The sequence below is a fragment of the Pempheris klunzingeri genome, chromosome 15 (assembly GCF_042242105.1).
Source record: "Pempheris klunzingeri isolate RE-2024b chromosome 15, fPemKlu1.hap1, whole genome shotgun sequence".
Lineage (NCBI taxonomy): Eukaryota > Metazoa > Chordata > Actinopteri > Acropomatiformes > Pempheridae > Pempheris > Pempheris klunzingeri.
The window spans coordinates 3,406,276-3,467,223 of NC_092026.1; the positions used below are offsets into that span (position 1 = coordinate 3,406,276).

Here is a 60,948-nt window from a genome sequence, read left to right on the forward strand (position 1 = left end):
AGTTGCTACCAAGCCCACTTTCCTGCTCTATGAAATCCCTCATGCCCGACTTCCTCTGAAGCAGATTGTAGTGGCTGCAACTCCGAGCATTTCATTTTCCACATGTCTGTCCTGATTCAGCAAACACACGTTCTCTCTCATTTTGGTATTTCTTCTGTGATGCCAATGTTCCCAGCAGCTCCTCCCCCCTGTGTCCTGTTATATAATATTATGTAATTCATTTTCAAACAAATGCAGCAGTAAAATGTCCCTTCAGAAGTAAATCTCATATTGCCAAGAATTCTGGGATTGTTTTTGACATGACAACTGCCAAAATCACTCCTTTGTTCACGGCACCACGGCTTCAAGTGGCTGTAATCCGTATTTTTATAATAACAACAATGTGAAAGGCATCGCTTGTGGCGATGAACCTCAATTATACTGTTTTGTTTCACTCTCACAGCGTCGTCATCAGCCGGAGCAGGAAGCTGTTTACTGTGAAAAAAGCTCCAAAAGCCCTCTGTACATTACCTGCTCAGCACCGAACAGCAGACGGACACAGTTGGTGACCAGCTGGTGGACAACGTGGAGCAGTTAGCAACTGAAGAGCCAGATATTTCTCTCAGGAGTTGGTAGAGACCAAAAACAGAGTGTGAATATTTGATTTACATTTGCCAGGTAGCCAACTGAATGACAGCAATCATTACAAACTCATCTTTATGCAGCCAAACATTGTTTTAAACTGTTGTGATGCACAAGACGTGTAGTTTAGTTCCATTTGATGGAAACATGACATGAAATACAGTCTTGGTTCTGAATATATTATTCAGTTCATAACTTTAACGGCTTCAACGATACGCCAAGTGATACAGAATTTCATACTGGCAGACAGCGTGGGAAGCTACTTTAGAGGGAATAAAAGGGAAACGTCCAGTGAATCTGTGACTGTAGCTGCAGTGCATGGAGGCCCAGTATCTCAGAAACCAAAAGTATGAGGGACCAAAGCACTGTAATACACCATAGGAACCATCCTCATTTAAAAAAAATAATTTATTCTCAGCTCAAGATGTGTGTGTTGAGCATTTCAGCAGACAAACACTGGCTCCCAGTAGAGCTACAAAGCTTCAGCATGTGGAAGAGGTTGTGAGCACGCTGTGATCCCCTGGTCTCTTTTTACAGGTTGCCTGAGTCGTTATGTTACATAACAAACAAAAAAAAAATCCACCTCAGTGGTAAAAACATTGTGAAGTGCTGGTGACTTTCCATGGGCTGTAAAATGGACAGGTTAACTGGGCAGCAGATGGATCTTATGGAACCAAACACAGATGTGCGCCCCAAGCTGCTGTTCAGGAAACACCGGTTCACTGCTGTTGGTATTTACATGGAATATTTTGTCACGCGGGGCAGTCACGGCATGTTGATGAAGAGAAAGGACAAATGAACAGGACGCTGGAGAAGAACTAGGAGGAAGTGTTACCAGTTCATAACTCCGCCGACTGGCCTTTACCCCCTCAGAGACAAGAGTAATGTTTTTTTGCACACTTACAATGGGTGCACTTGTGCTGGTGGTGTATTCGCCGGCCAAGTCCCAGACGTATCACATGGAGACACTTGGAACACAGGTGGGCTGAGTAAAGAGAGAGAAGAAAGCCAGAGGGGACAGTTCAGACAGTAAAAGGGTTTACTTTCCACTATAACGTGTCCAGTCAAATAAAAATCCTTGGCTTTTATGTTTAGCTTTTAAGCCATGTTTCAAGTCATGACAGTCCTCCACTACGGTCAAGACTGAAATATCTCAAGTACTTTGTTGAGAGCGTGCACAGACAGTCATGGTTCCCAGATGATGAACCCCCTAGTACCACCATGAGGTTGATATTTATGTTTCACATTCATGTTCACCCCATGAATGAACCAATATTTGTCCAATACTTTAGTTTATTCCTGCAAAACTAATCCTCTCAGCCTCAGCTGCACACATGCCAGCATGCTAACACATTAAACTATAATAATGAACATGGTAAACATTATATCAGTCATTATATCATCGGCCTACAGGGGATAGATTTAGGCACTGAGAGTTCGGACACTTAAATAATCCAGCAGACAGTAAACACGGTGCATCATACAGTAAATATCCTGATGTGGGGATGTCAGCATGTGGGATTTATGAGGGTTTGGAAGGAAGACAAGAAAGTGCAACAACACCATGTCTCCTTTCCTAACCAGACTGCCAGCCTGTCTTCCTGTGCCAGACATCCTGCCAAGCGGTAGAGGGGGGAGAAGAAGGACCACGCTGCCTTGGTGTTTTGGGCGAAAATTGGCTTCAGATTCCCAAATGCCTCCACCCTCTCCCTCAAACCCAAATTTCACCTTGCACCCAGGTCATAAACTGGGATTTACGGTTAATCACATGTCGTTTTAATAGTGACGGAGGAAGTAAACAGCTCTGCAGGTGACAGCCAGTAGACACATAAAGAGATGCTGTCCAGTCAAAACAACCTGCAGAGACATACCGACTGCTGGGCCGCAAAGAAAGAATTCTTTACAGGAGAAAACAAACATCAAATTGTGTATTTTTCCACTGATGCTGTGTGATTTTCACATTGTTTATCGCTTTCAGTACACCACCACCACAAAGAGGACACACGTGGACATTTACACACACCCCCCTGGCTATTTCCCTCCCTGCCACACTCCTCGTCCCCTCCCACTCTCTGACAGTTAACTGTATAAATATCCTACTCTCAGCATTGCTGGGATTCAGACGCCGACCTGCACCGACCAGAGATACTCAGGTGTGAAGACATCAGTTTAAAGAAGCACTCAGTACCGAACAGAGGAGGAGAAACAGCTGAATCCCCGAACGAGATCATCGTCTCAGTCTGACCCTCCAGAATGAGGCTCCAGGTGTTTTTCTTGTGTCTGTCCTGCTTAACTCTGTCCAGCCTGAGCCAGGCCCAAGACCAAGCATCCCTCCACCGCTCCAATGACCACGCCGGGCGCTGCCACTACACCTTCTCCGTGGCCAGCCCAGAGGAGTCCAGCTGCCCCGGAGGCAGCACGAAACCAGAGATTGATGGAGTCCTGTCCCGACTCACTCTGCTGGAGGCTCTGGTCAGCCGCCTGATAGCAGGAGTGGACGGGGGCCAAGAGGGTCTCCAGGACGCTTACTCGCAGGTTACAGGGGAAAAAAACCAGCTGCAGCAGGACAAGGAGCGCCTGAACAGGCAGGTCCAGGAGCTGCAGAGGAGGCTGGACGAGCTGAGTCAGGAGGCGGAGAGCCTCAGACAAAAACCCTGCCAGCAGACTCACACCTCAGAGGGGAGTCAGCGTGACAGCAGACCTGCCAGCGGTACGTACTTCCATTAGGAAAACACACACAAATCAATACCTGAACTCTTTTCATTACAAGACTTGTGCACCAAAAACAGCACATTTTCTATCAACCACAAAAAAGTGTTGTGGCATTCACTAAGGTCTCTAATGGGGAAGACGATCGGAGCATCACTTTTTGGCAAATTCTGCTAATAAAAGCTGCTTTTCTGCATTATATCATTAATATTATTATTATTATTATTATTCCAAATGTCTTTGTGGTTGACTCACGCTATGAAAAGTCTCCAGGGGCCACAGGTCACGTTGCAGTGAGCTGTCCCAGGATGAGTAAGGGGAATGGAATTTACAACACAGACTCCTCTTTTACGGCTTCGTCACTCATGCATGTCTCTTTATGTGCGTGTGATCATTTTCAAGAGAGCAATAGCAGCGTTACAGCGGGAACCTGCTGTGCTCAGAGGCAAATAAATGGGACACTCAGACTTTGATGTTGTCTCTGTGCTGGGACTGACTGTGATTTATATGTCGGGTATCACTAGTGTATACATACATTTTTACCTTTTGTCACGTTCTACTCAGAATTCCTTCACAGTCTGTACTTCTGTATAATATTTTGCTTACTTACTTGCCGTCTTTCTCCGTCACTGTTTCTCCCAGACCCTGCATATGATTTTGGGGATGGTGCGTACCAGGAGATGAAGGCCGAGGTCACTGAGGTTCCAGCATCCCACCTTATTCCTGAAGGAAATCACAACTTCACAGGTAAAGTTTGAGTTCTACTGGTGTTGATGGAGGTGCTCAAATCAGCCTGGTGGGGGGGGAGTTGATGCAAATGAATACTTTGAAAAAACAAACACCAGCTTAACTTTTCCTCCAGGCTGTGGGGAGCTGCAGTCGGTGGGAGATCCTGAGTTGCACAGGAAGGCTGACAGTATCACAGGGAAGTATGGAGTGTGGCTGCAGGATCCCGAGCCTCTGGGCCCTCTTTACTCCAACAAGACGGTCTGGCGTATCGACACAGTGGGCAAAGATGTCCGTCAGCTCTTTGCTTATGAAGACATGGTTCAGTTCTCCCGAGGCTTCCCCATGAAGGTCCTGGTCCTGCCAGAGCCCGTGGAGAGCACAGGGGCAACCATGTACCGCGGCTCCCTCTACTACCAGCGAAAGCGCAGCCGTACCCTGATCCGCTACGACCTGGCCTCTGAGAGCCTGGCATCACGCCTGGACCTGCCTCACGCCGGCTTCCATGGCCAGCACCCGTACTCCTGGGGCGGCTACACTGACATCGACCTGGCAGCGGATGAACAGGGCCTGTGGGCAATCTACAGCACAAGCAAGGCAAAGGGTGCAATTGTGATTTCCCAGCTGGACCCCGAGAGCCTGGAGGTGAAGAAGAGCTGGGAGACCAACATCAGGAAGAACACAGTGGCCAATGCTTTCATGGTGTGCGGACGTCTGTACACGGTGGCCAGCTACACCGCAGCCAACACCACCGTCAACTACGTGTTCGACACGTCCACCGGCGTGGGGCGGTCTGTCGCCGTGCCCTTCAAGAACAAGTACCGTTACAACAGCATGGTGGACTACAACCACGCCCAGAGGAAGCTGTACGCTTGGGACAACTTCCACATGATCACCTATGACATCAGACTTGGCAGGGCCAGCTAAAGAGAGAGCTGCTGCTTACAGGACAGAAAACATATAATCATTCATCTTGTACTGAGAGCGTCTCTGATTTTGCATCATTAAAATCTATTTTTTCTATTACTATTGTAAATAAGATCTATAATGGCAACAGAAATGTATTCATAAAGCAGATTAATTAACTGTGATAGAGCCCCTGATGATCATTGCAAACATGGTTTAAAATTGAAATATGTTTGTTATCTGTCAACAAATGTTCATGTTATTTAAGTTCTCAATAAAAGACATTTAGAAAATGATACTTACCTGCACCGTACCATGATTAACGTAGTCCAGACGACAGGTATCTAATGCTGGAATGAGTTTAGACTTTTTTGTAAACACTTTCTCCTGATTTACCTGACGAATGACTTAACTGTGTCATAAAATATGCACATGCAAGTCCTAAAAAAAAAACTAGGCCGTGTTTTAAGTGTGTGTACGTTATCTTCTCTACGTGCTGTGAGGATCCTGTTGTGTGTTTTTATATGTATTAAATGTATTGAACATGTATGAAATGCTTGATTGGTGTGTTTCCACAGAAATAAAATAAATGTGTGACAGTTTGAACCAGAAGCGCTTCATTCCCAGGTCATTACAAGTGCAAATGACAAACCTGCATCATCATCACTGCCAATTAATCACCATGGTAACGACATCTGGCAGGCGGGAGGAAACAGCTGTTGTGCTGCAGGGTGAAAGGACCTCATCAAAGTAAAGATACCTATTGTGTGCAGTGATGAAGCTCCTCGTTGTCTGTTTGTGGTGGTTAGCCTGTGCTAACTTTAGGCTAAATTAGCATTTAAGATAGTTTTCTAGTTTATTTCAATTGTTACTGCTGGAGTTTGTATTTATTTAGGCTTGTATTTCTCTTTAACTGTACAAATGAGGACCCCTCACCTGCGTTGTGGCTGACAGATGGAGGAGATTTATGGATCAGTTGCTCTGTACCTGAAGGCCTCAGTATAAACACAGTTCCGGTCTCTGCACCCTGACCAAACACCCTATAGTGGTAACAAGCTCCTGAAGGAGCTGCTTCCCTGATGAAAAGCCCCCATGTTGCCATTGATAACCATATTCTAGTTATGCACTGCCCTCTGTGGACGGCTGTTAGCATCTGCATTATGCACACACACCTTTCTGCTTCAATCAGGCACCGGCCGGTGGACTTGTTTCACTCAGTTTGGAGGCAAAACCACAAAAAGAATCCCTTATTTCTGCAGCTGAGTTTTTGAAATTGCAACGGTATGTCAAAGATGGTGGCTGGCAACACAGATTAATAACACTGTAAGAGGAGATGGGATGTATTATAATGACAGTCAGGAGACTCTGCAGCAGCTGATGGAAACTTGGGTGGGTGTGAGCTGACTTCTCTCCCACAAGTGTTCGCACAATTACAGTTAACCCACAGTGGACTGTCTCAGCTCAAACCCAAAACCACATACCCCCTTCAGAAGATGTCGTTCCACCACATACTGAGATGAGATTCTCACCTCGCCAGGAAGCTCTGTGCCAGCCTGTGAGATACAAGTCTGTAAATGGTACACAGTTTACTTTAATTGGCTTTTTATTTTTTTAAAAGGCTCTAATTAAATACAGCTTTGGTTTTGGCAATGTTGGATTAAGTCCATGCATCACTACCGTTGTGCAAAGAAGCTGCATGTGCATCTTAATGGGGTGTCCTACAACCGCCAGTGACTACCCAAGTCATTCATTTCAATATTTTTAATTCATTATTTAAAAAAAAATTAAAGAGAACGCAAACAAATACACATAAAAACAGATACAGGTCAACAAAATAAAAGCTGAAACTTTGATGTAGTCCAATAATAAATAAAGTTCATATTTTGTAACAGCAGGGAATTTCTTAATCAAACACACTCATGCTACACGTTTTCCGCACACGTGGGCTGACACACACACACACACACACACACACACACACAGAGTTCCTCCAAACCTAATGTTTCCAGTCTGCCATCCAGAGTCCGCCACAGGCCCTGCTGAGTCTCTCTCTCAGTCGCATGAGCAGCAGGTCCTGCATGCAATCCCAGGTCACCCACAACCTTTCCACCAGACTGTATTGGCAGTAGCCCATAGCCAAGCCAAAGCCCACATCTGTCACATAGTGTCTGGCCAGCAGCAGCCGGGACAGGCTCACTAGAGCGGCCCAGCCCACCACCAGGACCCGCATGGAGGCTGTGTCCACCAGCTGGGCCAGGAGGAACCGGGCACACATGGCCGCCCGGGTGGCGTGGCCCGAGGGGAAGGAGTAGCGCTCCACGAAGAAGGTGGAGAGGATGTCAGAGCGGTTCTGAGCGGGAACACGACGTCTGACCACAGTCTTCACTAGTCTGACCAGCAGCAGGTCCAGCAGCAGAGCTGTGAGGGGGAACGAGAGAGATCTCATGAGAAGGTTACTCATTTGCCCTCAGAGCAGTTGCTTTTTAGAATAACTCCATGCATCACTTTCTAATGACACACCCTTTATAAATGGTTCACAGATAGTTCAAAGATTTATTTAAAGAGCAGCTAAAAGCCTTCAGCAGGAACGGGTTTAGGTGGAACAGTCTCCTTGGCTGGTGTCTCATCTTTTTATATCACACTTAGAAATGTTGGTAATCTTTTAATAAATGCTCCTGAGTTTATCAGCTTTGAAGAAGAGTTCTTTACCACGTGCCAACCCCAGAGCTGTTCTTATTAATGACGTATAACTGATATTCAAAGCTTTAGTAAATCATTTACCAACCATTACCAACATTACTCATATACAGGGAGTCTTATCTGAAGGTGACACCAAGAATCACAGTCATTGTTGAACTCTTTAAATGTGACTTTGGACACGAGAACCACAGCAAATATTGTCTTACTGTCTAAAAGCTGCTCTCTTATCAACAAGAAACATGAAATGTCTTTGACCTTATTAATTTCTCATTGTTCCGTGGTCTATAAGAGGAGGTATAATGGCCCCAGTATTTCCAAAACACAGTGCCATCCTATAGACTATTATGTACCAATATAGCTCTGGCATGTCACCACAGCCTATAGTACAATACTTAACAGCACAGGACTTGATCTCAAAGCTGTCAGTCAACAAACATAATCTACACATGCAAATAACGCATCGGCCATTTCGCGTTCATGTCTCTCAGTGGCCACAGGTGCCACCAGCTGCGGCTCAGAGGAGAAAAGTTTCCATGGCTCTCGCTCGGTCACGGGGCACACACACTCACACACACACACACACACACACACACACACACACACACACACACACACACACACACACACACACACACACACACACACACACACACACAGCCTCTACTAATGCATTATTTGCATCCCAGTTTATCAGTTTACGGACGAGGCTTTGGCCTGTTATATTGCGCTGTTTCCATTAACATTATTCAGCTCAGCAAAGCCACTCGTGACTACCAAAGGCCTCACTTTGGAGTTGGCACAGCTGTGCGTAATAACGCAGCGGAGTTAACCACTGTAGTGATAAATATAACGATGCGTAAAGACCGTGGATAGAAGGTGGATGTTAGTCTGTAATCTGTGTTTTATGTGTGTATCAGTCAGGAGAGTTGATTTAGCAAATAAAGACGTGTCTTTAACTGCTAAAATGTCCAAATACAAGGCGACTGAAATGCACATATGAAATAAATAAAAGGGTTATCTATTGATCACAGATGCCCAACTGAATTCAGCATACAATGAATGAATCATCCGCAGAAATCCAAACCAATATTGACATTTATGACCCAAATTGACACACTCTCTCTCACCCAGAGCCAGATTCAGCATGACCTCCTGCTCCGCCGCACTCTCTCCCCGGAGAAGAGTGTACACAGTGCCGATGAGCCACGGGATGACATGCCCAGAGAACTCCACCAGCCGCACCAAGGGCCGGATGCTGCCCCACGGTGACTCCTCACAGGCGCACACTCCGAGCCGCTTGGACAGCCACAGATCTATCGCTAGCAGAAAGCGGAGCGTTATGGTGAAGATGGGCTGGCTCAGACTGACGGAGATGTCTTCACTCTGCGCTCCGGGGGAAAAGTACGAGCAGCTGGAGCCCCGGCGGCGGACGTGGCACTCAGATGAAGCCCGATGTCCACACGCAACTCCACGGCAGCTGTTCCGTCTGGACGTTGGTGAGGACATTTTCATTTGAGGAAAAGTGTCCAAAGTTATGTCTCCTGCCCCTCTCTGTCGAGTAAACACTGGAATCCTGCTGCGCTCAGACGCAAAACATCCTGGAAAGTGGAGAGTGGCCAATTCAGAGCCGGACTGCTCTGGTCACGTGGCTGCATTAACTTTCTCTATAAACATTGAATTAAACGGAGTTTTAAATGTGTGACGCGGAGTAACTTCTCAAACTAACTGCTGCACTGCTTTTACCTGAGTTTTATGAGTACATGTCATAATAGATGACCGGATTGTCACCTCAATAAAATGTCTAATAATTTAATTTATGGGGAAAAAAGGTCGCACCTGTGCGTAAAATACTAGTTTGGAACAAAAACTCTCTCCAAACAAGAAACACACCATGTTATCAGCCTGAACGCGGTCTAATCTCACAGTGGCTGTGTGTTTGAACAGTGTTGTCCCCCCTTAGAGGGAAGTTTCCGCCTCCTCCTCCTCCTCATCATCATCATCTCTCTGCTGCAGCCGACCAGAGACAGGAACACCTTCACGGTCACACTGACGATGCCGGGACTGCTGCTCGGAGATGTGTTTCCTGACTTCGAGGCAGAGACCACTGTTGGCAAAATTAAACTCCACGAATATCTTGGTGATTCGTAAGTAGGATTGTGAATATGTTTTATTTTGTTTGGGGGTTATTGATTCGTAGGTTAAATGAGAATTCAGTTCACATGGGGAAGGTGGAGGCTGGAGGAGGAGGAGGAGGAGGAGGGGTGTGCATCCAGTTCCTGTTACTGCTGTTTGGCTTCTGCTTCAGACCTTTGACAGCATTATAGTTGGTATTTAAACCTTGAAACCTATAATGTGGCATTGTGGCCTACAAGTGCACTTATCTTTAAGAAATAATCTATAATGTGGTGGACACATGAATCTACTTCAGATGCAGGCCTCAGTAGGATGGTCAGCCTAAGATCCCTCCACCACGTCAGTGTCCTGACCTGAAAAACCTTTGTCCTGTCATCATTTCTCAAACATCTGAGTGACACTGCGGTCACATCCTGTCAGTTTGGTATCAGCTTCATCTTATTGTGCAACAACAGTAACCATAGTAATAGGAGATTACAGGCAGACTGAAACTTCAGGCTGCGTCTCCTCATTGCAGAAGCGCTGATCCTGACACAACACCGGACGTGGCCTCACTAATCTCTCTCTTTTCTCTCCAGATGGGGGGTCCTGTTCTCCCACCCCAGAGACTACACCCCTGTGTGCACCACAGAGCTGGGCCGGGTTGCCAGACTGAGCAGCGAGTTCAGTAAACGCGGCGTCCGAATGATCGCCCTCTCCCTCGACTCCCTGGAGGATCACCACGGCTGGACCACGGTGAGACTGTAGTCATGTGGGAGCTGGTGAAAGCTGAGCCCCCATGAGGAGGGGCTCTGAGCTCCCATACATCACCAACAATCATCATTTTAATCACAAATAATGGATTTTTCAGTGTAATGAGTATCAGGGTTAAGGACTGGACTACTTCTCTCATGAATGACAGCATGGCTTCACTTCACCATCAGGGATAGAATTGGTTTATACTTTATAATAACACCTCTGAAGTCCAGTGCACCAGCTGCAGCGTGTGTTTTGGGACACCACATCTGGGGAGACACACAGAGCTGATATCAGTTCTTGGTTCTGTAGCTGTTAAAAGGATGTTTTGACTTCCTGGTTGGTGCACTTGACTAGAATCAGTACACTACACATCTCGCCCAGTTCAGGGACAATCTTCATGCAAAATCTTGTTCTTCTTTCTGTTCTTTCACAGTTTATTCTATAACTCTACTGTGCGCGCTGCTCGACATGTGGTTCTATGATAAATATCACTTTTTAAAGATGTTTCTGTAGGACAGCAGAGCATCATCAGCGTAGCAGGCTTAGATGACTAACTGCGGCCCCGTGTCTCTGCCCCGACCAGGACATCCTGGCGTACAACTGTGAGGAGCCTGCATGCTGCTCGCTGCCCTTTCCCATCATAGCGGACTTCAAACGGGAGCTGGCAGTGGCCCTGGGCATGCTGGACCCCGATGAGAAGGACAAAGATGGCATGCCGCTCACTGCCCGCTGTGTAAGAATCCTCACAATCAAGACCTAATGGTCTCATTTTATAGGCAGCATGCAGATATGTGCTCCACTCTCAGGCTTCTAGAGAGAAGAGATCAACGCCGTCAGTCTGTGTGTGTCTGCAGGTGTTCATCATCGGCCCTGACAAGAGGCTGAAACTGTCCATCCTCTACCCAGCCACCACTGGACGCAACTTTGATGAGATTTTACGAGTGGTGGACTCCCTCCAGATCACAGCAGGGAGACGGGTGGCCACTCCCGCCGACTGGAAGGTGTGTAAAATGTCTGAAAGTAGCCGAACAAAGAGGGAACTCACCTGCCATCATGTAGAGTAACCTTGTTTCTGTGCTGATCTTCCTCCAGCCTGGAGACTGCGTCATGGTCCCTCCCAGCATGTCCGAGGAGGAGGCCGCATCTTTGTTCCCGCTCGGCGTCTACACCAAAGACCTGCCCTCTGGCAAGAAGTACCTGCGCTACACACCCCAGCCATAACCACGGGCAGAGGCGGCACTGATGCTCCCCCATGTCACACAGACTGGAACCCTCATCCAGCAGCTCTCCATCCTTTAGCGCCGCCTTTGTTTTTGTCCCTACCAGGTAGATAAACAAGCCAGCGGGCATCGCAGGTGTGACTCTGGCAAAACGGGTGGAATGAAAACCAAAGCCTTAAAGGAACATGAAGGACTTTTCTAACTGAGACATCTGGCAGCATGTACAGCTCCACAACAACTACTCTTCTTTTTCTGAGGTTGAGATGAGAATGAATATTTTTTTAATAGTTAATAATAAAGCAAAACATTTATTATAACAGCAGACTTAGTTCCTATTTTATACCGGTGATGTTGGTGGGGTTTAAATATTCTCATATTGTTTACTCATGCACCGAAATGCTAGAGGAAGTGTTTTTATGTGTGATCGACACAAAGAATGAGCTTGTGAGAGCAAATAATACTGTTGCACAGGTACTCAGGTTATATTGTTTAGTATTTGTGGAATTGTCTACTGTCACTGTAACTCTGCATTAGTTTTTCAAGGCCAAACTGATGAATTTTACTGGATCTGTACTCTAATGACCTGTGTGGGACAATAAAAATAATCTAACCATAATTTCTTTAGACTGAGGAATAATATCTAGCAAACAACCCCACCCCTATTGTAACTTAGTTCTGTTTGAAGGTGGCTGTTAACTCAGCTGTGCAGGATTTGGTGTTCCCCCCCTCGCCGGGTCGACAGCATCAGCGAAGAGCTTATCAACTTTGATCCTGGGAACTGCTGGCAACGCGCTCCTCTGTGTGACCAGCAGACAGGAGAATTTAAGGACAGCGGAGGCGTCGCAAAACAGGAAGTGGAAGATAAAACACAATGAGGACAGAACAAAAGGACACAATGTTTAAAAGTGAATGGGAGTGTCACTGCTGTGAGTGCGCACTAAATTATATATCAAAACACATTAGGGCGGAGTGACAGCGAAAGGCACAGCTCCATCATTTTTATTATTTAACAGGAATACATCTGAAGGGGACAGTACTCCATGGCATTTGACTTTCAGAGTAAAATCCAACTCCAAAAGCTTCCCTCCACAGATGTCATCTGCCAGGTGGTGTGAAATCCTACATGTGTGAAGTCTAAGTCATGGCCTCAGAGAGCCCAGTATCTATCCATCTCTTCTTTTTTCCAGTTTTGTCAGTTCCAGCTCGGCCGCCTCCCACCGGCCGTGTCATCTGTGGTTCATGAGGGCCTGGTACTCCCTCTGGTGGGCGAACAGTCGCAGGAACACCTTGTACTTTCTCTCATAGAAGCTGGCAGAGGGGATTAAATGAAATGCAGGAAATAATAATTACACCAGCCTGGTGCACAGTGTGGTGTAGTTCAGCTTTCATTGTCATAAAACATGCAGACTCGCACCACTAGCACTGACTCAGTAATATAAAATTTGGTTTCACCTTGAATTAACAGAATCATTTGACAGTATAATAGTTGTAACAGACCAGCAGCCATGACTTTTACCAAATATTACCAACAAAAAGAAAATCTCTTCGTCTAACCTCTGGAGCTCGAGGTCGGGCTGAACAACTTTCCCCACTTTAGCCATTTTCTCCATCGCCTCCTAGAAGATAAATCGCAAAGACAAATCTCTCTCAATAAATCATGTTATGCACATTCGGTGTCAGGCCTGCCGTGACCCAGTTATTGTATTAACACGAGCCAACTGCGGTGGTTGTGGTGTGACTGAGTTTATAACTAATGCAGTGCAGGGCCTCTCTGCTGTCTAAACCTACAAAATCCAGCCAGTTGACTGTGTGCAGCTCAGGGGATCAGACACAACAACTGCCTGCTGTGGTTATGGCTGAAAATGGGTTGACAGGTGCAGCCCAGTCCAAACAATAACGTCTTATTTTTAGTATATCTGGCTTAAAGGCTCTCTTGTGCTCTAGTACTGAGACACCAAGGGTCGATAGCTTGACCTAGACCTAGATTAATCATCCCTCTTTATGTCTTAAACACATTGTGCAAGCGGGCAGAGCCACGCACTTCGTACTTCACGTGTCGGCTCCACCCAGCAGATGGAGGCATTGAGTCAGTGATCAGAAGCTCAGAAGCTGGAGTTGCATTTAAGGTTTTTGAGGACAATTTGATTGGCCTGAAAAATAAGAAGATTGAATTGCACGTTTTGTTTTTTGTTTTTTTTTTTTAAAAAGGGGCACACCACCGATTTTACCCATGAAGCTCAGCTGACTCTTCATGAGGAGCACCACTCAGCTGCTGCTGTGGCCGTGGAGCGAGTTTTCTTGAGTTTAAAAAAACAAAACAAAAACATAATTGTTATGTCAGATTTGGTTTGTGTTACAGGCTGGAGGTGTGCGGTTTGAAGGCAGAGCTGTCGATGAAACGATGAGGACGACAGGATCCAGTATTTTTGAAGCTATACTCATATTTAAGACTTGATGTCGGGGAGTTTCAGCCTCTGCTAATCACTGCAGGGATCCTTTAACAGAAAAATTCAACATTATCCAGCACATTTTCATTTAATAAAAAAAGTTTGCTTCACTATCAGTACTGTTTTAACTTCTATTGACATTGAATCAGCAGCAGGGGCACGTTGGGCAATAGGTGCATCCCGTGAATACATGAGAACTCACTGAGAACACACGGATAGTCCAAAAAAGCCATTTCGTGCAAGAAAACGTTTGTGCCGAGGCCTCTGTAAACTCTATGACCTCAGTTTACATCCTGTTTGTGCCACTCCACCTGTATGGTGCTGTAGTCCTGCGATGCACATGCACCCAGGACTGCTGCTCCTATTAACACAGCCTCCATCTGGTCAGGCAGCACCACGGGCAGTCCTGAAAAGGACAATAATAATGGAATAAGTGGAACTGGCTAAAGCCTGCAGGGTAGGAGATGTTTAACCAAAGTTTTGTGTGGTTTGGTACAAATTTTAAAGAAACTACAGCCTGCGTTCGACCGTTACTCAATATTTTTGGGTGAAATGTATATTTCATACCTGTCGTGTTGGCGTGAATCTGCACATAAAGGGCGTTTTTGCTCAACCCGCCGCACAGGAAGAGGGTTCTGATGTCATGTCCTGCTTCTTTCATGGCCTCCAGAATATGAAGCGTACCGAGCTGCAACCAGAGAAGCACACACAGGGGGAATGAGGTTACAAGTAAACAAGAACAACTTCTGTTCCTACTTTAAGGTACTAGGATGTCAGAGGAAGTCATTCGAAACTTTGAAACATATAAAACACAGCGGACTCACGGCGAGGGCTTGTACAGTGGCCAAATAGAGCAGGGCCAAGTCGTCCAAGGTTTGGGAGAGCGGCAGTCCGATCACCTGCGAGACACTGAGTCGTTCAGACGAACATGTCGCAGTGTTGAATAAAAACAGTGGTACATTCAAGCTATCATTCACCAGATGACCTGTGATTTAGCTGAAAAAATATTCAGATAGCTGCTTCCTGGAATAAAAACTGACTGTGGTGCTTTGTGAAGTCAGCAACTACAACTAGCTGCTAGATAACTGTAGACATAATAAGACCTTTATTTGTCCCATACACACTAATACACAGTGTAATGTGCAGTGAAATGTTAAAGACTGAAACAATAATACAAATAAAGTATAAAAAAAAAGCATACAAAATGAAACAATAAGAGTAGAAACACAAGATATATACATACACAGAAGATAGAGATAAATAAATCAATCAATCAAACAGTCTAAACCTGTACAAATTATGTGTATTATGGATTTCTTTTGTTTAAAGAAAGAGTTTCCGGATTTTCGGAAAGGAGGCAATTAGCTTAGCTTAGCCTAGCTTAGCTTAGCGAGTGAAAACAGCTAGCCTAGCTCCTCCAAATTCTAAAAACTCTCCTGAATCTCACTGATTAACACGTTATCTCACTTGTTTAACTTGAACACACACAGAAATGTAAAAACTATGTGGATATAGCAAAGAATGGTTTCACTTTCGTCTTTACGCTACGCTAGGCTAATTGTCTCGCACCTCCAGCCTCATACTGAGGATGATATAGAATTAATTTGATTTCTATCCTTTTCTATTATTCTTTGCACGTTATAGATTACAGAAGATGTCAGAAGTCATAGGAGGGTGTGCAGTGTGAACGGGGCCACTCTTTGATCAATAACATTTGACCCCATAAGTCCCGTGAGGCCCTGACTCATGTTCCCTCACCATGCCCTTCAGGGTGGGGTCAGCCAGGGGCGACCTGTTCCCGTGGAAGTCCGGCCACACATGAAGGCCGGAGCCCAGCAGGTCAACGGCAGAGCGGGAGGTGGCCATTAGACTCAGGTGGCTGTTCAGGTAGCTGTAAACGTTCTCGCCAGTGAAGGGAACACTGAGGAGAAACAACATCAAAGTGAATGAAGAACCCACAACCCTCCCACACTTCTGACCTTCCCAAAGCTTACTGATCATCATCATCATCATCATACGTCAGCTGATCAGGGAGGACGGCTGTGCTCGAACATTTTTGGGAAGTGCAGGGCTAAATGTATGAGCTGACCTCTGGCGGGCCCGTTCCTGGAGCTGGGCGTAGGCGGCGTGGGCCTTCACCACGTGGTCGATCTGAGGGGGGAGAGCGTAACACAGTGTGGCACACAGCGATGACACAGATGACACAGATGGCGGCCTAAAGGCTTGTGAAGCTGCAACTGCTGATTAATTCCATCAGTGATTAATCTATCAGTTAATTTTGATCGCTGGTTGAGCATCACCTCTGTGAAATATATCCAAACGTGTCCTGTAGTTACTGGAATGGAGTGATGGTATAAAATAGCTTATTTTGTCAAACCAATATTTACAAATTACAACGATATGAAACAGAAAAAACAAAGTCATCACATTTGAGAAACAAGAAACTGTAAAATATTTGGTCTTTTCACCATATAAATGACTGTTTGAGTGTTTTGTTTTGTGCCAATAATTCTGAAAAAACTGTTAAGATCGTGTCACCACATTATTTATCTGCCTTGTGTCTGATGTTGCTGAATCATATTAACACCTGACTAATTTGTTTTACCCCAAACAAAAGTTTTGTAGTCATCTTTCTGAAAAAGACTTCCTGAGATGATTATAACACACACTACTCACAAAAAGTTAGGGATATTTGACTTTCAGGTGAAATATATGGAAAATGTAAAAAGTGAATGCTACAGTGATATTATATCATGAAAGTAGGGCATTTAAGTAGAAGCATGCAATGGTGATTTCTTCATTTTAAACAATGTATTTGAAGAAAATCTAACAACAGTGGTAGGTATACCACAACAAAACATTTTTCAGTGTCTCAATAAATTGGGACGTGGCCAAAGGACGTCCACTCCTCTCCTTTCTGTGACTCTTCCAGTCTCTGTATCACTGTTATAACCTCCTGATGACACTCTGTGACCCTCTAAGCTCAGTGAACACCTCCGTCTGAGGACTTCCTGTTTGAAGCCTCCAGTGTTGAGGTGCTGCTGATCAACTGTTAGGTGTCGTCTTGGTCTCATGATGTCAGAATGTGAACAGCAGGATGAGGAGGACTGTTTAAATACCAATTCTAACTGAAGCAGGAAATGTATTCTGCTTCCTGTTAGAGAACTTGTGCAGAAAGTACTGACACACTGAACAGTTGGACATGTGCATTCAAAGGTTTAGAGAAGGTCACATTAAGTTCACCTGGAAAGGTTAGAATGCATTTTAGGTTCATCCTGAAACTTCACCTGAAAGCTGAATATCCCTAACTTTTAGTGAGTAGTGTGTATGACAGCAGTATAGTTACTGAAAGTGAGACAGATGCCTCGATCACATCCGGGCGACTTTACACCTGGCTTATATACATGTTGGCTGCACTTGCACACAGTTTTCAGTGCGTGCGCTGCATGGTGCAGGGCAGTGACATCGTGTGTAAAGCTGACGGTGGACTGACCAGCCTCCCCGTGGCGCTCTGTCCGCCCTCGTTGAGCCACATGTCGGGCACCATGGCAGACAGGCAGGGCCCCCACACCCCTGGAACAAACAGAGGCTGCTCGCTGATCTGACGCACATGAGGGTGAGAAATATAGTTTTAGTTAGCCCTGTATAGATCACATTTACAATTTCATGAATGGGAAACATGATTCATTAGTTTACTTTTAATAGATTTTTGTACTCAGAAAGATGCGGAAACACTCAGTCATGTTTTCAGTACTAGACGTTTAGACTATTGTACTTCCCTCTTTACTGGATTAACTCAAAAGCCAATTCTTTCAGATCTCTAAGGTCCACCACCGTTCTTCCTTTAATTGTTCCTTATATATCCCATAAGGGCACCGAGGAGAGCGCCTTCTGTTCTCACTCACCTTTTATAATCTGGCTTTTAATTCTGAGGAATGTTACAGTTTTTAAGTTCAAGGATTCAAGGAACTTCATTGTCATACCTGCACACATTTACACACGTCACTATAAATATATAAAATAGAGTCCTATATAAAAAAGAAGTACTTAACCCTTTCATGCATGAATTCTGATGACCTCAGTCAGGAAGTGTTTTTATTCTTGTTTAGGCTGAAAAACAAGATTTGAACTTTATTTTTTCAACCCAATGGAAAGATATAAAGATATATTTACATGTCCAGTAGTTGAAATATAGCCACTGATGCATGATGTACAATTCAGTGGACATGTGATTAATCATAGTTTCCTCACAATATAAAATCAATACTTGGAAATTTAGCAATTGCATGGCTCTGTAGATGTTACTTGATGTCACCATGTTTTTCTTCTTTCTCAAGGGTTTCTTTTTATAGAAAGTTTGAACAGAAGGAAATGAGCAACTTGGTGTTTCTGGCTGTCTGTTTACCATCTTGGTTTCACTCTTCTGTTTTTTCACTTGCAGCGGCTTCCCGCTGGGCAGCGGTCAGTGTATGAGATGATGCAGTAGCTTCACTGTAGTGGCTGATGTGCAACTATGCCATCAAAACTCATGCATATACAAGAAAACAGCTTTTGAATAGCTGCACACTGTAGTGACCTCTATGCATGAAAGGGTTAAAAGAAGAGCAGTGTAAACATCTGAGAAAAACAAAATATAACAACTAACTAACATAATAAAACAGCAGCCCAATTTAGCTTAGCTAAATAAATAAATAGATCTGTAGTTCAAAGTTTGGTATAGACACTTACTATGAGGGAATCATCCCTGGTGTTTATGCTATTGACTCTTTTGTATTGGCTTTTAACATTTTACCGTATTATTGTTGTTATTTTGGCTGACATTGCATACTGCGTGTTAGGATTAGTGTGTTTCCATCAGCTCAGAGTGTCAGCACACACACACAGGATGTGAGGATATGATTAATTATAGGACGCCTTCTACGAGTCGTGCTGTGACATTCTCAGAAAAGCGTGCAAGTTCGCACCACATGCTTGTTTTTAAAAGCACGTGTGCACGTTTGCTCAACATGACTGAAATGTATGACAGGAAACGCTGGTGTTTATTTTAAGGGCATTTCTCACAGCAGGTGAAAGGCAGCTGGACAACACTCACCGCCATGTGACAGGTTGACGTCCCACAGATCATCGCCATGCGTGAGGTGATTGGCTGGTTCTCACAGGGCAAGTGAAAGCCTTTCACATCTGCACCTATCACACCTGGAAGGAGCAAAATCACTGTTTTCAATCCTATTTAATTCACATCAGACTGTGTGAACCTTTGCAGGTAAAAAAAAAGAAAGAAAGAAAGTTTAGAAAACTCCTGCTGGAGCTCGTCTGGGACGGATCACAATGATTTGCAGATGAAATGCTTTAAATCTCTTTGATGTGCTTTTCTGACCTTGACGTGGGATTCAGCGGGGACACTAACTGCTGGAATAATGTTTGTCAAGCTGGTTTGAGTTTAAGGTGGGAGGGTGAACTGTGAGCAGGGGTGGGGTGGGGGTGCACAGGGGGTGTACATCACTGTGACATGCATAGCCACCAAAAGTGCAGAGTGTTTTAACCTCTGGCTGTTACAACAATGTGTGATGGGCAGAGGTAACAGCCAGGGGTCAGAGGGCAGAGTTCATCAGCAGTTTATCTCTCAGAGCAAAACCAGATGAACCAGATGATTCTGAACCGGAGGAGAGGTGCAGTGCTGCCCTGGAGCTATCAAAGTGTTCAGATACAGAGTACAGCAGCGCTAACTGTGTCATCGTAGTTGCATCCTTACTACAACAGCCGGCTATGAGTGCCAAGGAAAACTGCGTGGATATTCATGTTCCCCTGAGGATGATTCTTGATTATTCTGGCACCATCGTCAGGCCAAACTTTTCTTTGTGCACAAGAAATGTAAAAATCTTCAGGCTTCTGGTAGCACAGTTTATATTTGTGCCAAAAGTTAACCAGGTAACTGTTTCTGAAGTTTGTTTAATGGATGATTCATCAAACAGGAGCTTCATCAAACAACCATCCTCCACCAGCTGAAGACATTAACATTAAACCGTCTGCCTCCCTTCACTCACTCATGACACATTTCATGTTTTGTGCTTAAAAAAAGAAACATTTTTACTTTTCCCAAAGCCATACAAAGTCACCCAATGCACTTTATAATAAATAGATATATTCGGCAGGAGAAGACAGGTTTAGGGTGCAATACCAAGGCCTCCAGCATGAGCATCAATCAGAGAAGCACCAACTGCAGTTCCTGGGTCCAAACCCAAGTCTGCTGCTGCCTCCCGGGTGAGGCCGTCTCCCAGCGGGCTGCCTGGAGGACACGTCACAGTGCCTGGAGGGCAGAGAGCAGCACGGCTTAGACGGCGTGAACGATGTGTTTAAAAAAACTCTCCGACTTTCTTAAATCTCAGAAGCTGGCTTGTTGATGTATTTTACCGATTTTGGAAAAATTGTTTTCCAGGAGATCCTCCAGTCCGATGCTGGTCCAAAAACTGGCATCCCATCCTTCGGGGGGGCAGTACGTCCATTTACACACCAGAGTACATAAAGACCTGTGGAACGTTGCAGAACAGTACTGAGACATCAGGCATCCACTTTATCTATTTATTCTGAATCAGATATTGTAGCTTATGAACAGTTTTTACGTATCATGGCGTCACAAATCTTGGCACGCTGTATATTTAGTGTATATATACACTGTGTACATTCATATCCACCTACCACCTGTATATAAAGCAACCTTTACATCATCATCCCATATTTATTCCAGCATCTTTGCACTCTTGTCTTCTCAAAAGTTAAAATGTTTACACTTGTGTTGTGTTCAGCTTTGCGTCCTTGTTTTTCTATATGTCTGTATATGTGCACACACACATTGTCCTGTAATGTATTCGGTAAAGCGTGGGGTCACATTAACAGTATCTAATGAAGGGATCACACACATGATAAAAGAACTAACCCTGGTGTAGAGGACAGCCTTAATCTTTGCTTTAAACAGACATTTGATACAAGGATAATGTGTCACACAGTCACAATGACCATCATTCAGCAAAGCTCACCGTGTCAAAGAGCCGGTTGCCTTCCAAGACAGGAAGTCTGGAAGGTCGAAGAAGTGAGCGGCTTTGTTCCAGCAGCTTTCTTTTAGATTCTGGTGAGAAGACAGCAGAGTTGCGTGCCGATGAGCCGCTGATCGTGTGCGTATTTACGGATCGTGATAACAAACAGCTTTCAGGGGCCGCGCTTTGAAGCGTCCACCTATCACAGACCTCCAGAGGAAACAAGGAGGGCTGGAAAAAAACAAGAGCAGGCGATACGGAGAGCGGTAATAAAAACATGCGGAGATCAGTGGTGACCTCGCTCACCTCTCACCTCTTTGAGCCAGAGCAGCTTAGGGGGTTGCATCTCTGGTGACATGATCCCTCCCACCCTGATCAGGACCCCGTGGCCGGTGTTTGTTATACGGGCCGCCTGCTCTTCAGCACGATGGTCCATCCACATCACCACGTTCCACGTTTGTCGGTCACCTGGGAGAGGGGGGGGGGCAGCTCTTAGTGAAAGCAGAATGTAAACAATATATACTAAATGGCTAATAAGTATCTGGGTCCTGACCCCTTGTTTAAGTGAAGAGAAAAATAATCCCAAGCATCTCCAGGGGTCCTGCTCTGTGGCCGACCCTGACCTCTGACCCCGCTGTGGAGGAAGGGATCAATAAAGGATCCCATTACATTAGACTACAAGGTTTCACGCCAGAGCACTGAGAAAAACCTCCTGAACGTTTGCAATCAGTATTTCCGTGGACATAAATGATGCTTTCTGGAGCACTAAAGAAAAAAAAAAGGAGTGATGTGTGAGGAACAAAAGGTTTCACTCACCGTCCTGACTGACTGGAACAGGCTGGAAACTTTGGTCCAACACCACCAGAGAGCAAGTGGCATCAAAGCCGATCCCTCGGACCTGACTCCTGTCCACAGCCTGAGTGACTCTCTGGAACACAGAGAATATGGATGGATGGATGTATATATATATATATATATTTAAAGACTAGTTTCAAGATTTGTGTTTGTTTTGATACACATATTTGTTTAGCAGTCAAATAAGCATATAATATATAATTACAAAAAAACAGGACTACACCACACTGCAGCCGAAACAACATATTCACATTTATATTAATCCATTTCAATATATTTGAAATAGTGACGTAAAGTAGAGAGATGGATGAAAGAGTCAAAGTAATTCTTAAATAGAAATAGAATAGAAATCATTTAAGGTGAACACACGTGGAGCATGAGGTGTGGGGTCTGTGGGGGGTCTCAGGCTGCACGACACCATTATTATTGTTACAGATTAACCTGCTGGATATTTAGTTTGGTCAATAAAACATTAGAGAACAGTGATCAGATGTCTTGATTGTCTGACAAATACTCCAAACCCCCAAAATATTCAATTTCTCATCACTAAAAAACCAAGAAAAAGCAGGAAGTTTGCACATTTGAGAACCTGGATCAATCAAATCATGAAAAAGGGCCTCCAATGATTAGTCGACTAGCCATCTAATCTGATCAATCGATCCGATGGGAGGTCTCCTACCCGGACAGCGGTGCAGCATCTGTCCCAGATCTCAGCCGAGGACTGGACATAGTGGTCAGACTGGGGCTCCCAGATGCTGATGGGCTCCTCTGCTGTGCTCCTCAGCAGCCCCCCCCTGGTCACCAGGGCGGCCCTCACACTGGCGGTGCCCACGTCCACCCCCACATAGTAGACCTCTGCCATGAGGACCAGAGCTGGGGGTGAGGGAGGGAGGGAGGGAGAGAGAGGGAGATGATTAACCAGGTCAGAGTGCCAGTCCACATGTACTGAACTGTTAGGTAAACACAGGTGTGCACGCATGTGAATAGTAGGTTCGCTTTTAATTGTTCCAGTTTAACTCTGAGCTGAGAGACGCGACAGTGCAGCAGAGCAGCGGAGGGTTTCCACGCGGAATAGCCCTTTAAATGCAGACAACAGCCGCTATGAAACACGGAGGAGCTCTGGTACCTCAGCTGGGACAACACGTCGGGTCTTACCTGCAGGTCTAAACCGTGTCTGAGCACAGAAACATCCCCTCAGAGGGAAGTTTGGGATCTTCGCACTTTGAGCTGCAGACTGTGGCTGCGACGGAACGCGGAAGGGGCCAAAAAGGGCGAAGTCGTTTTTTTTTTTCTTTCTTCTTCTTCTTCTTCTTCTAAGCCGTTTGAGGTCTGAAGCAGGACAGTGAATGAATTATTTTAGACTCTCTCTCTCTCTCCTTCTTTGTTTAGAAGACTAATAATCTCTGCTTACATCTTCATAGACAGAATACAGCAGTGGACGGTGCAGGAGGTGGGAACTTTCATTACTAATAATCAATAATGAGCTCATCATATGTGATAAACTGGCTGTATTGATATGTAGACTAACCTGCTGTAGCCTGTGTGAAATGAATTATAAGAAGTTAAATTTGAATTAATTAATCTGCTGTACTTGCACCCCTCCTTAAAGATATAAAAACAATCATTATTATTACTGCAGTCTATTTTTTAATCATTATTATTGTGTATTTAATTTATTAGGCCTACACTTGAATAACAATTTAATGTGTCCCAGTTTGCCTGTAATGCCTGGATGTCATTTCTTTTTTCTACTATATAGTAAAGTAGAGCTCTTAAGCCATTTGGTATAGCATCATATGATTTAACATGACACCGAAGGTAATTAGAAGAAAGTTTTATCAACACTAAGTCACTTTCTGCATCACTTGAACTTTGTTATTCTGGTTTATATTTTTCTCTCTGTGATTCATATTACTAAATAAATCTGTGTTCATCTTATTACCTCAAACTCAAAGCCACAGTTGGACACCAGGATCATCCTTCGTGATATTTAAAGGCTGATTCAAGCATTTTTATATTTATAATTTAGGATTTTTTTTTTTAGATTCCATATCCTGAACTTTGACTGTTTCTATGACTACAAAATCTACATCCCTGTTTTGAGTGTTTGACCGAAGCCCCCATGTGTTTCCTGCTGTGAGCACTGGGGAGCACTAATAAACGGGGGCCCAACATTTGATTTGTCCCTGTTACCCCCACCTCTCCAAGAAAACAAGCTAGTTTAGGATAATGTGCCGTGCAAGCTGGGATTTCAGGCCTCCTTATAGATTACACACTACAGATTGTGGGTTGTGTATAAATGACACAATCGCACGGTCTTTTGCAAGATTTCAGAACATTTTAGGACACTAGAAGTCTGTTGTTATTATTATAATTATCTTTTTTTTAACGATTCAGCCAACAAGCCTGTTCTTCCGGTAGGCATTTTGACCTCACCATTAGAAGTACAGGTGTAGCTAATAACATTAATGACGACTCTTTAACTGTCATTTTAACTGTGCGTGCACAATGCAAGGGCTCCAGAACTGGCAGAACTAAACAACGTACACTTTTCCTGCTTTGACCTGTCAAAATATCGTCCAGACAGTGGAGGTGAGCTACTGACCACTCATACTCTGTGTGAGCTGCAAAAATAAGGACGTCACTCAGTGTAATGGATAGTAATCTGTGACGGCAGTGGCTGCAGAGGGGGAAAAAGAAAAGGCAGAGACAATAACCTGCCATCAAAAACATTTCACACGTCAAACTTTCTTGCGTTTGTCTCTCCACTCTGTTGTGGTTCTTTTCTAAGAGGAGACCCGCAGCTGTCCAAAGGAAGTGGTCCCGGCTGTGATCAGCGTGTTTGGACCAGGAATGATCAGCAGAGATGGAGTACAGAGTAAAACTAAGCAGCAGGACAGGAAGAAACAGATGGTCTTCAGCAAACACTGCACTGACAGTGTTTGAAATCTCATCTGTCTCTCTTACTGCTCAGCGTGTCCGTCTGGTCCACGCCTGAAGGTAATCAAAACTTTGCTCTGTTGATACATCAACACGTGCATATATAGTCTTTCTCTGTGTTTTGCTCTTTTGAAAAGGGGGAGCGTCTCCGTGTCCCACCTCAGAGCAACAAAGGCGGGCCTGTTGGGAGGCAGGCAGGGCCAGCTCCTGATTAGAAAACTTCATGCAGTGGAAACAGCTGGCCCGGGCAGGGAGGAGGGAAGCGCTGTTATCTAAAAGCGAGCCCGTCAGGCCAGCAGAGGGGAAAAGCTGACAGAGAAACAGGAAGCAGGGCCGGGGCACGGCGGCACTTTGATGGGAAGATCCTCCACGGTGGGGCTCAAACACAGGTGTGCAGAAAGAGACGGCAGGAGAGTGAAGGGGCCCAGAAAGTTACTGCTACACTGGGGGGGACGCTCTGTGGTGTTAGGAGAGGAGAAAAGGGGAGAAAGAAAGGCAGAGCTGAGGCCTTGCTCGCCTTCCTCGCTGCAGTGGTGTCAGACACGGATGTTTCTGAAGCATTCCAGCGCTGCATTTCCACTTCAGGCTGTCAAATACTTCCAAAATGGGTGTTGTGTTGTGAGGACAGCGTGTCATCTCAAGAGCGCTGACCTCAGGCAGCTCTGGTTCTCCCAGGCTGTCTGGGGCTGTTAACTTATTTATAGTTGGCTTGAGGAGAACATGTTGAATAATACAATGGGGGAGGCCAGACGGACTGGACTGCAGCTGTACGGAGCCTTCAGTCACTGGTGCCGCTTCACGTTCTGCTCATGAGTGAAGCACAGAACAGAACTAATGTACATCCTGCACGGGAGGGACTGTGTGATGAAGACTAGTGCTGGGGTGCAGACACTATGTTACAAACATTTTATATGAATTTGAAATATAATATAAATCCAGGACAGTAGAAAATCAATTATTATAGTCATACATCTTAAATTATGCAGATTATATTCCTAGTATGTACATTTTACAGTGACTGTTTGACCTGTATAGAGGTCGTGTGTGGTACTTTAGGTCTGTTTTTTTGGTTTGGATTCCGTGTGTTTGTTTCTGTCGAAGTATATTGAGAGAGTCATATTTCTTGTGTGTGTCATGCTTAGCCAATAAAGTTGATTGTGTTAGTGAGAACACATATCATCCTCCTCCTCCTCCTCCTCCTCTTCCTCTACATGTTGAAGAATATTTTTTTTTCCTTCTTTACAACCAAAGAGCTCTTGGTGCAGGTATGACCTCATTTTCTTTCTTCCATCTTTTATATTAGACACTGATGACTTCATGTCTCTGCATCGTGATGCTGAAGTAATCACTTAAATCTTATCTAGTGATCTGTGCAACTCAACATGTTCTTTATCAAAAACATCTCGTTAAAAAGAATATTGATTTGCTGTTGTGTGTTAATCAGTGCTGAACAGCCCCCCCACCCCTTTAGGATGGGGGGTAACTAATAATTGAGCGGGTAACTAAATATTCAAAAACACTACGTAATCCCAGAGTACATTGCTCCACTGTCTGCATTACCTAATCCCATAAACCATCGCGGGGGGGCGGGGATATGGCTAGTTGTCAGAGCAACCTGCATGTCATTAGACACGCCCCGCCCACCAAATCATCTCCGGCCAATCAGAGCCCGTAGAAATGACATCATTGTTATTTTCAGTGGAGCTGCAGCTTAGAGGTGGATAAAGTTCGTCTCCACGTTGGAAGTGATAGAAAGTATTATCCGTATTCAGGCCCAGTTTCTAGTTTTTGGGAAGGAGGCTGAATCAAAGCGGATACTTCAGGTGTGAGCACGCGGAGGCTCGGCGGCGCGAGGACGACTTTCTTTTTTTTTTTTCTTTCTTTTTGTTGTTGTTGTTGATGATCGCGCGATCCACGAGAGAAAAGTTTTTCTCAGGACGCGAAGTTGTCAAGTGAGTTGAACTTCGACAATAGGCGGACCGAGTCAATCACAAGACGGCGGAGGGCCGGAGAGGCACGGGACATATGTGAGCGCTCGATCTGAGGCGGGACTCTTGTTTTAAATGAGAATAAATCTCCCCGAAGGTGAGAAAAACTTTATGTCCAGAAAAATGGAAGCGACTTTCTACGACGAAGCCGTCAACGCGTCCAACTCTCAGCATGACGGGGCGACGGTGTATGGGTTCAACCCCAAAACCCTCAAGCAGACCATGACCCTGAATCTGAACGACCCGAAAAACTTCAAACCCCAGCTGAGCTCCAAGGCCCTGGACATCCTGACGTCCCCCGATGTGGGGCTGCTGAAGCTGGCCTCGCCTGAGCTGGAGAGGTTAATCATCCAATCCTGCACCGGGCTGACGACTCCCACCCCGACCCAGTTCGTCTGTCCCAAGAACATCACGGACGAGCAGGAGGGGTTTGCCGAGGGCTTTGTGAGGGCACTGGCTGAGCTCCACTACCACCAGCAGCCACCCGCCGTCCACCCCGACGCACAGACCGGCGCGTCCAGCAGCATGGCGTCCGGCTCTGCTGCGTCCGAGGGCGGCGGGCTTCCCTACAGCTGCACGGTGCGCACGGACCCGCCGGAGTACACGAACCTGGGCTCCTTCAGCCGGGCCGTGGGCTCTGCGGCTGCACCTGCCGGCGAGAGGCACCCACCCATGAGTTATCCAGCCGCCCCGCAGCCGTCCCACAACCACATGGACCACCAGCTGGCGGCTGCGCAGCACTCGCGGCTACACGCGCTCAAAGAGGAGCCGCAGACGGTGCCCGAGATGTCCGGCGACACCCCGCCGCTCTCCCCCATCGACATGGAGAACCAGGAGCGCATCAAGGCGGAGAGGAAGCGCATGAGGAACAGGGTGGCCGCGTCCAAATGCCGGAAAAGGAAGTTGGAGAGGATCTCCCGGCTGGAGGACAGGGTCAAAAACCTGAAGAGCCAAAACACGGAGTTGGTTTCCTCTGCCAACGTCCTCCGGGACGAGCTGGCTCTGCTCAAGCAGAAGGTCATGGACCACGTTAACAGCGGATGCCAGCTCATCTTGACGCAGCAGCTCCAAGCTTTCTAGACTGCCAAGGGAAAGGAACCAAGGGACATTTCTTGGGGACCAAATGCAGCTTAAAGTGGGTCTGTTTAGCTTGTTTGGGGTGGGTGGGAGGGTTGGGTGGATGGGTGGGGGGGTGGTTCCTGCGTCTCATTTCAGTTTTCCACCAAATGACCCGCTCAGGCTGTAGCCACTAAGTTTGTGCAGACAAAGAAGAACGAAAGGAGCCCGACGAGACTGTTTCAGTCAGTGTGATGAAACATTAACGAGCAGAGGCCACACAGCTCAGAGGGAACATTTGCTCCAAATCCTCCTCTGGGGTGACCTGTTTGATATTTCTGGCAATTTGTCTTCTTCTTTTTTTTTATTTTTAAAGTTTCCCTTCAGCGTCACACCTTTACGCAAGGACTCTTATAGGTGTGTGTGTAGCGTTTACTGACAAGCACTGCCTTACTTTCCTAACCCTTCTTGTTCATACGACTTTGTGATAGAGGCATAACAACTGTTAGACCTGAAATAACACTTTGTAATAATATTTGTACGCTGTATTTTTTTGAGCACTTCCGAACTGTACATATGACGAAATAAAATATTGGACACGCGTGATGTGCGAGTACTTTTGTGCTTTACTGAATTATTCATCAGTGGATCCGCTCCTCACGGCGCATTACGTGGAGTGTTTGTTGTTGAAGGAACTGGGACGGACGGGATATTGAGTCAGCGGTGCAGTGTGTGGCCCCGGTGCTGGTTTGGAGAGTGTGCGCGCCGCTCATTGGACTGCGGGGCGCCGGAAGTGAGCCACAGGCAGCCAAATATGGCAAGAGGCGCTGGATGCGCACTGGGACGGGTGTGTGTGTGAATCACTGTCCTCCCACTACGGCTGGTGACTCCTAGAAGAAAGCTATGAGGCATAAGCTGATCTGTTTACACAAAGGAAATGTCCTGATGGAAGGAATATTCTCTGGTAGCTTGTGAACAACTTGTACCAAAAACAAAAAAAACAACCTTTTATTATCTTTACTTTCTGTAATATAAATTACAAACAAGTTTTGTATAGAAATAGGTACAAATTTATATACATTTACACCTGAACTAGACACCCGAGTGCACTGGGAAGTTAGAAATCCAGCTGTGTGGCCCGCCCACACTGATGGACGCTCACCGGCCTTTAAAAGCAGGCACCAGTGAGGGTTTTAAGAAATCTATTCAGCGACCATTTCAAGGTATGTTAACGAGGGGCGTGATGGCACAGGAAGCAGCTGTCCGGCAGCTTTTAAAGACCCTACAAACCTGCAGTAAACCCACACGGGTGTTCTCACTTTAGTGCTTGTTTAGAGCCGCCGTCAGGATCCTGCAGGTGCAGATGGACAGTTCTGTTTCCGGCTCTGTCCTCCTTATTGGTGCTTCGAGTCACCGACCTCACTTAATTCTCATCACGGCGCCGCAGCAGCCTCGGATGAAGTGTAAGCAGATTAAATGAAAACACCTGTGTGGAGCGTACAGGGCTTTTAGCACTGCTTAAATATTTATCGTCTTTCCTTCTCGCAGTGTATGTTGTGACGTGGTCACTTACACAATGCTTTATTCTTAGGATGTTGTGGTGCATATCTTCTTACCCACACACACACACACACACACACACACACACACACACAACATTAACACTGTGGGACCTTATTTTCCTGTCCAGGGCTTGTAGCTGCTGGTCCTGTGTCCTAAACACCAAGTATTTCACCAAATTAGATTCTCACCATACAATACAAGCTCCAACTGATGGTTGGTCGCCCTCCAAACTGGCTGGTGGAGCAGACAGAGATAAAGCAGCCACGTTAGTTTGCCAGCTATTGGCTGGTGGCTGCAGTCGACTGGCCACTCTGTGTCCACCGTCCAACTGCTCTGTTTCATCTCGCCCCACTCACGCTTTAATTTGCCGTACAACAGGGATGCTCCAGGTATTATATATAAAAAAAAAAAAAAGAAGAAGGTATTCAGTCATTTTCCGAGTGAGGATCGTTTGCTGACATCCACAGTTCATCACCAGTCCGGCGTCAGTGGTTCTCAGCTGACCACCAGGCCGTCCTTCACAGCGAGGCGCTGCCGGTGAACGTGGTCCTGCTCCAGCTCTTCGTGGCTGGGGTGCCAGAGCCGTGAGAGGATGCGCTCCATGTTCAGGGCGTACATGGTGTGGGAGGGCATCACGCCGTGGTGAACCTACGTCAGACAGATATTTAACCACACACACCTCTGATGGTTAAACCAGGGCAGGACAGGTACTAAGGGTCCAAGCACTGCTCACCAGATCACTGTCAGACTTATACTGCTGACATGTTTAGAATGAATCATATTCATTATTAGACGGTTGTCACTTACCGACATGCAATTAAAATCTAGGTCATGACTTCTAAACAAGGTTATTAAAGCTCTACATACTGATTATGAATGTTCTGGTAATTTGTAAGAATTTCTATGTATGAGGCTTTTATTTCTAGGATCAGGTCTCTAGATTTAGTTATTAAAATACAGATTAGGGCTCATCTAACAGGTTTTCTCTTGTTTTATCATTTAGTCCATAAACTGTCACACAATTTTGAAAAATCTCTCTTCAAATAATATGTTTTGTCCAACTAAAAGTCCCAAATCCAGGGGACCAGGGAATGTTTGTCTTGAAAAACAATTAAGTTGACAAAAACATTTCTGCTCAATGACGCCCACTTTCATCAATCACACCCAAGTGTTGGACATAACTTGGGTAGAACCAGTGCAACCAACCACCTGATACAAAATGGCACCAGATGTTTTTAGAGTCAGAGCACATTTCTCTCACCTGTAAAGCCTCCAGGATATCGAACATGCTGATTGGAGGGAGGGGGGCGGGGAGCATGTCAGCAGAACAAGCCAATAAGTGAACGGCTTGTTGCTCGGCCTCATCAGGCGACACCTGAGGAGGTGGGCCTGCAGGGAGGGAAGCACTTGGAGGGGGACTGAAAGACAGAAAAAGTCAAATGAATCCCGATTCCACTTCTACGGAGAGCATTTATGTCGACATGAACTTTGGGTTTTCATATGAGACCTGCTAACACAGCTGTCCCTACCATTCAGTAACACTGTGGTAGGCAGCGAGGCTGTTCTTCAAATAAGGCTGCGGCGTGACATCACTGACAAAGGCGTAGGGGAAATGACCATCTCGTAACCGGTACGCCTTCCTCCGGGTGATCACGGCAGTCAGGACGTCTTTCAAGTGGTGCTGAAAGAAATCAGAGCAGATTAAGTCAAGTTTCGGTTTGCTTTGAAGCCTCTGCATGGGTGTTAAAACACAGCGGGTCAATGAAATCAAGCTATGAGTCAGCACTGAAGTCAGACTTTTGTCACTACAGACATTTGCTTACAAAAAGATTCATTTCTTGTCAGCTAAGGCGTGATACTTTGTCCTGTAAGCGCTCTGACATAAAGTGAAATAAGGACACCAGCCTCCAATGCTGGACAAAGATACACACTTTAATAAAAATAAGAATAATAAATAATAGCTTGGGTTTATAAAGTGCCTTACATGAGACCCAAGGACACTTCACACTGAAGATAAATTATATTATATTATATTATATTATACATATTTTACTTTTGGTCTTTTAGTTTTACCAGAAACCTGTTAAAAGGTTGTAAATATCGATTTATTGTTTTTCTTCATCCACACATACAAATTCATGAAAACCATCAATGTTTCTGTGTGTGATGATATTTTTGTCACAGCATAACCAAATGATATTGGTGGTCACTCAAACACACACAGTCATTGGTATTGTATACGGATCGCAAAGCTCTTAGAGGCACATTTATAATTTGTGATTTTGTACAGTATAAATAAAACAGACTTGATTTAACATTGTTGGTGAACAGTTGCTACAAACCTCGACAGCATAGATCATGGTGCTGACGGCATCGTCCGTGATGTTATCCAGGCCCAGCTCGAAGGCCGTCACCATCATGCGGGCCTCAAGCTGGCCCCGCGTGGGCAGCAGCAGAGTGTGGGCGCTGAGACGCAGCTCCTCCTCCTCACCTCCCACCTCCCGCGGGCTGAAAGGCTGGGCGGCGCTCAGAGGGTTCTGAGGCTGGAAACGATGCTGAGGGTGCAAACAACACGCACAAGCATACAAATCACACAGACAGTCGACTGTTGCTGCAATCAGTGATTAACTTAATCACTTAAAACTATATTTACACCCAATAGCAGCAAATATTTGGGCCATTATATCAGTTTAACACTTGGCAAAGCTGAACATGCCCAGCCTCTGCAGGGATGAATATGAGAGTAAGTACTTACATCAAATTTCTGTCTCGAGGAACATTTCTTCTTCCCTTTCGGTTTGCCCGGCTTCGAAGCAGAGCCACCCTGCCACTGTAGTGGCCCTGCGCCCTCTAGAGGTCAGTAGAAGAACACAGAAGACAATTAAAGATGCATTGAAGAAACAAAAATGGAGAAAATATTTCTCTTTAGTTAGATAATGTGAATTTTCAATACAGAACATCTTTAGCTGGCTCTTGAAAGTGTCTAAACATAAAACACCTCCACTGAATCGACTTGTTATCTATTATTTTAATACACGAATCAGTTTGATTCATGCTTTAAGAAAAAGAGCCCAAATTCTCTGAATTTAGCTTCTCAAATGTGAAGAGTTACTCATTTATGACAGTGGATTGAATATATTTGCGTAGTGGACAAAACAGGTCATTAGAGGATGTCATCTTGGGCTTTGGGGAAATACTGCTCGACACTTTTCACCATGTTCTGACATTTCGCAGACCAAACAACTAATCTATTAATCGAGGAAACAACTGGCAGATTCGCAGACCAACAGCCAAGACAATACTGTCAATGAAACAGATGAACATAGCTAATGAAGTAACAACAGCTTGTGCTACTGCAGGGGACAACTGAACACAAACTTGCGTGCAGTTGAATAGAAATCAATCATTTTAAAGAAAGAAGTCATACCTGGTGTGGAGACGATGATCTGGCAGCGTGTGAGAATGGCCAGGAGGAAATCATTGTGAACATGGACTGCAGAGAAAAAGGAGGGAAACACAAAATAAGCAACACCTTTTCCAGACAGCATCAGTCTTCCAACAGTGTTGTTACTGCTAACTAACCGTTCTCCTGTGCCAGCAGCCGACGGGCCTCGATGTCAAACTCCTCCTTGCTGATCTTTTGTTTGAACCATAGCTTCAGGTTTGCCCAGTAACTGCAGGGAGAGACAGCAAACAGAAACACATCAGCGCAGGACAAACCTGCAGCCAAGAGTTGAGGTGCATTCACAACATTGCTTCCATTTCCTAAACAAGCCCATGTTACATATCCTGTGGTCCTCTCAGCTCAGCATGTCTTCAACAGTCATTAGTTACACATGCAAATATGTTTAAGCTGCCTTCACACACACGTACAAGCACGTTAAAACAGATAATAGCTCGTGTAAAGATAATTTCAGACTTCACGTTTGCTATTAATATCATTTCCTCCTGAAAACACATCATAAATACCGAATAGGAGCCAAAATATTGCCTCATTGATTGGTGCTGCTGCAAACATTAGCAGGTGCTAGCTAGCTAGCTAACGTCCACAAAGCTAGCTAAAGGTAAAATGGCTTTGCAGTCCGGCGGCCGACCGGGACACGAGTTTGGGGAAAAACACGACAAACATACAGAAACAACATTTTACTTACTGCTTCACGTTTTCGCCGATTGCATCCGTTAAATTTTTCTTTGCAATCTCCAGCTCGCTAGCATGAGCCGCCATGACGTTCATACGGTCCTACATTGACGTCATCATCCGGCGACACACGTAACGTTTCTTTTCTTTTTTTTTTTTTTTTCCCTGTAAACTTTATTGTAACAAACTTGGGTTAACTTTACAGTCTGCTAATCAATGAAAATAAGAACAAGCAATGCAATCATTAACTTGACACCTAAATGCTTAAATAACATTATTAATAATAAAATTAATTAATATTATCTAATTAAAATAAATAAATAATCCAAACAAATTATTTTTTAAAATATAAATTTGATCAGATCTTCACCAACCTGAGTAGCCAAGTAGAAATGCTCATAAAGTGTGTCAGGCATGTGTACAAGTACCTCTCATCAATGATTCATTTTCCACAGGGTGAGGACCACACTACTGTTTAGGTAGTAATTTTCTTCCACCACTAGATGGTAACAGAGTATGATCTAAATTCTGCAAAGCCCAGTCCACTTACATCTTGGAGCTTGAAGTGCGTTTGAAATGTGAGCTGCTTCATCAAAGTGTCAACACATATCACAGTAGAGAGGTCAGGCCGCATTTTACCCCTTCAAATGTGATGCAAATAACAAGTTCCGTTCCCAGGCGGAGCGTCTTATCTGCCATTTACAAGCCGCTCCACATCTGACTTCCAGGCAGAAATGTCTATTTTGTTGCTCATTATTTTTGAGATTGAGCACGTTTGGTTCCAAAACATGATCTGAGCTGATGTGGCACCACGGGCTCACTGGAGCCTGAGCTGATGAGTATAAAGTATGGCCGAGGGGTCCGTGTGCAAGTCTGATCAATGCCAAGAATGTCAACTGGGACATTAAGCAGAGTTGCAACTTTTTGCAACACAGTGAGAGTAAATCTAAAAGTTTAATATGTCTCCAACCCCAGTTCCAGGAATGTGTTGTTATTGATCTTCCAGCCTTTTTATTGCCCAATCAAATTGATGTAAAGTGAATTTTTTTCAGCCCACAAACTCCACAAATACTACTTTTAATGATCTCAGTAAACTCCTTCCAACACACAGTCGGCTGCCAGTATCTGGTTAGTTTTAATAAAAACCGGAGCAAGCTGTCATCCCATTTAAACCACCGAGGCTCCTGCCATTCACATCTGCAGCTACTTTTGAATAATGCAGCAGCTAAAATGTGAACTACGAGATCAGACAGTATATTTCCTGTTCTATCATCTAAATGTCAAAGAAGAGTTACCGGATAAATTTAGAACTGATGGGAAAAAAAATGTAGTAATCACATTTAAAGCTCATCCAGGCTTGGCTACAGTAGAAGTTTAATCTAATTTGACCATCGCTTGGTGTGGACTCAGTTTAACTAGAGACATAAAGTCCTGAAAAAAAAAATCTTCCTCTTCTTTGTGCTATTATGTCTAAGTGTACTTTCTACTGAATGTGTTTCTGATTATTTCTGCATTTCTTTTCAAGGAAATTAATAAAACTAATGCCGCTGCTGTTAGTTTTTTAGTGTTATATGTAGAATTTATTGATAGCAGTGAGTCTTTTTTTTAAATTCTCCACCGGACTGGATGTAAAACATTTCTGTGGTTCCTTCTGTTGTCCTTTGTGGCTCTTTGGCCCGAGGGGCTCATGAGCAGGTTTAGGCTGTGAGGCCCTTTTGTGTTTCACTGTTTTAAAAACAGTTGAGTCGCTCCTCGGGCTCCGTCTCCCCAGGCGGTCATGAAGCCTTAAACAGACCTTCATGACTCACGCCATCCATCACAATGCGTGAAATGGTATATCCAGAACACATACAGTTAACAGTCATACTGTAGACCATTAGTGGGTCCTGGGTTCAGTGACTAATGCTGACTCCGCAGTGCTCCGAGGACATACTTCTTCACAAAAGAGATCCACTTGATAACAGGTTTCAAGGTTTGAGTCTAGAATAAACAAGCTTTTCATGCCAACCACAAGAACAATGAAAACCAGCTGAATTCCTGGTCACTAATAGATGTATTTAACAGACTGCATATCTGTTATTAGGCAGCTGAAATTCAAGGAGTACACTCCTGACAGCTCAAACGTTCCTGTGTTTGTTATCTCTGGTTGGCGATCGGTGCTTAGATGGCCTTCTCTCTGTCAAAAAAAACCTCATTAAAACAAATCTCATTTCCACAGTCTCAGCACTCGCTCGTGTGCTGCACAGCTAAATGAAGGATCATTCTGCTGTGTGTTGCAGACTAATAAGGGAGAGTGGAAACTGCAGCTGCCTGCAGCCCAGTGAGCCTCCCCAGATCCCTCCAGATGATCATCCATCTTAAACAAGTGTCTGTTAAGCTTTAAATCAAAAGGGCACTTAGGAACGGACTTAGTTATGGAGTTGTTTAACTGTCCCAGTTAGGGCAAAAATTAGTCATGGTGCTTATTTTCTAAGAAAACAGCTCCACATCCTGCCTGTTGATTTGCTGGTTGACACTAACTGAGCTTTTGAGGGCTAATGAGTCACTCTCACGGACATTCCCCCAACAGCAGATGTCTTTCAGCAAACAGCAGCCAGCCAGCCTCTCCCTGAAATCTTCCGACCCTGGTGCCATTTTGGTGGTGGAATACACAGACAGCGACGCTTCACTCGGCGACAAAGAGGGCTTTCACTTCAGAGGGCTGCGGCGGTCCTCAGTGGACCACACCGCAGCAGACCTCGGCCATCCCCGGCCTGTCGGCCAGGTATAGGAGGTGGTACAGGCCTGAGTGTGGTCCCCTCGCCCGAGCCAAGGATGTCACCTTCTCTGTTCCAACGTCTGACTGTGCAGGAGTTTGGTTTTTGTGGGCTGATCATGCATTTCCATCCCCCCACGGGGCAGTTTAAAATGTGAAGGTTCAGTGTGTGGTGGGCAGAGCTATTGGAAGACTTCAGTTATGGCTCCTGTGGCGACGGCAGACCGTGGGGTGGTTAGGCTCAACGCTGGAGAGGCAGATTTGTGACAGGAAGGGGGCCCTGTCACAAAGCGGCGTTGGATTTAAAGAACAAGTGTGCTCGGATGGCTAGCTGTTCAATAAAACTGTTCAATAAAACTGTTCAATAAAACTGTTCAATAAAACCTGCACTGATAAGGTGCAGTTATCTGTTCTTGTCTATATGCACTTAGATTGCATTTGTGCTTAAATTAAAAGGGAATTAAAGTAATATTTTGGGAAACGTGCTTCCTTGACGAAAAGCTAAGTAGCACCCTCATGTCTGTAAGCTGAATATCTGTCCAAAGTTTTAAAAAAATATCTACCAGCAGTCACCTCCAGAGCTAACCTCCAAGCTTGTTTGCTTAATCCATACAAAAACCAAACTCACAACTAATAAGTTGTGGTTTTATGTGATGGGGTATGTATTGGGAGCAGAGATAAGTCTGTAATTGAAGCATGTAACCACCCGTAAAATCTCTACATGTAAGTTCTACATGTTGTTTTCTGATGCTTGGTGGATCTTTTAAACTTTGGACAGAGCCAGGCTCGCTAGGTCGGCTTCCCGTCGGATAACTAAGCAATAAACATCTATGCTCATCCTAGCGTACACAAATGTGTACCAGTTTTTGTGCTAAGCTAAGCTAACTGCCTGAAAAAACAAAAAACTATTCCTTTAGAATCAAAATAACATGTCAAACTCTATCAGTGAAAGCACCAACATCGGAAAACAGACGTTTGATGGACAAATTTTAGTTATAAAGATATTCGGTGTGCAACAAATGAGCAAAAAAGAGTGACAGTGCAAGTGGTGAGCCTTGTTGTGAATCTTTTACACTGAGCGTACACAGCTTTAGTGAACTCTTATTACCGTTAAATACATTTATATTCTGCATTTTTTAGTCAGAAAACCTTCTTTGGCACCACCTTCTTGCAGTATCTATTAGAATCAGACAGCATTTAATCGGCATGCCTCAACAAACAATGACTAAAATCGAAGTCATGCACTCATTATAAATCAGCATGACACACGAAAGGAGGTCCTTTGAAACCGAACGATGAAGAATGTCCCCCGATGTGACTATTAGTTGTGTAACGTTAATATTGTTCTACCAAGCGTTGTGACTCATTGGTTTCAGCTTTTATTGCTGTTTAACTGTTTAACATTACAATGTCCTTTTTATTAGAAGTTGCTTTTGTTCATAAGCATGTTTCCATGTCCAGCTGGGTCAGACTTGGTAACCCCGCTTTATGTTTTGTTGCTCTTTAAAGTCTGTTAAAGAGATGGGTGTGAGGGCCGTTGTGGTCAACAAGAACGAAAAAACAGGAACGGCACAATATGAGATTCTATTTTTGGCTCAGAGAGCAAAGGCTGGTGGATATACAGCCCTGTTGTTCAAAGCCAACCCCCCCCCCCGATGGCACCCCTCTCCTCTGGGATGATTTGCCCCAAAGGATGCTGCTTCCCTTCCATACCGGTGATTACAGACTGCAGGGACCCGTGACTTTGTCAATGAAAGATATTTTTTTTACGAAAACATACAGTTCAAGCACTTTTGTGTGGAAAGAATGTAATTTTCTCTGTATTTAAAAAGGAAGAGGGGAGGGGGGGGAGAAAATAACTTTGGAAATTTGGACCGATTCCATCCCCAGTTCATCCCCTGCCCTCCCTCCTCGCTCCTCTCTTTTTCTTTCTCCATCCTGTCTGGCTTTCAGCAATGTGTTTCTCGTTGTCTGTCCCACTGCCTATAACTCCCAACACGCTTGGTCGGCATATTTTTCGTGCTCGAAAACCACTCAAAACAAAAACGTAATTCCATCTTTTTTTTTTTTCCCCCTCCCTCCCAACAATGCTTGTTTTTCCCCAGAGTCATACTGAAATTTAATCAACAGCCAAATGAGAAAAACATATAAGAGCAATTTCCATACGTGCAAGCACACTTTGAGAATGATTGTCATATATAACGTTACAGCGGAGGAAATTAGTTCTATTTTCTGTAGGATCATTTACTGTTCCCTCAGGACACCTGGCCCTTTACACTGTTATGATAAGTTAATTGTACATATAAATTATCATCTCTGGTCATCTGCACTGGAACAGAGTAGTTTAACATACAGCATAAAGGTCATTTTAAGTGAAGGGAGAAAAAAAAAAATATGTAAGCAACTGTATATAAAACATAAACCGCCTTCCTTTCCTCAACTCTTTAAGGGTTTTTTTAAGATCTGGACGTGGCTACTCAGCCTAAATAAATCTATATAGGTATTAATGAAATGTATTTTCCAGCTCCCAGCAAGGTAAATACCATGAATGAGTGTTTCCCCCCCACACGTTTATCTTGGCGAGGTAGGAGAAGTTGCATTTAAATCCTGTGACGCTAAAGCTTATGAATGAAATCGACACCAATGAAGTTCTGTAAGGAGGTGGCGCCTCCTCTCCTTGGGGTGGGGTGGGGTGGGGGGGTAGTAATGAGGAAAACACTGCAGCCTCTTAATCAGGTCGACAGCTTGCAATATTGAGCAGTAAAATTTTATAATTTCCCTTCATCATCAAATGCATTTGGCGGTTAAAGGACGTGTACGGCTTGCTTTAAATAGTAATGTCCCCTAAATCCCTCTATGTGTGCATCTATGATGATATAAACAACACGCAGGGTCCGTGTCTGTCACAGTTCAAGTCAGACCAGTTGCTGCTGACACACACAGTCACAATTTAGAATGAGGTTCAAGTTTGCCCCGGCCTCCGCAGCGGCACCCGGACCAGCCTGGCGTACAGTATCTCCTCAGTCTATGGGCCGGATCATCATACGGACGGACTTCATGGAGTAGAAGCCTCCGCCATAGTCGGCCCAGAACATCCCATCTTGGAATTTGCTGCGGTAGACGCCTCCGGTGTACCAGACACCATTAAGGTTGGCTTGGCCGCAAGCGTTGTACCACCAGCCTCCCTTGTGGAAATGGGCACAGTTACCTGTTGTGGGTAAACAAAGAGAAAGTGTGTATTTCACACAGGGAATGATATTCTTCAGAAAATATCTACATATTGACAGTTTTGCTTTCTGCTTTGCCTTTTTTTTTAAGGACTCATTGGAAGCGAACCAAACGTTGTGCTCGTCTACCTGAGAAGGCGTCCTTGTCTCGATCCAGAGTGGTGAACTGTTTGCCGTTGTGACTGCTCAGGGAGTCCCCGGCGTTGCCCTGGTAGGTTCCCAGCCTCAGGCGGTAACCCTCGCTCTCGGGCTCCAGGTGGAAGCTGCTGTACTGAGCGTAGACCTTCTTGTCCATCCAGTCTTCCAGCTCCACCAGCAGCTTGTAGTCCCCCTGCCTCCCCAGGTTGTAGATGCTTTCCAGGCCGAGCCAGTATTCCCCGTCTATGTTGCCAAAGCCGCTCTGCGTCAAAAGGAAGATTAAAAGGAAGGTTACAGAAAATAATGCGCATTGTTTTTTATGTGGTCGCCTGAGGAGTTTAGAAACACGAGAGTTGTTTAGGAATGTAAAACCTCTTGCTAGTAACAGAACAAATGCGTTTCTTTTTGATGACATGTTGGTCACGGTTCTGTAGTTAAGACAAACTACAAAACTTCAAAGGAAGAAAATAAATAAAAGACTGTGGCAAGAGGCTGCCACCCTGTCTTTGAAATTCCTCAGAAAGACATGTTGTAGAGTTTATGCAGAAAATTAGGCATCCATCTTCAGAATGCTGGTTCATCGCTCAAACCCCGCTGATCTCCTGGATCATGGATAATGGCACAACTGGCCTGGACGTTTGTGTTGAATAACCGCGAGCAATCTACGTCTGGCCGTGTGCCCCCAGAACACTTCACTTGGTAGAGGAGGTTGAGGTTTTTTGCGATTGTGGATTAGCTGGGTGAGCCAGCAGATGATGAATGATGTAGGGTTTCAGTCCGGGGCCTCCTCTCTGGTGCTCTGTGTGTGTGTGTGTGTGTGTGTGTGCATGTGGTGGCTTTGTGGGAGAGCGCAGAGGCAAATCAATGTTGAAGAGAGCAATTTAGCTTCCAGTTACACATGCACAAGCCTGGCCGGGCTGATGGGGAAAACTGGCTCGCCGAGGCTGCCAGCAGTGATATACTCCATCTTATTCTCACAGAGCTTTGATGAGAGGGTCTATACGGTGTGGTGTGGTAAGCCAACCAGCCATCCATCCAGGAAGGCACCATAGTAGTAGCGGTTTTGGAAAGAAACGCCTGCAGATTGAGCTGTGGAACATACCTTCCTAGCAGGCCATCTAATGTTTCATAATGGGAATCTCAAACCAAACAACCTCGGCCGAATAGTCCCGCTGACAGGGCGATATATTTTACAGTAAGTGAAAACACAAGGATTCTGGCCCAGGAAATAGTCCCAGAGACCCCGGATAGATCCTGTAAATGGGTCATATAACGGCACCCCTGTCGTCTCTAGCTGAGCCAAATGTTCTGCTTGGCTCAGGAGAGGAGAGAGAAAAATAAGACAGACAGGGAAAGGGAAGTGTCACTGTCATCACCTTATAGTTATCCCAGTTCCTGAAAAAGTTAACGGATCCGTCTCTCCTGGTCTGGATGATGGTCCAGCCCCCGTTGTCTATGTCCTGCTCACACCAGGCCTGCGCTGGCCTCTCTGCTTCGTCGGGCTTGATCAGGTACATGCCGCTGGTGCTGTAGCCCGCTTCCTGGGCGGCCAGACAGTCTCTGAACGGGCCTGAAGGAAAGAACAATAAGAAAGGTAGACAGGCGGTGAGAAAGGAAATGAGAGAGGATAAAGTGTGTCACAGCTAAATAGCTGTAAAACCTTGACTAAAGTTTCTTTTTTTCAGTCCATCCATCCATCATCTGGATTCATCCATCCGCTCATCCGAGGTCACGGTGGCAACAGGTCAAGCAGGGCACTGCAGACGTCCTCCTCCAGAGCATCGCCTTCCAGCTCCTCCTGGGGGACCCTGAGGCGTCCCCAGGCCAGATGAGACGTGTAATCCCTCTGCCCCGGGGTCTCCTCCCGGTGGGAGGGTTAGATTGAGCTACATGTGGTGTAACAATCTCAATTACTAAGTTGTAGGTGCACCAGAATTGATTTTTTAATTGCAAATAAATATTGCATATTAGCTTTAGCTGCTCAGGTCGGGTGCAGTCACTGCTGCTTTGTTCTCAGTTCTGTTTTGTATTTACTGAACATTTCTCAAGTTATTTATTTATTTATTTATGTATTTATTCTTTTAATGCTTCGGCTTTGCAGGGCAGATTTAGCCAGTTTTGGGTGTCAGAGCACTGGCACATCAACACGGGTTTACACAACAAGGAAACACTGAGGTCACTGTCTGACAGAGGGTAAAGCAAGTAAACAAGAACAAACTCATACGAGCAGACAGAGTAATACCAAACACATTTTATCAGGGTCTGTAAAGATGTTTACAATGGCCTCCCGGATTAGCAGAGCAGAATGGGGCAAATTAAGTTCCTTTAATAAGAGATTACTTAAACCTTTATTTGAGGATAAAAAATTTCTTGGTAACCTGGTGTATAAGTCACTAATGTCTGCTCTTTCTCAAGGTAATTCAACATTCTCATTACAGTGTTTTTAATTAGTAGCACATGCCGCGGTGAGTTTATTTAAAGGGCAAGTAGCCCACTCTGGGCTAATAATAATAATGATGTAAAGGCATAATGCATTCACTTCATCAAGTGTACCCGAAGTGCCTCTACTTTGTGGTTTGCAGCAGCCTATCATGCCCGCCTGGGTTTTGTCTGTGTCTCACATGCAATGGAACAGTCTTGTAAAGGATCGTGTTCATACACAGCTGCACCGAAATCACACTTTGTTATTCTTGGGCGAGGGCAATCTAAATGTGTCAGGAATTTCTGTTGATGAGCAAAATCGCACTGGTTAGGTCTTTCTTTGCTTTGCTTTAAGTCCCCTGCCTCAACCGAGACGTTACAACATTTTTATTTCCATCCTGGTTTTGTGTTTTTTCTCTTGAGCGGGGAAACAGAGTTCTAGCTGAATTTGCAAATCTTTAACCTTTTGAAAATGAGGCCAGTGGCCCTCCTGCAGCTGCATTACAAGTCAGTGATTATTATTTTTTGTTATGTTTGGCCTGCAAGTCAAGATTGCCATCATTTTTACCATGATTGTTTTGGATTTTCATGATTGAATCAGTGAATAAATTAATGATACTGAATGAAGAATGGATGGATGGATGGATGGATGGATGGATGGATGGATGGATGACCGTCTAATGCATTCTCTCGCTCACTCACCTTCGGCACTGAAGTTTCTCTGTGGAGGTTTCTGAACTTCCAGGGTGCCGCTTGTGGGTGATGGCCCAGAGCGAGAGCCCCTTTCTCTGGCAAACCCTCGGGTGTTGTCCCTCTGGATCTCATTGGTGAAGCGTGGCACATTAACAGGAATGTTTTCTGGCACCACCTGCACAAGTGGAGGCCCCATGGGTGGCTGCTCATGCCTGCGGCTGTACACCTGCATACAACGCTCCTCCAGCGCCCCAATCAGCACCGACTGGTTGTTCACTACGGCAGACAGGGCTGCGTATTTGGCCTCCAGTTCCCTGTACCTGGACGCCAAGCGCAGTGACTCGCTGGTGGCGTTGAGGATGCGCGTCTCCAGCTGAGCCAGCTCCAGTGAGTTGTCCCTCTTCCTGATGATCTCGTGCAGCAGCTGCATGTAGAGCTGGGTCACTCTGGAGTTCATGTTCCTGCTCTCTTTCCTCAACAGCTTCATCTCATTCACCAAGTTGCCGTCCACATCCACCACCAGCTTCAAAGTCTCCATCTCCCGGCGCTGCTTAGACAAGAGGTCGCGCACTCCAGCCACATCCAAGCGTGTCACTCGGTCCTTGTCGTTTGAATAACCGCGGGCGGCGCAGATGGGTCCTGTAATCTTCTGCTCGGGGACCAGGAAGGTGTAGGAGCACTTCTTGTTCTCTCCGTTGGCCTCTGGAGCCCTTCGTATCCGGGAGAGGATGGGGTTCTTGGTGAGGGCTTGGCTGTTGCTCCAGAAAGACAGACCAAACAAAATAAATACGCTCCATGTTCCGGGTCCCATGGTTCCTCCTGTCTCTATCAGCAAACAAGCAAAGGATCTCTGACAAAAGGAAGGAGAAGTGCACAAGAAACGCTTGGTGTTATTTTATATTACACTTATTGTGAATAAATTCCATAAAAACACCTAATCCAATAATGTATTTGTCCATCTCTAAGTACTTTCCCTGTTTTAGCTGTCCTGGTGGCCACTCTGCCGGTCTGTGGGTCACTCAGTCCAACCAACTATATATTAAATGTCATGGCAAGTAATTTAATGCACACATTCATGGTCCCGTGGGGATGAATGCTAATGGCTTTGGTGATCCCATGACTTTTGCTTTATCAACACCACATGGTTCTGATTTGTGGATGGATGACATTTGGTACACACATTCTTGTCGCCCTCAGAACGAATTGTAATCACTTGATGTTTCCTCTGGCGCCATCAACAGGCCTCAGCTGTACTTTGTGTTTACTGTTAATTAGCAAATGTTACAATGCAAATATGCTAAGCTGTGATGGTGAGCATATCTGCTGAACATCAGCGTGTTAAACATCACCATTGGGAGCACGTTAGCACGGTGATGTTAGCGTTTAGCTCAAAGCACTACACCACAGTGGCTACGGTCATCATAACAAAGGAAGATGTGACCAAGTTTGGGTCATTGGTGGGTTTTTGTAGTTATTGTTCATCAATGGCGGTTTTCTGCTTTTCCTCAGAGGATTATTATAACGAACCAGGCTTTGGCTACACAGACACTACTTGCTAGTAGGATGATGAATTCATGGCTGGCGGAGGAGGTCTTCTCATGGGCTTTATAAAGAAGTTTCCTTTTCTTTTTGTTACCACTCATTTTGTACTTTTTGTTCAATTTCCTACCAAATGTTTTCTTTCCCTCCCTAATCCAATATAGTCCAGAATAACCACTGTGCCTGTAAATCCTTAATAGTCACGAAGCATCTGTTGGCGCGCTGCTAGAAGGGAGCTTCCAGTCAAAACTTAACACAAGAGCTTAATTATGAAGTAAGTGAACATTGAAATGTAAAGTGAAAACTAGCAGACCGTGGAAAAGGCACAGCTGGGTTCACACTTCAAGTAGTGCAGACAGTTCTTGGCAAGATGTGCCTTCTGGTAGGTTTGCGGTGGAGTAAGAGCACTGCCACCCACCCACCACAGATCTGTTATCGTAACGCACATTTTCAATATATTCCCTCCTGTGTTCTCTTTCATTACGGCCCTTACCACATCTGTATCAGGTGTCTGGGCGTGTGCAAGTGCTTGGATCTGTTTTTCATTTTTCTGTAGATCTCCTGGCTCAGACCTTCGCTGACCCTCCCCTATAGACTTCCAGTGTACCTGCACTGGCTCGTGTGGAGAATTAAGCGCGTTAGGAACCTCTGAGTTTAACAAAAGCTTGAAATATTTGGTTAGTTTGTCTTTCCACGGATGAAACTGAATCACTTTAATGGGAACGCATCTCCTACCGGTCTTCGATGGCTCATGAGGTGCAGCGCTGCGTATATCAGTAATGAGCAGAATGGTTTAAGTCAGCAGGTGGTAGTCATTGTGCTTCACTGACTAATTTTAACTTGTGCCATTTCTGCCTGGTTGGTGCAAAGAGATACATTTGAATATGGCGAGGAATAAAAGAAATTGATGTGTTTGCGGAGCAGCAGGGGGAGCAGGACTTCCTGATCTATGAGTAATGTTTTCTGGAGTCTATATTTGGAAGGAAAGCTTGTGTTTTGATCTTATTGGTTTTGACAGCACAACGAATGGAGCAAGAGTGGGTGACGCTCAAAAATGCACGCTAAGTAAAAGAGCCCTCCCTCCATATTCACGAGCGAGGCTTGGATCTAGAAGTGGAGCCACTGGTGAGCCAACTTCAGGCTGATTTTGGCAGTCGGGCCAAATCCAACCAGAAGGCAGTCTGGTTGGATGCGGCCAAGGAGGTTAAGTAACCTTCATCTAACACTTCTGACAGGCACACAATATGATCTGCTTCATATCGAAGCTCATCAAAACAAATCCACTGAGGATTTTAACAAATGCCTAAAAAGCAGAACGAAGGAAAACGAGTCCAAGGCGGAGACAGCGAAGGCTTTGAATCATTTCTGTGGTGTCTTCTTGATGTTTAGTTGCACTGAGGAGTCCTGACCACAGTTAATGGGACAGATCCCAGAGCATCGGCTAAGCTCAAACTGCTGCTGTAGCAGAACAGTACCCTTTTATCATTGTCAAAGGGAAAAAAAAAAAAAAAAAAACATGCTTGCCTTAAGGGAAATACATAACATCAAGTTTTTGTGTACTCATAAAGCACAATGACTTATTGACGGAAAGAAACTGACCGAGCCAGGATTCATTTCTGAAGGCTTAAGAGTTCAGTAGCAGGAGAAAATGCCCCATGGCTTGTATTTTAGCTTCAGCATAATATGGAACATGCCACAGTTTGCTTTGTCACAGATTATAAACCATCTCAGAGCAGAGGAAAAGGCACTTGAAGGAAAACGGGCCATGTGTCAGGGCTCAGAAACACCTTGGCACTGTCAGTTAGTTATTATTACACCGAGAGGACTTTTTCCTGTCTTTTCATAATCACAGGTCATCCTATTCACTGCCTCCGTCTCAGCAATTGGCCCGTCTGCACGTCTCCAACCCCACAATGTGAATGTGGCCCGACAGGAGTGACAGTGTTTACACAGAGGCTCCTCGGCCGGGGCGGTGAATCTCATCGGCACTTCTTACCACCAGGTTTCTCTCTGTCGTTCACACCCTGCTGCTCTTCATCAAGTCAGCCACAGCAGATCTGCTTTACTTTTTTTTTTTTTTTTTTGGTTCGTTGACTTATTAAAAGGGTATTTTCTCCCCTCCCCTCGCTCCAAGCCAGACCTGACCAGATCCAGCCACCTCATTTACAGGGTTCACAAAAAGTTAGGGATATTCGACTTTCAGGTGAAATATATGGGAAATGTAAAAAGTGAATGCTACAGTGATATTATATCATGAAAGTAGGACACTGGTAGTTTCTTCATCTTAAACAATTTATTGAAAGAAAATCTAACAACAGTGGAGGGTAAACGTAAAATTGGCCAAAGGACGTCCACTCCTCTCCTTCCTGTGACTCTTCCAGTCTCTGTATCACTGTTCCAACCTCCTGATGACACTCTGTGACCCTCTAAGCTCAGTGAACACCTCCGTCTGAGGACTTCCTGTTTGAAGCCTCCAGTGTTGAGGTACTGCTGATCTCATGATGTCAGAATGTGATCAGCAGGATGAGGAGGACTGTTTAAACACCAATTCTACCTGAAGCAGGAAATGTATTGGTGGTGGTTCATCCTGAAAGCTGAATATCCCTAACTTTTTGTGAGTAGTGTATGTTACTGCAGTCCTCGCTGGTTGTCCCAGCCCAGAGGAGCAGGAGCACGAGGACACTGCCAAGCGGTGCCACTGAGCTCTGACTCTCTGCTGGAAAGCTCTCCAATTAAAAGATTTTCTTTGACATTAAAACCCCCCTGCAAAAGCTTATCCCTGGGAACACCGCATTAACGTCCCTTAATTCCTCTCCAAGTTTGTATCAACACACAGCGTAAACGCATTACAGACCAGTAAAGTCCCATTTTTCCAGTTTAACTCTGCTGTGGCTTTTTGCTCTGAGGCCTGCAGAACTGTGCCAATTAGCCCACAAGATACTCTGATGGTGCCACTGATAGGATCTGTCTGCTGAGGGCAGAATGTGAATATGATGGTGGCGTTTACACATGGAATTTAAAAAGAAATTAAAAATTACTTTAAAATGCTCAAATGGTTGCTTTAATTAGTCATTCCACTGTTTTTTTTTGTTTTTTTTTTCTCATGTCACTACCGTCACTTCTATCAGTAAATTGATTTTTCTTTCATTCATAGTAAAATCAGCTGTTTGAACACTTCTCCACAGAGAGAGGAGTCTTACCTGTGTCGGTGGGTTCAGTCGGTGGTCCTGGAGGAGCAGGTAAGACCCGGGCTGGCGTCTCAGTTGTGTTTCCTACGCAGGTTCATGCTCTCCATGCTCTCTCCTCACTCCCAAAGCCTCCCTCTCTGTCTTTGCTCTCATTGAGAATGAAGGCCTGCACGCAGCTGTGGCACGAGCGAACAGCGGAGGGTGGTCCGTGCGGGGAGAGAGGGAGGCCGATGGTGTGACTTTCCCTCTGTAGTCTGAGCTGAGGGGGAGGCTGGGCCCTGCCTTCCTCCTCTGATGTCGTGTAAAGTTTTGGGAAGGAAAGAAAGACTCCAGCGGATCTAAGCTTCCCCCACTAATGAAAAACCTTCAGATTGGCAGGAGCGGCCTGTAGCTGTCATCGTCCCCCCCTCCTGAGAGCATGTTTACGGGTTATATTGTCTGTCAGGCCTGGAGAAGTTGATGACATGCATATAAACTCTCTCTCACACACACACACACACACACATCATTCCTCATTCACGAAACTGCTCTTTTCTCATACTCCTCACAAAGCTGCTGCTTCCTATCAGCTGTAATCTAATGATCGAGTGATCCTGGTGATCCAGTGGCTTTAGCGCAACAGTAAGAGGCCCGCTTTGGACGTGAGCGGCTCCTCTCTCCGTATATGGGATGTTCGCGATCCAAGAGCTACTGGCAGCTGTGTTTATTCGGTCATGAGGACAATGTGCAGAAGGGCTCTGCAGACAAAAAGAACGCCCCTCAGCTAAATGTTTCGGATCGAGGAGGAAGCGCAGGCTTTGATGCGTGGGGATCCTCTGCGTGGGGAGATGTGGGAGGACAGATCTGCATGTGAGCAACCGAGGCAGGACTTGTAGGAGTGTGTGAGTGTGTGTGTGTGAGTGTGTGTGTGTGTGTGTGTGTCTCCCAGGTGGTCGGTTGTATATAATAGAGGATGTCCAATTTAAATAAATTATATACAGAGGAACACGTGTTGCTGAAAAGAAGCTAAAAAAACACATTTTCTGTTCATTCATCACATGCCTGGAAATCTTCCTGTGTATCTGCGCCACATTTAAACAGCCCCCCCCCCCTGCTGTGCAGTCTAAATCAGTGTTTCCCAATGTAGGGGGCGGGCCCACTTAAGGGCCCTGAGATAAATCTGAAAGGTCCCTTTTATTTATATATACAGATGTATGTGTATGTTCTTTTTTTAACAGCTCATAATGATTCATACACACATGATGGGATATTGATAAGTATCATACACTATGATCAGGTTAGGTTAGGTCAGATTTATCTTTAATATAGAGGAACTTCAGCTGTCACACTAGTTACATGTTAAAGCCCCCTGCTCTCTCTGTGAGCGCCTCCTTGTGGCCAAACAAGTTCACTGCTGCCTCCACATCCACAGGAGCTGCTTTAATCCTGTAGAAACACACCGCTGCAGACAGACAGGCAGGCAGACAGACAGACAGGCAGACAGACAGGCAGACAGATAGATAAATAGACAGATAGATAAATAGACAGATAGATAAATAGACAGATAGACAGACAGGCAGGCAGATAGATAGATAGACAGATAGATAGATAGATGGACAGACAGACAGACAGATAGACAGACAGGCAGACAGACAGACAGATAAGTAGACAGACAGACATAGATAGACAGACAGATAGATAATTATATGGACAGACAGACAGATAGACGGACAGACAAACAGATAGATAGATAGATAGATAGATAGACAGATAGACAGGCAGACAGGCAGATAGGTAGACAGGCAGACAGACAGATAGATACATAGATAGATAAACTGGTAGACAGACAGACAGACAGACAGATAGGTAGACAGACAGACAGACAGGCAGATAGACAGACAGACAGACAGGCAGACAGACAGATAGATACATAGATAGATAAACTGGTAGACAGACAACAGATAGACAGACAGACAGATAGGTAGACAGACAGACAGGCAGACAGACAGACAGATACATAGATAGATAAACTGGTAGACAGACAACAGATAGACAGACAGACAGATAGGTAGACAGACAGACAGGCAGACAGACAGATAGATACATAGATAGATAAACTGGTAGACAGACAGGCAGACAGACAGATAGATACATAGATAGATAAACTGGTAGACAGACAGACAGACAGATAGATAGATAGACAGGCAGACAGGTAGACAGACAGACAGATTGGTAGACAGACAGACAGATAGATACATAGATAGATAAACTGGTAGACAGACAGACAGACAGACAGACAGACAGACAGATTGATTAGCATGACCAAACAAGCTAACACACACCTTCAGACAGGCCCTCCGTGACGTCACGCGGACTGACCAATAGCAGCCGCTGACAGTTGATCCTTCAACATGGCCGCGACGGCTGAAATCAAAACAGCAGATCTGGTGACTTTTCTCTGATGTCAGTGGGACAAAATGGACTGAAAACAACGACGCCTTTTCATTTAAACATGTTCTGACCGACGTGTTGCCGTATATATATTTATTTATATATGTAAATATATAAATATTTTTTATAAAGTTTTCCAGTCGACTGTTTACTCCCCCAGCATGGTGAGTCCGACCCTTCCGACACAACCTGTTGACTCTTGTATCTCTGTCTGAACTCGGGACAAAGCCCATAAGAGCTGCACACCGCGCTGTAGGACCAGTTGCTTTTGTCCACTGCGCCCCGCGGATTAGATGATTTAAACGGGCTTTACTTGTGTGCGCTGCCTCATCTGTTGCGGATAAAATTAGACTCCTGCGGCGTTAAGAGATCCTGTGTCACTGTGGGTCTGCTGAGCCCCTGAGGAAGAGGCCTGAGAGGCAGCTGTCAGGGCCTAAATGTGCCTCACACGTGTGTTTCATGCAAAGAAACACCTCTGCAGCACATTAAAGGTGTTCCTGCACAGGTGTAGCACTATACTTTAAAGGGCTGTCCCACACAAACTGGCTTTTTGGGTGTCATTTGGTTTTTAAGACTTGTGCTTATCCTTACTACTTTAAGATTAGCAGTCATCCAGATGCACGACTCTTCTGACTACCTGTTGATGTGTCACAGGATGCCGAGGGCCCCCAGGCCCTGTGCGACCTCTGCCTGGCTCAGGTGTGCCAAAGCCTGGATGCTCTGTGCACCAGGCGAGCAGATGGCTCCATGAGCCTCAGCTGGGCCCCTCTCTTCCCACAGGAGATGGCCGACCAGTTACTGCGTAAGATGGCTACTAAAGGTACGTCAGGAGGACTCCAGCAACTGAGGGCAACTGCAGCCATGCCAGAACATCATTATTCCTAACTTACCCTATCATTATGTTGCTTATTAGTTTAGAAATCTAACCCACAAACAGAAATGTGGCTAAACCGATGCTACTTTTCCTACAACGGCCCTCTGTGTGCTTCTCTCTATAAGGAATACTGAACGACACGACTGTTGGGATTTTCCGAAACTGCAAAGAGCTCCGCCTGCGCAGAGCATCCGTCCGCTGTTGTCCACTTTCTGCAGAGGCCTTTCGCTTGGCCCTCTGCCCTCACCGGCTCCAGGAACTAGATGCCTCCTGGGTCTCCGGGGGCATCACTGGGGCAGACATCGTGTCGGGCCTGGCCTCCAACTCCGAGTGCAGATCCAGCCTGCAGAGGCTGTATCTCGGTGGGCTACGTCTGGACGGGGAGTCTCTGAGTGAGGATGGCTTCGGCTCCTTGCGGGGCTTGAGGACACTCAACCTTGCCAACACAGACCTGACCGATGCTGTCCTTGAGGATATTTGCACTCTCCCTCAGCTGGAGTGCCTGGATATCTCCTGCAGTGCCGTATCTAATCTCACTGCGCTCCTTGGTTGTAAGAACACTCTGAGAGCTCTGACCGCACACCGCCTACGGCAGATTGATATGTCACCTGCCAGGTTGCTCTTTGTCCTCAGCCAGCTTCACGCTCTCAGGCATCTGGACTTTTCGGATGACCACATAGCTGCAGATGACAGTGATGGAAGGGATGGGGATGAGACAGTGCAGCAGCTTCTGGAGGGGAGTCCCCACGTCCTTCCTTCCCTCGTCTCTCTAGACATCTCTGGTCGGAAGAGAATCACCGAAGCGGCAGTCAGAGCGTTTGTGAAGGCCAGGAGTGGACTGGTCTTCTTGGGCCTGTTAGCCACCGGGGCTAGCTCCTGTGATGTGCTGTCTTCACAGCAAAACATAAAAGTAAGGGTCTCGGGACATCAGAGCAGGTTATGGGCAGACACATGAGCTTGGCTCTCACAGAAGTTTCTCATTTGTCTTTGACTCGAGGTTCTGTTTGCATATCTACTGAGTGTTCCCGCTGCATTTCCTGCCTCTCTGACAGTGCTGATCTGCTGCGTGTGTTCAGGTAACTGGAGAGGCTAATGAGAACCAGGTGTGCGAGGCCCTCAGAAAATACACAGACCGCGAGTGTTTTATCCGAGAGGGCCTCATCCATCTCTACAACCTAATCACTGACATTGACAAACCACGACCAGATATGCTGAAGGTAATGTGTTTTCGTCTTTTTTTTTTTATTTTGGCCTCTTCAATTACCTTCATAAGTACAATGTTTTAACACAGATGTGTATGATTGCCAAATCTACGATAATAAGACCACGGTTGTACGAAACTAGAATCATACTTCAATAACTGCATTGTATAGTAAACTAAATATGCTTTTTATGATGTTTTCTGGTGTTTCACAGTATTTTGACTTATTCTCTGCAGGTGGAGATGATGTAGTTTAAACTAGTTATTTGGTAAAAGGGATAGTTTTGCTTATTAAAAGTGGGTTTTGCATAGAGTGTTTATCCATTGTGAGTGTATTAGCTACAGTAGATTGCAGTCAGCATGCCCCCAGTGTGGAAGAGTGGGCAGGGTTCCTGGCTCGAAAAATTTACTTTAGCCACCTGAAAAAAGGCCGACATAGAAAACTAAATCAGCTTAAGTGTGCATTATATACAGTATATTTTCACCACTTTACATTAATGTTGAACAGCCTATTAAATGGGGAACTGAAGCAGGTATCTTTCTCCTCAGTCACTTCAAAACCACCAGACCCCATTAGCAAAAACAGTCATTTTACCGTGCAGAACAGAGGAGTCCACAGTGCTGCTGCCGCCTTGATCAATGAACCAACAACTTAGTTCAGATCTGAACTACTTATTTGAAGCACCAAATCACACAAAAACATGAGCGAACTAACCGATGGAGGCAGCTTCAGACTAGCAATTTCCATTTTCTGCAAGGAAAATAATACTGGTTTTGTGAATGGAGTCTGCTGGAGATGTTAATTTTTTTTTTTTCAGTTTTTATGTGGCAAAAATACATGTTTTCTGCCGACCCTCTCAGCAGCAGTTCAGAATTGCGTAGCATCTGTGCTGGGACTTCTGCTTGCTCCTCCAAACTGGGTGCATGCTAACCGCAATCTCACTAACGACGGATAAGTACCTCATACAACCCCACTCTAGATAATCCAAACTATCCCTTTAATCCTTTATTTAAACAGGAAGTCTCACTGAGATCAAGGTTTCCTTTTCAAGAGAGACCGTTCCAAGAAAAGGATAAGCACAGAAAAACAGACAGAAAGTCAGAAAGTCACAACAACACTCAGAAGTGATAGTGACTCTTTCCCTTTGTAAGGAGTAGTTTTCTTTTCCAGCTCAGTTTGAACACGCTATGCAGCTAAAGCTAAAATGTCCTTGGACCTGACATTATAATTACTGCATTTAGACGTGTTCGCAGAGAGGAGGTGAAGAGGCACTTTCAAGTAAAGCCTTTACAAGATAAGTAGAACTGTGCAACTTCACAGTTTAGGATGGGGGCAGGTTACACAATGATTATATTTGGGAGATGCCCAGTCCCGTCGCTGTCCTCTGTAGATGGAGTTTGATTGAAGCAGCTGCTGGTATTTGGAGAGGCGAAGAAGACCATACATCATTCCCCTCTGCCCCCACAGCTAACAATCTGACAACCCAACAACAACAGTCACCTAACAGGTTTTATCCTGAGGCACATGAACTTCTTGTTCCCCCGTAGTTGGTGCTGTGCGGGATGCAGAGCCACCCCACCTCCCTGCACGTCCACCTGGTGGCCACAGCGTGTGTGTTCAACCTGACCACTCAGGACCTGGCAGAGGCCATGCCCGTCGGCCTGCTCAGCTCCACTGTCACCCAGCTGCTGTACACCATGAAGACGTTCCCCAACCACCAGCAGGTGGATGTGCTCCTGTCTCAGATTACACATTCACAATGACATCATGTAAAAAAGTTGAACAGAATGCTTCACCCATCAGATACTGACCTCATATTTGGGGCGTTTGGTTGCAGCTCCCATCCTGCCACCTTCACACAGTGTTTGTTGTGACTCCATAACACCTCATGCACACATATACGCATGCGTTTTCCTACGACCACACGTTTCTTCATTTCATAAATTCTTTCCATCTCTCCAGGTGCAAAAGAACTGTCTGCTGGCGCTCTGCAGTGACTACATCCTTCAGGATGTCCCTTTTGACAAGTTAGTTTACTCACCCACAGTCATAATATGCCGTATGAGCGCACCCAGTAGCCAAGACAATCAGCGCGCTCTTAGAGTGGCACTATGATGTTTTTCCAACAAATTGTGATCCAGCTAAAATAAACTTTGACTTGAAATGTAAGTGCCAAAAGAAATAGTCCTGCCAGATGTAAAAGCGCAGGCCTGAACTCACTCAGATTTTCCCAAAGCTTGTCTGTACATCACTGGTATATTTTTGTAATACTCTGTTCCTTATATCCATGCTGTGATCATGGCTCAGGTATTTAGCAACCACGCTGGTGATTAACTGGCTGAGCAGCCACGAGGATCCTACCCTTCAGAGGATGGCTGTGGCTGTCATCTCCATTCTGGTGGCCAAGGTCAAGACACTGCTCACTTACCGTGCATTAGTGTGCTGCAGGAAAATAGTACGGCACCTGTTAGTCCAGCCTGTTTAGAGCCCCGTGCCTCAGTCACCTTCTGTACCTCTGTGACACTACTTTCAGCAGCCAGCTTTATGCTTTCACTTAGTCCACTTTAATGAGGCCTATTTGCCTGTCGGATAAAAGTAGTGTTTGTTCTAGTCTGACATTTTAGGGAAACGAGTGGAATTCGAACGAGCGCTCATCTCTTTGTTTCATTTGCAGTTGTCCACAGAGGAGTCGGCTCAGCTCGGCAAGGACGTCTTTATTATGAAGGTACATTTACACCTTCGCAGGCTTTGGTTTCCACGTCCCCGGCTTAGCACTAGAAATGCATGGATGTATTTCCAGCTCCTCTCTTCCCTCTGTCTGCCTTTCTCGCCTGCTATATTTTCCATTACCTAGCCTCTGTATATACTCATTTAATCACTGCTGCTGTCACCCTGTTGCTCCGTGCATACGTCCTTCTCAGTTTACTCCATCTCTCAATCACTTCTCTGTTTGTGTCTTTGTGTATGTTATCAAGCTTCTCTCTACGCTTCACTGATTTTGGTTTTTTGGATGTCTGGTGCCACTTATTAATCTGTAAACAACATCATCCAACGGCTAAATTCAATACTGCCAAAGGATGCTTCCCTTATATCTATAAATATATTCATGTTTTTCCACTTTTGGCCGTCTCCTCATCCCTCTCTATGATTCTCCTCCGTCTCATGTTCTCTGCCTCGCAGCATCTGCTGGCTATTGTGCAGCAGAAAGCCATGGCTGGAGTGGTGGACTCCACTCTGAAGTTTGCCCTGAGTGCTCTGTGGAACCTGACAGATGAGATGCCCACTGCTGCTCGCAATTTCATCGAGTGCCAGGGCCTGGAGCTGTACGAAGAGGTTCTGGAGGTACAGGAGCCCCAAAAACACACAGATAGATGCTAAAAATGCACTCACACAGAAGATCACATGAGCACAAACATTTTTCCTCTCATGCTGTCCCTTTTTTCTCTTCCAGTCTTACTACACTGAACCTTCTGTTCAGCAGAAAGTTCTTGGCCTCCTGGTACGTTCAGTGTGTGTGTGTGTGTGTGTGTGTGGTGTTCAGAACATGGTTTTTGATTGTGTGCCACAGCACTACACGTTCCTGCCTTCATAGCTTGTTTAAACTAAAAAGTAACATGCAAGCTTGTGTCTACAGCTAATGCTCGTTTTCTCTTTGCAACCATCCCCACACTCAGAGCTTATTGTTGTGACATCAGGCAGCATCTGAATTTGGGTTCATCAAATATTTTTATATTGCCTTCAGATGTTTGAAAGTATTTCACGAAAACAGGAATGAAAATAAAACATTTTGTAGGCAGTCTGACATAAAACATTTCCTGTATGCCCTCTGGCCCCAACACTTTCCTGCCTTTGCTGTCATCGCTGCCGTCTTTTGCCTCATCGTTGCAGAACAACATAGCAGAGGTGGAGGAGTTACAGGCACACCTGATGGAGGAGGACCTGCTGGAGTACGTCCTCAGCCTGCTGAAGGACTCCCATGTCGAGGTGGGGGTCCGTTACTTTGCAGGGGGGATCCTGGCGCACCTCGCCTCCAGACCAGGGGCCTGGACCCTGGACGACGAGCTCCGCAGCGCCATCCTGGAGCAGCTGGTGTGTGTTTTGGATGCTGGTTTGCATTTAACAGACAATTAAATTCACATTTGGCTCTTTTCAGTGTGTCTTTCTTTCCTTGCAGCATGCATCCATAATAACATGGACCCAGCTGGAGAGAGAAATGGTCTCCTACAGGTGAGGGGAACTGGACAAAACATAAAGACGGCTTTTTAGAAGTAGAGGACATTTTTAGCGCAATTACTCATCCTGTCTGTTCAGTTCGACATCAAATCTAGGCTACATGTTGCATAACACTTTATTTAAATGTTGTCTCATCAATAACCCATCCTACATTTTCTCCCCACACTCACTCACGTAACACTTGTTGCGACTGTATATAATGTATATAATGTGCGCCTGGTTTGAAACACTGTGCACATTTAACACAATTGCTATTACCTGTGTAGGGTAATTTATTTGGATATTTGCTGAGGTGCCGTAGAGGGATTTGTCACACAGAATACATTGGTGCTAGAGAAAGCTCAGACACTCACAAGGAAAAAAATGTTTTATTGCAAGTGAGCCACAGTTTATTTAAATTAAATTACATTCTCTGGGTAACATCGATGCCAAAGGAAATCGATCGTCTGGTAAATTAAGTATAAAACAAACAAAAAAATGTTCAGAATCACTCAAAAGTAAAAACATTTAAACCTTAAGTGTACTGTGACTGTCTCCTTTTCCACATTTCAGGTCGTTCTTTCCATTTTGCCCTCTGCTTCAGACTTGTCAGCCCTCAGGAGTGCAGCTGTGGGCAGTCTGGGCCATACATCTGGTCTGCAGTCAAAACAGTAAGACACACACACAGACTACTGCGGGGAGACTGGGGTGTCACACATAACTGTGTGTGTTACAGTACTAGAGGTGCAACAAAGCAGCAATTAATCTACTAATTGATTAATCTTCACAAGAAAAATCTGTTTTGATGATTGCTGAATTTTTAAATAAATTTTAGAGGCAGAAAATGCTGTTTCCAGCCTCTCCGATATGAAGATTTCCTCCCTTCTTTCTATAATATCTAAATATCTCTTGGTTTAGGGCCGTTTGTTAGACATTTAATAGAATAAACAATTATTCAAGACAATAATCATTAGATTAGTCAGTAATGAAAATGTTATTTGCAGCCTTAGACCCATTTTGATGTAAAACAGAGCAGATTGTTATTCTGTTATTCATTATATAACATTTGTCTCAAATACTGCACCCTTTGCAGTGTTAAACAGATTCATATAGACTTCTGTGGAGTATTTATATCACTGTAAGCTTCCATCTCTCATGTTCTCCTCACTTCTTCTCTCCATCATCCAGCTTCACATTACAGCAGCATGCTGGAAGAGGAGGGCGTGACTGAACTTCTGAAGGCTTTGGCTGCACACCCCGACACGCACGGCGACATTAAAGGACTATCAGACAGCATCTTGCACATGGTGGAGCAACACCAGAGCCACTCGGGGCCCCTCAACAATCAGGCGGGGCCGTGAAACTCTTGAAAAAGGTGATTGATGAAATGACTTTGAGCTGTGCCTAAAATGTGCCAGATGGTTGCAGATGCAGCAGATATTGAAGCACAGGCAGTTCATGTCAGTCCTCTTTGAGTTAAACTTTAATGGGATAAATAGTGTACTGTATATTTTATATAGAGAGAGTATAGTTTATTTTATTTATAGACTGCAATTTCTTTATTCGTTTGTTGTGACTTAGTTTAAAAACTGTCCACAGACAGCAGTGAATGTCCCGATTAATATTTGCTGTATTGTGACGTCAAATTAATGTCACGTTTGAAAATGTTTGACCTAAAAGTGTTCCAAATAAAATGGAGCCCGAGAAAAAGCTTGTGTTGTAGATCCTGCATGAAACCAGAAGCTGTCAGTAGAGGGTGCTTTGGTACTGCAGCTTCAGGGCTGCTTTGCCCTTAAGATTTGTTGGTGTAAAATATTCAGTCATTAGACGTTTAGATTCGAGATCACACAGGATACGTAGCGAAAAGGCAAAGCAGCCTGGATCTGCTGTGTTTATCTGTCTGTACTGAGGCCCTCATTATAGAGCCGTCATGCTCTAAAATAAGTTATCTCTCCTCTCGCTCTCTCGTGCACTCTCTCCCTCTCCCCCCTGGTATCCTAGTTGCTGAATTCATTATATTTTATGTAACACAGCTGGAAGACAGAACTGCTCGTAGGCATCTACATGGTCTATTCTAAGTTAGTCTATTAATAATTCCTTTTGAAAAGTGGATTAACAACCTCACATGAATATTTGACTTGTACCACCGTGTTCAACTTTTAGGTGTCAAATCCCCTTGATTCACATATTTAAATCCCCTAAAGGAATCCAAAGGGATATACCAAATAGGATCTGGCTTTGCGTGCTTGTGATTCAGCCAGGTTAGTCATCTCTCTAGTCACTGTCTCCAGTGGAGGGCTGTACCGTAGAGAAGAGCTGCGAAAACCGACCCAGGGTCAGCGTTTAACAGCCGCTTCAATCCTTAAACATTAATCTCACGGCTGCAGACCTTTGGAACCAAAGGTCAAATGCCCTATAGTGACCGTGGTGTGATGCTACCGTGAAAAGATCAAGTCATGAGAAGTGTGGGAAAACGCCGCTTTCTAGGGGCTGTAGGTTGCTCTATCGCGTGCGTGGTAACTCTGCACCGGTGTTGGTTGTGCACACGTGGGGAGGTAAGGTGAACAGAAGAGCTGAAGGGTATTATCGTTAATCAGGTCTTTGGTTTCTGCTCATCAATATTCAAGCGACACACGAGACGTACAGTAAGACTGTCGGATAGACAGTAGGAAACACAAAGGAGGTCAGAAATATTATTTGCACGCTACTTATGGAGTCAGAATACAGTCACCTGTCTGTACACTACATATGAAGACACAGTCAGCTGTTAGCCAGTTAGCTTAGCATAAAGACTGGCCTGGAGCAGTGGCCTCCTGGAGTCTGCTGGTCTGCTGGCTACTGGTCCCAGCCCAGAAATAGTTTGGCACATAACCGTCTTGTGAAGCCACATCTGAACATTTGTACTTCAGTACGGAACAATCAAGATATAATCTGTATGTGTGTAGCTGGATCCAACAGCAGGTTAGCTTAGCTTAACCTCAGGAAGTTACTGCTCTCAGCCAAGAAGTAGTGAGCAAATAAATGTTTCAACACTTACAAGATATATGTAGTGAATTAGTGAGCCTTAGAGGTGCTGGTTACCCTCTGATGGAGCCAAATTAGCTTTTCTCCCCACGTTTCCAGTCTTCATGTTAAACTAATCTGATATCAGCCTCATATTTACAGTACAGACAGGAGAGCAGTGTCCATCTCCTTATCTAACTCCAAGCAAGAAAGCAGATAAGCATGTATCCCAAAAATGTCGAGCTATCCCATTAAGAGAACAAAAAGATAAGCACTGGCAAACAGATAGAAATAGAGATGTCTGTAGGGAAACTGACAGGCGCAAAAATAGAAAACCATAGTCGAAAATATCATTAGACGAGATAAATAAAGCACGGGAGGGATAAAGAGAGACACGCTGGAGATAACGTTAGTCAAAGGAAATGAAAGACCCTTTCATGCCCCACAACTGTCTGAGCCAAAAAAGACCACAGACCAGTCAGTCTGCAGATCGACTGTCTCAGTTTGAAATATCATTGTGCTGCTTTTGAGTTGGAGCTTAGCGTGAGTAAGCATCTCGTTATCTCACTTTTGCAGCCAGCCACTGGATTAACATAATTGTGAACAGGTCTGCGAACCCAGAATACACGAGTGCACAATGCACAGCTGTGAGCGTGTCTGCACGTTAGCAGGGCACGCGGATTTGCGCAGCTGTGTCTGCGAAGCTAACAAGGCCCCGGTACGGACCATACGGCCCACATACAGGTTTTGGACTCGGATGCTAATTAGACACCCACTAACCTTTTTGAAATACCCAGAGAGAAAAAGGGGGGGAAAAGTACATTCAAAGAGCAGGAAGAGGTCAAACAACAAGACAAAGATAAAAAAAAAAAAAAACAAACACTTCTCCAGGCAGAACTGTGACGCACAAAAGGACACACCATCTCCTCTCAAATGACCTTTTTATTGCTGGGGAAGGATACAGAGTTGGCAGGCCCCTGAGCCTGTGTGCAGATATGTAACAGCATAGGACCATCCTCCTCTCTGCCAAGTGGAGGCAGGGGCTTACCCTTCACCGTCAATCAATAGCCGCTCTGGAAGAGGAGGGCGAAGTTGAGCTTGTCAATATCAAGTCCCATGGAAAACATACGGTATGTAACGTAGGATTGAACACCATCATTTCCTCAAAGTGAACTAAACCCCAGCTGACAAATCATTCCTGATAATAAAACATGATTATGAGATTAGAATGGAGAAAGTGAGGGAAGTGAAACTGGAGAAAAGTCAGGATTAACCTGTAATGAAAACCAGACATTTTGCTTGTTCCTGTCCCTCGTTCTGTGCCTCTATGTGCTCAAAATATAGTGAGGAATAATTGGAGCAAAGGATAATAGTACAACAGTAGTACACTGTTTGTACGTTTACCATTGTAAGCATAAGAAATCTATTTAACTTAATATAAGTTACAGCAGATCCTTTATGTTCCAGCTCCAGAGCATGTTATACTGTTCCAGCT

General features: G+C 45.0%; 8 protein-coding genes across 8 annotated transcripts; 4 read left to right on the plus strand and 4 right to left on the minus strand.

Annotated features, from left to right (window-relative positions):
* Positions 1 to 2,763: 2,763 nt before the first annotated feature.
* Positions 2,764 to 5,552, plus strand: LOC139214497 (myocilin-like). The gene is made up of 3 exons (XM_070845368.1): positions 2,764 to 3,331; positions 3,973 to 4,077; positions 4,193 to 5,552. The coding sequence occupies exons 1-3, from the start codon at positions 2,875 to 2,877 to the stop codon at positions 4,981 to 4,983; spliced, it is 1,353 nt and encodes a 450-aa protein (XP_070701469.1). The 5' UTR covers positions 2,764 to 2,874; the 3' UTR covers positions 4,984 to 5,552.
* A 1,254-nt stretch (positions 5,553 to 6,806) lies between these two features.
* Positions 6,807 to 9,168, minus strand: LOC139214794 (polyisoprenoid diphosphate/phosphate phosphohydrolase PLPP6-like). Its single transcript, XM_070845719.1, has 2 exons — positions 8,790 to 9,168; positions 6,807 to 7,380 (listed from the first exon to the last, which is right to left on the minus strand). Exons 1-2 carry the CDS (start codon positions 9,166 to 9,168, stop codon positions 6,959 to 6,961), a joined length of 801 nt encoding a protein of 266 aa, XP_070701820.1. The 3' UTR covers positions 6,807 to 6,958.
* Positions 9,169 to 9,709: 541 nt separating this feature from the next.
* On the plus strand, positions 9,710 to 12,339 carry LOC139214445 (peroxiredoxin-6-like). The gene is made up of 5 exons (XM_070845305.1): positions 9,710 to 9,806; positions 10,374 to 10,530; positions 11,117 to 11,266; positions 11,388 to 11,534; positions 11,626 to 12,339. Exons 1-5 carry the CDS (start codon positions 9,715 to 9,717, stop codon positions 11,752 to 11,754), a joined length of 675 nt encoding a protein of 224 aa, XP_070701406.1. The 5' UTR covers positions 9,710 to 9,714; the 3' UTR covers positions 11,755 to 12,339.
* Positions 12,340 to 12,736: 397 nt separating this feature from the next.
* On the minus strand, positions 12,737 to 23,298 carry fggy (FGGY carbohydrate kinase domain containing). The gene is made up of 16 exons (XM_070845082.1): positions 23,242 to 23,298; positions 22,766 to 22,959; positions 22,048 to 22,159; positions 21,545 to 21,699; positions 21,235 to 21,323; positions 20,612 to 20,727; positions 20,379 to 20,507; positions 19,293 to 19,396; positions 17,694 to 17,801; positions 16,290 to 16,351; positions 15,959 to 16,121; positions 15,025 to 15,099; positions 14,768 to 14,888; positions 14,512 to 14,606; positions 13,308 to 13,369; positions 12,737 to 13,061 (listed from the first exon to the last, which is right to left on the minus strand). Exons 2-16 carry the CDS (start codon positions 22,946 to 22,948, stop codon positions 12,980 to 12,982), a joined length of 1,656 nt encoding a protein of 551 aa, XP_070701183.1. The 5' UTR covers positions 22,949 to 22,959; positions 23,242 to 23,298; the 3' UTR covers positions 12,737 to 12,979.
* A 3,472-nt stretch (positions 23,299 to 26,770) lies between these two features.
* Positions 26,771 to 28,168, plus strand: LOC139214077 (transcription factor Jun-like). Its single transcript, XM_070844815.1, has one exon. The coding sequence runs from the start codon at positions 27,090 to 27,092 to the stop codon at positions 28,092 to 28,094; it is 1,005 nt and encodes a 334-aa protein (XP_070700916.1). The 5' UTR covers positions 26,771 to 27,089; the 3' UTR covers positions 28,095 to 28,168.
* Positions 28,169 to 29,061: 893 nt separating this feature from the next.
* On the minus strand, positions 29,062 to 33,895 carry tada1 (transcriptional adaptor 1). The gene is made up of 8 exons (XM_070845352.1): positions 33,785 to 33,895; positions 33,216 to 33,307; positions 33,061 to 33,126; positions 32,389 to 32,483; positions 31,976 to 32,188; positions 31,163 to 31,314; positions 30,895 to 31,051; positions 29,062 to 30,281 (listed from the first exon to the last, which is right to left on the minus strand). Exons 1-8 carry the CDS (start codon positions 33,865 to 33,867, stop codon positions 30,129 to 30,131), a joined length of 1,011 nt encoding a protein of 336 aa, XP_070701453.1. The 5' UTR covers positions 33,868 to 33,895; the 3' UTR covers positions 29,062 to 30,128.
* Positions 33,896 to 39,546: 5,651 nt separating this feature from the next.
* angptl1b (angiopoietin-like 1b) lies at positions 39,547 to 43,816 on the minus strand. The gene is made up of 4 exons (XM_070845409.1): positions 43,015 to 43,816; positions 41,268 to 41,461; positions 39,883 to 40,153; positions 39,547 to 39,734 (listed from the first exon to the last, which is right to left on the minus strand). Exons 1-4 carry the CDS (start codon positions 43,814 to 43,816, stop codon positions 39,547 to 39,549), a joined length of 1,455 nt encoding a protein of 484 aa, XP_070701510.1.
* A 7,016-nt stretch (positions 43,817 to 50,832) lies between these two features.
* LOC139214271 (protein zyg-11 homolog) lies at positions 50,833 to 58,100 on the plus strand. Its single transcript, XM_070845079.1, has 13 exons — positions 50,833 to 50,982; positions 51,162 to 51,946; positions 52,113 to 52,253; positions 53,786 to 53,962; positions 54,201 to 54,265; positions 54,546 to 54,645; positions 54,913 to 54,963; positions 55,419 to 55,580; positions 55,690 to 55,737; positions 56,127 to 56,327; positions 56,413 to 56,465; positions 57,024 to 57,121; positions 57,639 to 58,100. Exons 1-13 carry the CDS (start codon positions 50,910 to 50,912, stop codon positions 57,809 to 57,811), a joined length of 2,127 nt encoding a protein of 708 aa, XP_070701180.1. The 5' UTR covers positions 50,833 to 50,909; the 3' UTR covers positions 57,812 to 58,100.
* Positions 58,101 to 60,948: the final 2,848 nt, after the last annotated feature.

Excerpts from the sequence above, each read along its gene's own strand:
- angptl1b (XM_070845409.1), bottom strand. The coding sequence starts at position 43,816 with ATGGGACCCGGAACATGGAGCGTATTTATTTTGTTTGGTCTGTCTTTC. Across the intron at positions 41,462-43,014 it reads GAGAAACTTCAGTGCCGAAG|GCCCGTTCAGAGACTGTCTG; the intron begins GTGAGTGAGCGA and ends TCTTTCCTTCAG. Across the intron at positions 40,154-41,267 it reads GGAACTGGGATAACTATAAG|AGCGGCTTTGGCAACATAGA; the intron begins GTGATGACAGTG and ends CTTTTGACGCAG.
- LOC139214497 (XM_070845368.1), top strand. The coding sequence starts at position 2,875 with ATGAGGCTCCAGGTGTTTTTCTTGTGTCTGTCCTGCTTAACTCTGTCC. Across the intron at positions 3,332-3,972 it reads TGACAGCAGACCTGCCAGCG|ACCCTGCATATGATTTTGGG; the intron begins GTACGTACTTCC and ends TGTTTCTCCCAG. Across the intron at positions 4,078-4,192 it reads AGGAAATCACAACTTCACAG|GCTGTGGGGAGCTGCAGTCG; the intron begins GTAAAGTTTGAG and ends CTTTTCCTCCAG.
- LOC139214271 (XM_070845079.1), top strand. The coding sequence starts at position 50,910 with ATGAGCCTCAGCTGGGCCCCTCTCTTCCCACAGGAGATGGCCGACCAG. Across the intron at positions 50,983-51,161 it reads GCGTAAGATGGCTACTAAAG|GAATACTGAACGACACGACT; the intron begins GTACGTCAGGAG and ends TCTCTCTATAAG. Across the intron at positions 53,963-54,200 it reads CGTTCCCCAACCACCAGCAG|GTGCAAAAGAACTGTCTGCT; the intron begins GTGGATGTGCTC and ends CCATCTCTCCAG.
- LOC139214794 (XM_070845719.1), bottom strand. The coding sequence starts at position 9,168 with ATGTCCTCACCAACGTCCAGACGGAACAGCTGCCGTGGAGTTGCGTGT. Across the intron at positions 7,381-8,789 it reads CATGCTGAATCTGGCTCTGG|CTCTGCTGCTGGACCTGCTG; the intron begins GTGAGAGAGAGT and ends TCCCCCTCACAG.
- LOC139214077 (XM_070844815.1), top strand. The coding sequence starts at position 27,090 with ATGAGAATAAATCTCCCCGAAGGTGAGAAAAACTTTATGTCCAGAAAA.
- LOC139214445 (XM_070845305.1), top strand. The coding sequence starts at position 9,715 with ATGCCGGGACTGCTGCTCGGAGATGTGTTTCCTGACTTCGAGGCAGAG. Across the intron at positions 10,531-11,116 it reads ATCACCACGGCTGGACCACG|GACATCCTGGCGTACAACTG; the intron begins GTGAGACTGTAG and ends TGCCCCGACCAG. Across the intron at positions 11,535-11,625 it reads CCACTCCCGCCGACTGGAAG|CCTGGAGACTGCGTCATGGT; the intron begins GTGTGTAAAATG and ends ATCTTCCTCCAG.
- fggy (XM_070845082.1), bottom strand. The coding sequence starts at position 22,948 with ATGGCAGAGGTCTACTATGTGGGGGTGGACGTGGGCACCGCCAGTGTG. Across the intron at positions 22,160-22,765 it reads GATGCTGCACCGCTGTCCGG|AGAGTCACTCAGGCTGTGGA; the intron begins GTAGGAGACCTC and ends TCTGTGTTCCAG. Across the intron at positions 19,397-20,378 it reads TGCTCATGCTGGAGGCCTTG|GTGTGATAGGTGCAGATGTG; the intron begins GTATTGCACCCT and ends TGCTCCTTCCAG.
- tada1 (XM_070845352.1), bottom strand. The coding sequence starts at position 33,867 with ATGAACGTCATGGCGGCTCATGCTAGCGAGCTGGAGATTGCAAAGAAA. Across the intron at positions 33,308-33,784 it reads ATCGGCGAAAACGTGAAGCA|TTACTGGGCAAACCTGAAGC; the intron begins GTAAGTAAAATG and ends CTCTCCCTGCAG. Across the intron at positions 32,484-33,060 it reads GATCATCGTCTCCACACCAG|AGGGCGCAGGGCCACTACAG; the intron begins GTATGACTTCTT and ends ACTGACCTCTAG.